Source organism: Cricetulus griseus, chromosome 4 (assembly GCF_003668045.3).
Source record: "Cricetulus griseus strain 17A/GY chromosome 4, alternate assembly CriGri-PICRH-1.0, whole genome shotgun sequence".
In the NCBI taxonomy this organism is placed as follows: domain Eukaryota; kingdom Metazoa; phylum Chordata; class Mammalia; order Rodentia; family Cricetidae; genus Cricetulus; species Cricetulus griseus.
In genome coordinates, this window is record NC_048597.1 from 45,397,092 (window position 1) to 45,469,180 (window position 72,089).

The window sequence follows — 72,089 nt, forward strand, 5'->3', positions numbered from 1 at the left end:
GTCAGATACCACAAAGGACATCAGGCAATTAAACATATATGCTCCCAGCCTTCTGGGTGGATAACAGGTTATAACAGTGGTTCTCAATCTTCCTAATGCTGTGACCCTTTTATTTAGTTCCTCATGATGTAGTGACTCCCAACCATAAAATTATTTCATTGATACTTCATAATTGTAATTTTCTACTGTTATGAATCTTAATGTAAATATCAAAAGAGTCACAGCCCACAGGTTGGGAACCACTAAATTATACATTCCTTCCTTCAAAGGAATAACCCTGTGTGTTTAGCTTTCCAGGCTCCCCTTGTGCTTTTCTGTGAGTACCAAGGCCTTTGTGCCTCCTACGTAGCCTAATATAACCATATGAAAACAAACACAAAGGCTTTTCAATTTTTTAAAATAAACTACCATAGAATCCATTTGTTTCATACTGAAGGACTCTTACCTGGTTTCAGAGATACCTAAACACCCATGCTTATTGCTGCATTGTTCACAGTGGCAAGGAAATGCCATACAATGGGATTTTATTCAGCTATAATGAAAAATTAAGCGAGATTTGCAGAAGAATGAAGCAAACTAGAAGGTAGATTAAGCTGTGTGTATGAGGGAGTGATTATGATTATCGTATATGAAACTAGAAAGGATGGGGAAATGAGATACGGAGGAAATATGGTAAGGCAATATGGTATATATGAAATAAGAGAGAGGAGAGGAACGAAATGATGGGGTGGGTAGCTGGAAGAGTAAAAAGGGGAGGCCATGGGGGTTGGGAAAGAGTAGGGAGGAAAATTAGCAATTTTCTTTAAAAATACATAATGAAGCCCAATATTGTTTATGATAATTAAAAATGAAAATAAGGAATAAGAAGAAAGGTAAAGTCTTTCTTCTACAATAAAAATATGCAAGCACTTGGGTTTGTGTGTATATAAATAAACCTGCCTTTGCCCTGAATGTAGACTATTTTACCCTGCTGCTTAGATGCCTTTTTTTAAACAGTTACCTTATGTGTTCTGTGTACTCATCTGTATACAGAGTTTCACACTCCAATTGAGCCTGTTATTTGTCATAAAGTCATGCAGGAAGACTATCCTCCTTCACTTTGTCCCTCTTTGCTTAAATATTGTCTGATGATCTTGGAGCTGCCTCAAGGAGAAAGAGAAACTCTCGAGGAAAGTCCTGTAGAGGCTGTAGAACTTTACATTGAAGGGGCAGTGGTTGTGTATTTTTCCTCTGTATTGGCTGAAACTCTGGCTTTAAGGGCCAGTTCCCTAAAGATGGGAGTAATACCATCTACTGTATGAGAGGTGGCAGTTGGGTTTTACTTTGCTCATCTGATTTAGAGTAAGCCCCCTGCTTCAATAAAAAGTCAGGTGAAATGAAATGCCTCTGAACTGCGCATTTCTGTTCACAGCTGTAAAGATGACTACTAGAAGTTTCATTCCTTTTAGACTTATATTTTATAGCTTTTAATAGTTACTATGTGTGAACCTTTAATACCATATACAAAGTATGTTTTATATGTAAAAATATTCTACCCTGCAAAGATTTCCCAATTTACATATTTTTTTGTTCATTTATAGTATTAGTGGTTAAAGAAACCCACAGCCTCAGGCATCCTGGGCAAGTGCATAGCCAATGAGCGAGCGTACTCCAAGTCCTCCAAGTTGATGGATTTGAGAGTGCTCTCCAGACTTCCCAGAACATACTCATATAAGACTTTAATTTAAAGTCAAAGGACAGAGTGCAGCAAGGAAGGAGAATACAGTCATTGAGGACTCAGGACGCATTATGTCTGTAAGCTTTCTAGGGTCCTTAAAGGATGCAGACTACACTCCTTCCACTATTTTCAGTTTGAACCACCAAGATCTGTGTATCTTGACTTTAAAAAAGCTCAAAGCAAAAATTTACAGAGTGGCCGGGTAGATGGTTCAGGAACAACTTGTAGGAGTCAGTTCGCTCCTATAGTGTAGGTTCTGAGAATCAAACTCAGGTCATTGGTCTTGGCAGCAGGCAGCACTCTTATGCCAATTGGAAACCACCTAACCCCAGAAGTTTCAGACTGGAAGCAACACATGTAAATTCTACTGAATTTATCCTGGCCAAGAGTCAAAAAACTAAGTATTCTGGTATTCTCAGAGATACAGGCTTGATTTCTCCAATGATAATACAGGGCTTTGATACTCTAACTTTAAACATAACCTCCATATCTCCCCCCCACCCCCACCCCCCGCCATGTAGCTCTGTCTCTTGTCTTTGGCCTCAGCCACAGAGGCTTTTCATGCCATGGACAATAGACTAGCTGGTTAATTGTTGGGAATATTATTTTCAGATGTGTGATTTTTGTTTATGCTGCATTTGTTTAAATCTGTGAAGCTGTGTTACTGTGCCTGTCTAAAATACCTGATGGTCTCATAAAGAGCTGAACAGCCAATAGCAAGGCAGGAGCAAGGATAGGAGGGGCTGGCAGGCAGAGAGTATAAACTGAAGGAGACATGAAGAAGGAGGAACCACCAGAGAACAAGGAGAGGAGGATGTCAGGAGCTAGCCACCTAGCCAGCCACGGAGAAAGAAGCAAAGTAAGTTATACAGAAGTAAGATAGATGAAAGCCCAGAGGAGAAAGGTACGTGGGTTAATTTAAGAAAAGCTGACTAGAAACAAACCAAGCTAAGGCTGGACATTCATAACTAAGCTTAAGCCTCTGTGTGTGATTCATTTGGGAGCTGGGTGGTGGGCCCCTCAAAAAGCCTAAAGAGCCAAAAAGTAAAGAAATCATTTCGAACAATAGTTAATAGTTCCCAGCTGCTTGACTTCCCCGAGTTGTTGATGGCGAACAGGCACATATTTCTCAAAAAGAAAGATTAAGACTGTTCCCTAGATTCAACCTTGATGAAATGCTCTTCAATGAACTCACTATTCTTTTGTGTTTAGTTTAATAGGAAAGAAGGAGTGTTTATAAATGAACTCGTGCTAATGCTAACATCTTTCATGAATACCCATAAATTTCTTAAAGCTGAGCAAGATATGACATCCCCAGGGAAGCTGTGCCCACACTGTGAAGATCCAAAATCCATTGTCCATGGTGATGATGGAGCCAGTGGAAGACCCCTACTAAGATCACAAGGAACTTGAAGGGAAAACAGTGTGATCATCCAGATGGCCACCGAACACAGTTCCTCCTCGTTTCTCACTTGCTGCTTCTTCCTCTCCTTTCTTTCCATTGCTGTACCTTCTGCTACAATTAGAGATCTTGATAACTGTTCTCTGCTTATCTGAATTTATGTTTAAAGAGAAAAGTCTTCCAGTATTTTGTTCTGGACTCCAGCAGAGTGTACGAAAAATAGCACAAATTCTTTGAATCGTTTATACTAAGTAGAGTCTAACCTTCAAGGTACTATGATTAAGAATGGCAATGTCAAATCATTACTTGGATAGGTCAAGTCTTCCAGTCACTCCTGACTTGGTCTTCTGAAATTTAGGCATATTTCTTGAACTGAGCCCACCCTTGTCCTCTTTTGTCTTTCTGAAGGCAGTTCATGGGAAAAGCAAGTCAAAAGAGCTATGTATGAAGCACCAAGAAAAACTACAGCTCATTTTGTACCTGTGGTAGGAGTTAGCTCCCATAGGCAGTAAAAGGGCTCATGGTAAACTACAATTTGGTCACAAAACCTGAGAACACAATGAGAATGGTTTGATTAGGAGCTGGTAGACCCAACCAAGGCAGATAACTGGCAAACCAAGCAAAGGTTAAAATAGAGTGAATAGAGGTGGCTGAAGTTCATGACGCTCCCTTGATTGAGCAAATAGTATACCATCATGTCTCAGGTCAACAGAGCATGTGAGCTCCCAGTGGCTCAGCCACAGCACGCTCAGGTTGTGTCTAGTTTCTGCCCCAAGACCTTTAAAAAGCCCCTACACACAGCTCAACCTTTTTTTAATAACAAAATTTATTTCTCAAAGTACATTTTCAGAGTTGCCATTAACATTATTCCATAAAGCCACAGCAGTTTTCTCTCTCTAGGGACCCCTCCCACTCTGGGTACTCTTTCTCACTTTTCCTTAATAAGCCTACCTTCATTTTACTCCTTTCAGCAAATTTGAGCGGTGACTCTGATAGCCATCTGGCACCCTTGTCCCCTAGGTAAAGGCCAGCAGAGCCAAGAAAAGCTTCAGTCACGCTCAGAAAAAAATCAGTCAATACAGAACCTTTGCATTTAGTATTTTACTCCCAAACCTGAAAAGATAAAAAATGTCACTGAGTTAAACGGGAATTTAGAACAAATTTTATAAAAAATATTGGTTCAGAATTGATGGCCAGTATCACTACTCTGATGATAACAGGTTTTATAAAAAAAAAAATTCATATGGCAAAGAACTATTGTATATTTTGTTTAGGCTGACATTTCAACTGTTAAGAAGCTAGACATGGTGAGTCACGACTTTAACACCACCATTTGGGCAGAGGCGAGTGGACCTTGTGAGTTTGAGGCCAGCCTGATCTACATGTGAGTTCTAGATCAGTCAGAGCTACACAGAGAGACCCTGTTTCAAAAGAAAAAAAGGCCATCTGTTCTGTTTCTATCTAGATATTTTCTGAAAACATATGTACTGTGATATTTATTTTCTTCAACATAGTTTTCACTTGCAAATTGATATAAAAATGATGAAAAGATATATAAACACTTTATAGAAATTTGCATATAAAATGTAGCTATTATAAGAAAAGAGAGATGACTACCTATTTTTTTCAGTACAATTATTTAGCACCAGATTTCCCTCTCTCAAGTTAGAGAATTATTTTAAATGTCTCAGTAACAACTCATGAGTAGGGGAAGTTGACTATTTCTTTAATCTTGGAAGAACACTGAAAGAAAAGGGCAGGGAATGTAGAGTATGGAGGACTTCCCTTGTAGCCTGCCACACACAGCTTTAGCAGATAAAGAGGAAACTGGATGGGAATAGGGTACATATTTCTGTTCAGTAAGGGTATCCATGGTGGTAACTTTCATGATGACGGTAGTCATCCTGGTAGCCATCCTGGTAGCCTTGGTGGTAACTGTGGTAACCATATCCTGCATACTCATCTTCTGGGCAGCGCATCCCCAGTGACTGCTGAATGGCCATTTCCTGTCTCCGAAGTTGCATGGAATCAATTAAGTCATACACGATGACCATCGACCACATAGGAGAAGGATACCAAGATTTAACATTCCCATCTTTTCCAACTAGAAGCATGGAGAAGTACTCTGGGCTCACTTGGAAATAGTTGCGAATGTCTTTCACCAAGTGGGTTGGTACATCTTCCCGCTCAACAGTGGAACTACCTGGAATAGTATTGCAATGGTTGTTAGTGGATTAAAGAGTCAAGAGTTCATAGACATAACAAAGCAAGAGACCAGGGTGAGAACAGAAGACCCATGAACCTGTTTTCTTTAGCTCAAGTACAGTTGTCTGCTGGGAACATCCATCTAGAAGTTCTACACCATGTTGTGCAAGGGTGTTAGTGTGAAACTATGATACACGTGGCATCTATTTCGAGAATATTGCAAAATACAGAACCCATGCCTTAATTTACTTCTGCAACATCAGTGTCTTCACAACCTGTTACTGACAATGATGTTTTTATTTCTAGATGTGTTTCCAATTAGCTTACTTCTTCCATTCCAGTTTTCTTTTCAAGGGACAATGGAAAGCTTGTTTTGTTGTCTACGGTGAAAAATACCAGTTATATTGAGAACAAATGACTGGATCTAAACGTAGGATGTGTGTAAAGAAAAAAGAGGAGAGAGGAACAGAGTCTGGAAGGGGCGGAGGGGGGTCTCTCTGGTGCTCTGCCTATTACTTCACACGGTAGTACAAGAGGAAGAAGCAGATATGCCTTTTGCAACCTTCAGTCTGTAGTCAGTTTCTTTAGCTTCTTTGAACCCTTTACTGCATTTTGTAGTCTCTTGAAAGAAAATAAAGTTGATACAACCTCATAAAACAATCCTGAGATTAAATGATAGAACATGAAATACTGTGAAAACTGTAAAGCTTCTTATAGACAAAAAGCATGATTTTGATTTTGAAAATAGATACTTTTTACTGTTAGTTTGAATAAATTTTGTATTAAAACCAAGATGAATCCTTAGTCCAGCCCCTGCCCCATGTACATCATGGACACACAAACATGTCCATGCACCACACTGTTCTTTAAGGGATACCTACTGCTTGCATTATAGCTTAACACAATTTAATTAGACCTAATACTAATTCATAATGTTTTAAAATAGTAAAACATTACCATTAATTGGGAACAGTTCAAGGACGCCTCCAACTTCCTCTCCAACGCCCAAAAGCTTCAGAAGAGTTATGTGCCGCAGACCTGACACATGACAAGACAGCATTAAAATTAGAGACCATCAGAAAACATCTTTCACTTCCCCAAACTGGACAACTGGTGATTTTTCAAGTCAATTAAAATTTGAAAAGACACAGAACGTAAAAAAGCCAAGTAGAATAATGTTTTCGATGTTTCCAAAAGATAGGAAATGTTTTTAAAACTGAAAAGAATTAGCAAGAATCAGGTGGTTTTGTGTGTGAGGAGGGTGTGAGGACTGAAACAGAAGAATTTGCTCTTAAAATGACTCTCACTATAAAATACCAAAATATGAAACTACTGATAGTAGAATACTAAAATACCTAACATGAGCTTGGCACAATGATTGGTATTTGGGGAAAACAAAAAACTTAAGGCTGAAGTTTTCACACCTGTTATGGATAACCACCTCTCAGAGAGAAAAACCACACAAAGCATGTGAGTGATGTTTAAAGGGTCAGTCACAGGATAGATGCTCCACTTGACTGGCAGGTTCTTACTCATGCAGAGGGTCCCCAGGGGAAGCTCCTGGCAAGCACAGCTTGCCTCCCATCTTCAGCTAAGGTTTCAGCAAGGAGGGAAGGTCATGCCTTGATAGCTTGTTGGAATTCTTTTGAAGATGAAAAGCATGTGAAGGGATTCAGAAAGAAAACATCAGGATGAAGCTTCTAGCAGGGGTAATAGCTTGGAGCTCATGATAAGATCATGGAGTATGTTGTCTGGGGGGGAAAAATTAAATGCTTCGATGTGGGAGGGCTCCTGTGAGGAGGCCACTAAAATCAAGGCAAATTGCTATTTCCCACAGTTTTGTTTTGTTTTCCATCTTTATCTTTTCCCAGAAAGGTGAAGCATTTTATTCCAAACACCAGTGAGTCATATTTTCAGAAGGGAAGATCATGAATTTAATGACTCCTGGAAAGCATGATTTGTTCACATTTCCTGCATGTAACAAAAGGCTTTGCTTACACTCATGTGGCACAGGCTGTCTGTGTCAGAATAAAATAAAATAAAATAAAATAAAATAAAATAAAATAAACACCTCCTAGCTCCTGAAAAGGCATCTGTAAAACAGTAGCAAGCCATGATTTTATTTATCATCATTGTTTTTTGACATGGGTGGCACAATACAGCTCAGGCTGGCCTGGAACTCACAAATCCCTGGGCTGAGTCTCCTTGTGCTGAGATTATAGATACGTGCCACCAAAGCAGGGTAGGTTTTGACTTACATTTGTACTGTGATGAAACCATGGTTTCTCTAAGAATGCCTTTCATAATTAGCACCATTGATGACTCCAAAGAGTTTTAAATACAACTCAAAATATTGACACAGTTATTTTGTGTTGATAGTTGTAAATTTATTAACCTTGATAAATGGAGGATAAGTGAGTTCTTGAATTGTCTTACCAATTTGGAGCTTGCTTTCTGCCTTATTTTTTGAGTTACTTCACATCTTACAATCTTATAATTTAGAGGCACTGGGCCATATCACAGAACCAGGTCCAGATATTGCTTCACAAAATGTATGAAGACCCTTCCTTCAAAAATCAAGTGCAGTTTTATAGCTGCACCATGATTATAGACATCATGATTCTTCCTACTGGGAGAATCAAAATGGTCTTGGTTTATAATGTTGTAATTTGTAAATCAGTGACCAGAAACCAACCCTCCATATCTCTAATGACTCAAGGTGCTCTCTCCACAGCTGCAGAGCTCATGGATGTCAGCTGTGACACTGACACTATTGACTTCACCACCACTCCATTCCACACTGAACCTAGGAATAAGTTCTACGTGCTGTGTATGTTTTGGTGGCCACATTAAAAATGACACTAGTGCTTTCAGTTTCCTAATGTTTAGTAAGTTAGGTGCCATGTTATTTTTGAAACTATTGAGGGGTTTGCAACAAGGAGAGAAGAAACATTTGACTTGACTTAATAAGGTTCAGACCAGGCACAGTGACACACACCTGTAATTCCAGCACACAGAAGGATAAGGCAGGAGGATTTGGAGTTACTTAGTGACATTCTGTCTTTAAAAAAAATGGTTCTGTTTCATTAATTCTCAGAACAAGATCAATTTATGAAGAAGCACCCAATGTTAGTAGCCAGTACCCAGGTATCAGATAAACAATGGTGCCTGCATTTCATTATCTTGAGACATGTTTAAAAAGAAACAAAAATAATTAAAAGTAAAGCAGTAGATAGTTGCAAATGCTTTAGTGTAGAATGTGGAAGGAAGAAGGTGAGGGGACCTATAGTTGACTAAAAGTGCTTTGAAAACAACTTCCCATTCAATAAATAGAATGTGTGTCTGGGACTCTACATCTGGATTGGGGTATATTTGGATGAGCTAAGGTTCTGTTTCATTTTAGAATCATCCAGAAAGTGGTATGGGAAAGCAGAAATGAGGTGCCTCCTACTCACCAAAATTGCATGCTTGACCACTGAGGGCAGAGAGCTGTTGTGAATAGGCCCAGTCTTCATCATTAGGGGCAGAGATCACCAGCAACCGCCTCCTCCATCGGAACCTGGAAAAGATGCTCAAGGCTGTTGTGACTGCTTCAAACAACAGAGGCCAGTGTAAGACAGCAGAGCAGCACTGGCTGGTGGGTTTTTCCATTCCCAGAATAAAAATCCCTGGCCCATAGAGCTCTCCCACAGTTCCTGAGGGCCCATTAGACTGCATTGCCACATACTGATACTTTTTCTGTTGTGACTTCAGTATGCCTGCATGATGTGTTGGGTCATGGCCACCGGCCTGATGAGGTCACTTAGGGTGAAGTGAAGCTCTCAGTTGCAATGATGACTAGTCAAAATTGTAAGGGAGGCAGAAAAACCAAGACTAGGAAGAGTGCTGAAGAGAACTGAAGTCCCAGCAGAGTTCCCCGTGGAGTTCAGTAGGCACAGGGAGATGAGAATACAAACAAGTAAAGGCGAATAAAAGACTGCTAAATTTTAAGCAGATGACTGTGGCAGCAAGAAGGAAAATAGAAAGTCACTAGAAGAGTCAAAGAGGGTTTCAGAAGAATAAAAGCCTGTGTACTTTCCTTAATAGCCAGTTGTTATTCTACAGGCAAATGTGAGTTCTGATCCTTATGTTATTATTCATAAGTCAATGCAACTGCACCTATGAAGTGCAAAGTCATAGGATTTTGGTAAACCCGGCTTCTACTATTAGGGTAGCTTTCTACTATTAGATTCCTTTATCTTATATATGTGGAAACTTGAATTCAAGTTTGTCATCACTGCTTTTTGGATGTCTTCAAGCCTGTCACTCAGTTGAATTAAGTCTCACTTCTCCCATATTCCAGGAATTGAAAATATCATTGTCTATTTCAAAATTTTGTCTACTACAAAATTAAATTCCAAAACCCATCATTATGTTAGCCATATGATGGCATCGATCTAGGAAATCGTGTCTTCATTTGCAGTTCCCAGTTTAAAATCCTGTCATTAGCACACATTGGACATCATCCATCACCCTGCCACATGACAACCTATTGGCTTCCTGTGTCAGTGTGTCGTCACTTTAAAGCTTATCTTCACTACATAGTCTGTGTTCCTCACTAAGGCTCAAGAAAACAAGCTTTATTTTCCCCATTTGATGCATGATGAGGCATAAAGAAGTGAGCAGTTTGCACAGCTAGTAAATCTAAGGTGGTACCAAAATATAGGCTTAAGGATGCTGACGCTTTAGCCATGCTCTCCAAGTCCTCAGTGTGGTGTGAAATACACACAGTATGCTTCCAAGGCAAAGCCGAATAGTGTTGTCTCTACCTGGAAAGGGAGCGTTGCATTCTGCCTCAGGTGCAGACAGACAGCAGGTATTAACAATCCCTGAGCTCATGGTTTCTCTCCTTATGCCCTGTCTAGCTTCAGACTGAACATGAGAGTTTTCGGCCCCAGAGAAAATGGCCTCTTGGAGGGAACAGTGGTTTTGGTGAATGAAGGAAAATAATAGTCTAATGAAATACAAGCTCTGAATGGATGCCTGTCTCCTAAGACTTGCCAAGAATTGCTTGCTGTGACATTACATTCGCTTCCTCTGCTTGTTTTTCTTCAAAGGGAAAGAAAAACAAGTCTCCACTGAAGATAAGGGGATGAGTGTTTTGGCAAAGATCGAGGGAAAGGAGCATACGAGACAGTCCAGAGGTCCCTGGGAAAGGGAATGGTGGCGGCTGCACTGGTCTCTGATCTCCCTGCTTCCTTAGGAGGAGTGCCAGGCCTGAGCTGGCCCCCAGCCAGGATCTAACCAGGCCAGCCTCTCTGGCCTACATGGAGCCATTGAGTTATTTTAGTGAGGCCTGTTTCGACTTATTTACCTGTATGTACCACTGAATGAGGCTTTGATGGTAGAGGGATGAGATGCCCCACCTCAGACACAACCCAGAACACAGTGTTTCCCATATGGAACAACTGGATGTTCCACACAGAGGTCCAGGGCCCCAGCTCAAGGAACTAAAGGAAATAATGTCCAAGGTCTGTCTGTGACAAGATGGGAAACTGTTTAAGAGGGGAACATTTCAGCCCTCCCAGAGAGGCTGTGCTGAAGGCCAAGAGCATTCGAGTGGCCATTGGTGGCTACTGGCTCGAGTCTGTTTCCACAGTCACCCCTGCCCCGGAGTTTGTCAGATCTTACTTAGATCCCCATTTGGGGCAAATTGTTCTTCTGTCACTTCAGCTTCTCAGTCAATGAAACCCTACAAGGTCTGCATGTGTTTGCTTCTTTTTAACTGACATACCAAATTAGTGTGCATTTGCCCACTCTTTGGGGCTTCTGTCTCAGGGACAGGTAATTATAGCATAAAATACAGTGCTAAAGACCAGACTGGCTTCAGGGTCTGGTCAGTTGAAACCAGACTATGCCGTCTCATCAACAAGTCAGCAAATTTAAGGAAAATTCCCATTTAGGGACTGGCTTAGTCATAGAACTTTTCTTTCTTTCTTTCTCTCTCTTTTTCAGTTTCAAGGGTTTTTCTTTCGCCTTTTTCTCTTTGCCTGAGATTCAATTCTGAACTGTCTGCTGCATTTCTTTTGCTGACCAAGTGTGGTATAGGGCCTGACCAACATGCTGGAAATGCTGTAAAAGCTAGCATTTATTGCTCACTTGCTTTGTGCTAGTTACATCTAGTATTCAGTTGCCCTTTCACAGCAATTTTAAAAACAAGAAGACTTATTATTATCATTTTGTAAATTAGAAAACTGAAGCCTGAGGAAATTAAAAATATCAGCCCAATATCTCATGATCAATGAGTGAGAAAAAAAAAGACAGAATTCCAACACAAAGCCATCTTATTCCTGCCTTTGAGTAATACATTATTCTGTTTAAAATTTTAAGATTTTGGTGCCAACATGGGTGAGTACACAGCAACTCCGGATGGAGGAAGGGCCCCTGCTGCCATTATTTTCATTTTATATTGGGAAGATTTTTAAGGCAGTTTATCTGGACGCACAGGATAAACACAGTGGATGTGTTGTAGACTGAACCCTCATATGAATCATGAATCAGACCTTTATAGATGAAATCTAGGCCCTAAGAGTCCCAAGTCTCTGGAGTCTGCAGGAATTCAAGCTATTCACTTATTAATCATTGAATTCTTGAGACCCTGACTAACCTGAGGCAGGGTGTAAAGATTCAGCCCATGTGACACACATTTAACACTGAGCCTCCAGCAAACGTTTGCTTCATTTCTGGAGACCCTCAGTCATGAAGTACAGTTGGGGTGTCGTTTATATTGAGATTTCCATGATTTTCATTGTTGTGAGTGTATTTTTCAATTTATCCCACTTAGGGCCTCAAAGTCCTAGTGAAATTTTCACCCAACATTGGGAAAGGCATGAAGCAAAGAAGAAACTGCCATTTTGTTTTCCTTACTCTCTTCTCTGGGAGATGCCCCGCTCCCTTGTGTCAAAGGCCTTAAATACATAATTTTCCCTGGAGAATGCTGGAGCTAGGTCAAGAGGATTCCTACTTCTAGGGTCTTAGTGAGGATTTATTGTTTTGTTGTAAGGAAGTGGAAAATCAAACAGTGTATCAAATCCCATTTGGAAATGGAAGTAGACTCATGTAAAACACAATGTCACAGCTTCTCAGATTCACTGCATGAAGGAATCCTTGGGGCAGTTCTGAATTCTATGCTCGGTACCAAAAAGGGAATGGAAAAGACCCACCCAATATCACCCAATCAACCTTCACAGTTGGAAACGTGCAACCACAGACGTTTTCAGACATACACATAAGCCCAGCAGACAGGGTGCCCAGAAACAGATGAGCACCCCTCCCATAAGCACATTCAAAATGCTGTGTTTCTTTGTTTCTGGGCCCATTCCAGGCAAAATTGCACTAGCCGTCTCCTGGGAACGGAAAGATCATGTACCTGGATAGGAAATTCTCCAGGGACTGTTTCTTGTCCTCCTTGCAAGTAATGCCCCCCTTCTTCTGCTTCTCCATGTCTTTGATTCGGGATTGGAATGTATCGATCAGATCGAACACAGACTTCATTGCTATTGGCACTTCATAGTATTGCTGTTAAAGAAAGCATAGGCTATGTATAACTTATACCTTGCAATGAGGTCTTGGGAAATATTTTGATTTGGAGCCTAGAGGGCTTGACAGTTTCTAAATGCTCTTTTCCAACTGCTTGGAATTAGGACTCCGGGAAGCAATTGATATGTTTATAAAGAGTTGTTCTTGCCTTCTTTTACTAAAATCAATTCATATCTTCCTTACCGTACAAACTCTACATTCACTCCCATATGCCCATCACTAATCTGGTTCTTATTTATGACACAACCAGAGAAGTGAGGAGAAGTATACTAACATAGAGAAGCAAATGACATAGCATGCTAGAGTTTTTTTTTAACTTGACTTTCCCATTCAATCCTATTTTATTGAGTCATTTAACATTAGGTCATATTTGCTCACATGTTCTCAGAAACAGGTTGGGATGCAATTTAAAGACAATGAAATCCATTGCCTTGGACCCCAGCTACCCACACTTTAAAAGAAACCTGGTGTAGATATGGGCCCTGCCAAGCAGAACCAATATGAGGGACTAACTGAGTGTAGCTTGCAACTTTGCCCCAATGGGGTTTCATTTTAGAGATCATCTAGTCCAACTTCTCCTGTGGGAGATGAGGCAACACTTGTGCAGAACACATTAATGGAGTGATTTCTCACCAAACCACAAAAACACTGCAGGTCAGCTCATCTGTTCTGATGGTGCAGACAGCACCCCTTCCCTCAAAGAACTTATTATAATGTCAGCATCCAAGAATGATGAAGACAATGAGATCTGTAGCTAGCCTCTGTGGGGATGAAATCTAATTCTAGCTGGATCAACTTGGGCAAGCCACTTACCCATTCTGGGACTATATTTTTCCCTCTGTGAAATGAGGAAGATACTGGTATTTATTTTATATCTTTAAGACAATGATTGCTTCAATTTGAGCATGGTGCTTGGAGCAGGAAAGTGCCAATAAAAGATAGATATTTTGTTATTATTATGACTTCGTAACTCAGCTTTTGATGGGTTGGAAACTTTGTCCCTACAGAAAGAAAGTAGATGGAAAATCCTTGCAATCTTTTTTTTTTAAAAAAAAATCATAAATCAGGGCTTTCCATAATGGTACCTATGGTAAGTGCAGGTTTCTTGAAGCAAGGAATTCCTCCTTCTCTTTTATTCCCAGGCCTTGGATCACCACAGTCATTTAACTAGTGTCTGATAAAATTCACAGCATTGGTGTGATGCAAGGATTCAGTCTGAGTCATGTAGCTGGGCTGTCTAAGTCCAGATCAACCCTGTCTTTTCCTGAAGACATAATTTATGAATGCAAATTCCTAAGACAACTGAAATACTAGGGCCGTTTCAAAACCTTACCATGATGGCATAGTGTGTGCTGAGTTATATATCTAGTCAACTCATTAACCATAGGCAACCATAGTTTCTGTTCCAAGCAATTGCACCACATCACACACAACAAGAGCCTGTACCTTGACTCTCAGATCCACATCCGTCAGCACCATGAAGAAGTCATTGTAGGTCATTCCATACTGTTTTCTCAGCTCACCGATGAGATGTTGGTCTACCAGGTCCTCATCATCCACCACATGCATAGGTTTCTCATTATCTTAAGGTAAACAAAATGTGAATAAAGTTGAGTACGGCAAGACAGAAAACATTGAGAGGACACTGGGTAGAGACACTGAACTTTCATCCAGCTCAAGCCAGATAATACTTCCTAGTTACATATACTTAACCCTCAATGTGTGTGAAAATACTATAGTAAATTAAATCAAACTAAAACAGATCTATAGTGAATTGATAGACATAAAGCAACCAAAGGAATACACAAAATAGTATTGAAACCTACTTCTCTAAACATGGCAAACTTGTCTTGGCCCACCCTGTTCATGTGAATCGGAAGTGTTAGCTTTAAGGCTGCCTGGCATTCCTAGAAAACTGACCATCCTGCCAGAGTATGAGTCTCTACCCAAATTGCCAGGAAACTAGACCAGACATGTTTGTTAAGGTTCATTTCCACTATAGATAATTCCGAGTCTGAAGCCTGTGTCTGTTCCTCTTTTAGCATATAATTAACTCTGGAGTTCAGTAAACAGGCACCATAGAGAAAAATAGTTTATGCCTAAAACTATCCTTAGATTCCTTTTGACTCCAGAAAAAGTTAAACTCTCCACTATACAAATTTCGCAAATGAACACAATCTCAAGCAAAATTTAAGAGTATTTGGAAGGCTAAGCATTATGCAAGTTTTCAGTCAAAGAAACCATTATAATTGAGAATAGTTCCTGAGTATATAGGAAACACGAAAATCAGTGTCTTACTTAGTTTGGGTTTCTATTGCTGTGATAAAATGCTGTCGCCAAAAGCATCTTGGGGAGGAAAGGGTCAATTTCAGCTTACAGTTCCACAGCACAGCCCATCACTGAGAGAAGTCAGCCAGGAACTTGAACAGGGCAGGAATCTGGAGACAGGAACTGATGCAGAAGCCATGGAAGAATGCTGCTTTCTGACCTGCTCTGCCTGCTTTCTTATAGTACCCAGGACCACTAGCCCTGGCACTACAAGGACCACTGTAGTGCCACACACATCAATCATCAATCAAGAAACTGTATCACAGGGTTGCTCACAAGCAATCTGGTCGGGGCATTTTCTCAATTGAGGTTCACTCTTCCAAAATGACTCTAGCTATATCAAGATGACATAAAACCAGTCAGAATACAAGACCCAGGGTATCTGTAGCTTAACATGAAAGTTATATATCTAGAAAGTACTTGAACATTATTACTAAGGACAGGACAGCTTTACAGACTGTCACAAACTTGTGGTTTAACTTAAAGTTTTCTTTTCTATGATAGAGTGAAAGTGATACCCATCAAGAAACAGTGCTTTGAATTTTGGTCTTTTCCTAATATTCTTTCATGATGTCAAGGTTCCAGAATCCATTTGATCATGGATACCAGCTGTATCTGTAGCATAATGTATTACTCTACTGTGCATCACAGTTTAGAAAATCACTAGGCTAAATGCATTTCTTATTTTTAATTTGTGTGTGTGTGTGTGTGTGTGTGTGTGTGTGTGTGTGTGTGTGTGTGTGTGTGTGTGTACAGGCATCCTGTGTGCATGACACAGCCTGGGTATGAAGGGCAGCTCTCAAGAGTTGGTTCTCACAAGAGCCAGTTCTCTCCTGCCACCTGTTAAGTCAAAGAATTGAATTCAGGTCTTCATACAACAGTCTCAATCTGCTGTGACATGTTGCAGGCCCTACCTAGATGTGTGTGTGTGTGTGTGTGTGTGTGTGTGTGTGTGTGTGTGTGTGTGTGTGTGTGTGTGTGTATTATAATATTCCAGGTCACCGTGGGTTTATCAGTATTCAACCCCATGGTAAATTAAAAGGTTTGTACATTTACTCTTCAAAACAGACTAGTGTTTCCCTCAACTCTGCCTGAATTGTGTCTTCAAAATAACTCCCCCATATTAAGGATAAATCAGAAACAAATATAATTAGTGAGCATGGGACAACATAAATATTAGCACAAAGTCTCAGATATCAACCTGTTTACACAAGAAATAGTACCAAAGCGCTATGCTGCAATAGAGACTATTTTGCAAATATGAGATTAAAGCTGAACATAATATCCATTACCTTCCCAGTAAGAGGACAATTATAGTTAAACTGTTAACTTTGATTTATTTTACTAAGCTACTTGAAAAAAATATAAAGGAGTAGCTTGGTCTCTCCAAAACAATGTGCAGGTAGAAAGGAATCTATTTTCTTTTCCAAAGTGATAACAGTGCTTCGTGGAGGTGGTCCATAGACCCAGGGCCTAAGGAGCTATGTGAGGGCCAAGCACTGTCTGAAAAAGTGAAAAAGGGTGTGATAGGACATATTGTATAGACCACATATCTACTTTTTTCAGTTATACAATTTGTTGTTGTTAACAAAATATATACTAATTAAAATGTGTTATGTTGATATATTAGTTTTGTTTGTTTTGAGTATATTTTTCTCAGCATAGAAAGTAAGTTACAGAATTAAATGTGCAGTATGATACTCTTCTTGGTTAAGAACAATTAAGACAACAGAAAATGCTGGCATGATTGCCTATCCAAGATGGTGCCCATGAACACCTAGTCACTGAATGGGGAGAGGATTATGGACTCTGCTGCTCTATGGAGATTTATTGTGGTTAAGGGTGAGGGTCAAGGGAAAGACCATTTTCTTCAATGTAGACATTAATAAGGTCCCCACATTTCTACAAACAAACTCTCACCCATTTAACTGTAAAGCGCACCAATGAAACTAATTGGAACACACATTATTATGCATAATTAATATGTTAGTAAAACTATGAAAAATAAAAATTCTTCTGCAGTTAATATTCTAAATCTTTACAAACAGGTTTTACACTTAACCTAGAAATTATAATTTTGAGGGATTTTGTTGTTATCTTGTCTTATTTATTTTTATAAATAAAACTGTCTCAAGTAGCCTAGGTTTGTTTTGAATACATTTGATAGCTGAAGATGGCCTTGAACCCTTTAAAAGCTTATCATTATCATCATCATCATCAGTAGTAGTAGCAGTAGTAGTAGTATTGTGTGTGTTCCATGATGTATATAAGTGGGTATTTACACCATGGTGCATATTTGGATGTCAGAGGAAAAGTTTGTGCAATCTGTTCTCTATTTCCACCTTTCCATGGGCTGTGGGGATTGAACTCAGGTCACCAGGCTTTGAGTGGCAAGTGTCTTTGCATGCTGAGCCATCCGACTGGCTTGACTCTGGACATATGTTCATTTTTGGTTTTATTTATCCAATAAAATATTTACCACTAGTTCTGAGTTGTTTCTGTGCTCATGCTAGGTCCAGAGATCAGTAGCTTAGATAGCGTTTGAGAGTCTAAGTTCTAAGAAGAACCAAAATCAAATTATTAATATCTAATAGGTAAAGTTGAAAAACAAGTCACTGGCTACAAGGAAAGAAAGGTGGAGAATGTAACAGATGTTTTTCAATGATCCCAGTTTTTTACTCTCTCTATATTGTCTGTATCCTTGCCCAAACTACAACCCCTCCATCTCTATGGTGAATGGCTTGAACTATCCTTGTCTTGTGATTCTGAGCTCATATGTACCAGTAGATTGTTAATACAGCTGATGTGAAGGAAGCTATGTATTTGATGGTTCTTGCCTCTACCATGGACATGAGGACATGTTCACACTAGCCTGCTGAGTGTAAATCAAGCAACGCAGCCTGGTACCATTTCAGCCAAGGCCATCCCAGCTCATCCTACAGTCATTTCCTTCACTTTGAGGATAAAAGCATCCCAGATGAGGTCAGTAGACTCACCCAGCTGCTATATGACTGAGGACAGGTATATACAGAAACCTAGCCAACCCAGACCAGCTGAACACTATAGCTGAACATTTGCCACCAAGTGGATTTTTTTATATAATATGCTGTTGAGGTTTGTGCATCTTGGCTCCTTTATATCACTGAAAATGAATCTAAGGAACAGTATTGGATGCTGTTTAGTTTTACCTACTTTCAGAACTGAGTTTTCTGTATTTGTAACTGGTTGCTCTTCTTAATGAAGAGCTACCTTTCCCCCAGTCACACCCCTGCCAAAGCATGACTCAAGTCCAATGGTAGGTGTGAGGTTGGGTGGGAATAACAGATATAAAAGGCATTCCCCTCACCTCAAAATGGACAGCCCTGAGTGTCAAACACTTTAGACCTCAAAATTCACCCTTTGAGCCAGGCAGTGGTGACACATGCCTTTAATCCCAGCACTGGAGAGTCAGAGGCAGGCAGATCCCTGTGAGTTTGAGGCTAGCCTGATCTACAGAGTGAGTTCCAGGACAGCCAGGGCCAATCTACACAGAGAAACCCTGTCTCAAAAAACAAACAAAAGTTCGTCCTTTGTCCATTCTTGTGTTCCTTCCCCTCAAAGGAGTGGAGTAATGGAATTAACTCTGTTCACCTTCTTACATTCAAAACTCAGAAAGTCAGGGTCTCTTTCTCAGGGACCACAATCTGTAACTGGCCATGAGAAAGAAAAGAGGACTGACTTACTCAAGTTCACACTGCTAACTAGAAGCAAAATGAGGGTAGGACTCAGACAATACAACCTTTTCGAGAACAGCCCACTCTGCTACACAAACACCTCACAATCGTCAGCAAAGAGGGCACTGATTCAAGATTTTAGACAAACTTGGTTCTAACTGGCAAGAAGCCGAGTTCACAATCTGGTTTCTTCTCTCCAGCAAAATGTTTTCAGAAATAATCCAGCCAAACATTGGAACTAAAACATTTTTGCACTCTCAGGCTACTGAAATGTCTACATGTTTGGCTTGAGGGGAAAAATCTGCCCAAGGAAAACAACGAAGGCTCTGATCCATGCTGGGTCGAAGGAGGATGGAGGCAAGTGTACAGCAGGGCAGAGACCACTCCAGGCCAAATTCTGAGGAAGGTGCATATGAGGCCACCTCCTGTCTTCGTCTGCCTGCTCTATCCACGGGTCTTTGCTATCCCTGCATTCTGTGCAAATCAGAGCTGGCCTGATAATGCTCTTCAGTCAGGGAAGCAACACAGAAAGTATAGATTCTTAAGCTTATCCACTTCTATCTAAGCTCTCTAGTCCTTATGAAGTTCCACGAGACCCACAAGTAGACACTCTTTAAGGAAGTCCCGTAAACCATTCACATTCTCCTAGTCCAGCTAAAATGACTCACAGATCCATGTCTGCTTCATGATATTTGGACTAGGATTGTCAAGGGAAGGGCCAGCCGGAGGAGGTGAACTCTGTCTCACTCTGTTACCATTAGTCTAGAAATGGTTTGCTTGCCTGGTTCCTCGTCCTTTAAGAATCCCCACCCCAAAAGCCAGTGGCCCAATTCAGGTTGTGTTACAGTCAGTTTCTTCATGTATTTGATTGACTGTAGACAGCACAACCAGAACTAAAAAAAAAAAAAAGCTTCAAATGTAAGCTATTAAGCGATTGTAAGCTTGGCATTACGGTCATACCTCCTACCTGTGACTCCTTCCTCCCTGGCATCTACGATTATTTTTTTCCTCTCACCTTTCCCTAAGTTCAAGCTGTGAACTGAAATTTTCTAAGGAAGCCATATCTGTGCAGGAGAGTGTGCAGACTATGACTGATGGCTGCTGAGTGACTAGAATGTTGTAGTTGTGGAGAGATGGAATGCTGCAGTTTAAGAGACCAAATTATCTCAAGCTATCTTTAGTTTCCTTCATATCCACTTACTGGCAAATGTACTTGACCTAACATCTTTCTGACTATTAGTAAAGCTTTTGGAATGTGTTACTCAGCAGATCTGGAGCTTGCACCAGCCCTAAAACTAAGAATGTTAAAAGATAACATCTGGTGCTGAGGCGATGACTCATTTGGTACAGCACTTGCCACGCAGGCACAAGGACTTGGATCTCTAGTCCTCACATAAAGAGCTGAGCATGAGGGTGTCTGTCCTAGCTCACCAATCTAGCCAATCAGCAAGCAAGGTTCCATGAGAGACTCTGTCTCAAAAATGAGGTGTGGAGGCCAAGCACTCTGAAGGCAAAGGCAGGCAGATTTATGTGAGTTTGAGTCCAGCATGGTCTATGAAGTAAGATCCTGTCTTAGAAAGAAAAAAGAAAGGGGATGAAGAGTAAAGAGGAAAACTGACATCACCCTCTGATTGCTATACATATTTGTATACATTAGAACATACATGCAGGCATACACACACACACACACACACACACACACACACACACACACACACACACACATTTGAAACCTGTAGAAGAGATTTCTCTGATCTACTGTAACTACTAACAAGATCTCATTACTAATGGATTTAGTAAACATATTGATTTATGAGTTTTCTTTTGTTCTATCACTAAGAAAGTTCACATAACCTCTTTCACATTAGAGCATATCATTCGAGGTGACGGGAAGCAATTTCACAGGCCATGATCTCTCATGTTTTTACCATCATGGACTTCATTGTTTCCTTGGAGGCATTTCTAAAGCAATCAATTCCAGGACCATTTTACCACCTACTATGGCTGCAATACTCCCCTCTCTACGTTAGCTGTTTCTTGATATGTGGAATGCATTGCCTACTGTCATCATAGTTCCTGGAAGCTTACCATTACAGTCTTTGGATCCAGATCAATCAAAATTAGAATCCCTTATAGGAAGGCCAAGTGGGCTGCATTTAGTGGGTTTCCTACCTAACTGTAATGCACTCTAAGGACAGAGAGCTATCTCCCAGAGGAGAACTTGGATTCTTATCATAGCGTGTAAGGCCATTAGTGTGATGGACCCAGTGTATCTTACCTAATAAATCAATTAAGAATTTCTCCATGCACTATGCTCCAGCTCTCTATTTCAAATATCAGAACTATAGCCTCTCTCAACACATTGATCATGCACATCTGATATCCCAGGAGGCTGAAGCAACAGGATGGTAAATTCAAGGCCAATCTGGATTAGAGAGTGAGTTCCAGGATACTCTCTGTCTCTGTCTCTGTCTCTGTCTCTGTCTCTCTCTCTCTCTCTCTCTCTCTCTCTCTCTCTCTCTCTGTGTGTGTGTGTGTGTGTCTATATGCGTGTGTTATATATCCAATACATATTTATATATAACAAATAGAAAATAGACATTTATACTAATTTGTAATTTCAGAAAGAAGCACAAATGAGTAAAGAAGGAATTGTACACACAGTTGCCTACAGAAGGCAGGGGGTAAAAGGGTGAAAGAATCGTGCATAGATTCAAGAACCGTCTATGTATAATTTCTTATATAAATGATATAAAATATATCAACTCCTCCAAAAGTTAGATGCAGATAAAATACTTCAGTTTCCAAAATTAGTGTGATATAAATTTGATTTCCCAAGGTTTCCCCATTAATAAACTCACTATTAAAATTTTTTCTGTTATCTTTGTTTTGAGAGGTTGTAAGAGTCTATCTTTTTATGTATATACACATACATATACACAGAAAAGTTTAAATTTAGCTTCTGCATATGAGAGAAAATGTTTAGTTGTCTTTCTGATTCTGGTTTATTTTGCTTAACATAATTTCTAGTTGCATTTCTGAAAGTTTTATTACTCTTAATGCTTACTAAAATTCCTTCAGGTTTTTTATGCCATGTTTTCTTTATCAGCTCATCTTTTGACTGAGAATCACTTACCTTTCCAGCACATTCTCCAATGACTTGCTTTACACATTTGACTTATGTACTTTTATCCCCTTTGATTATCAGGGGTTGTTCTTAACACTGGTACATTTGACCTTAAAGGCAGAGAGTGGTGGAATAAGACGAATGAATGGGTTCTAGGCTTTGTAGCTCGTAGCCTGTATAGATATTATTGATAATCAAGGACTTCACAAACACGAGGGAAACACCTAGACACTGGAAATCCACTCACCCAGATCCTTTGCCTTATTAAGGGTGGTGAGGTATAGAAAAGGCAGTTGCCAAATGCTGTCACCATGGATAAAAAATGACAGTTGGAATCAGAGGATCAATTTTTCTGGACTGCCCCAAAAGGAAAGCAAGTTGGGGATCATTATGGATACTGATGATTATACGATTCACTGTATAACATAATTCTCTTCAATAAAATTGAAGACAAAAATATTTTAGGCTAGAGTGTATTCTGTTTCTCTTATTTGTAAAAGTTAGTTTAAAATTCATCTGTGTGTATTCTTTAATTGTATAAATAATTCCACACTCACCCATTTTCCTACCTCCTTTTTATTAATTATCCTTAAACACTCATTACTTCAGAAGAAGCTATCAGGGCTTGGAGGTAGACCAGTAGGCAAAAGCACTTGCTGTGCAAGCCTGAAGACCTAAATTCAAATTCATACAATTCATGTAAAAACATGTCACTCAAGTGTTAGTGGGTGGAATGGACAGATACTGGGATCTTTGGTGGAAACAACATGCTCACATTCCTTCAGAGACCCTGTCTCAAAAGAATAAGGTAGAGAGTGGTAAGAGAAGACATCAGATGTATTCTAATGGTCTCTGAATGTAGTCACACTCGGGGAAGATGGGTGTGCACATAACACACACACACACACACACACACACACACACACACACACACACACACGGGTGGGGGAGGGAGATGGAAGGAGGGAGGGAAGGAGAGAGGGAAGGAGAGAAGGAGGGAGATAGTTTAAAGTATTCCTTGTGTTTTAGCCCTTAATTATTTGGGGATCCCATACCCATGTCAAAATATTTTTCAAGTTTATGTTTTTCTGGAAGTAAAAAATTCCTATCTGCTATATTCTATCTCATTTCATCCTTTAATAAAGAACTGTTACCCAGCAACTTCATCCTATCTGACCGATCTATGTTCTTTCCACTCAACATACACAACAATATTCTTATGCTATAGTGACATTTACATAATAACAATAAAGAATGCCTTTATATGTGAATGCATTTTAGCATCTCATACATCTGTGTTGGCAAACTCATAAGGGCATTGGAATTTGACCTAGTCTCATAACTTTCTTTTTGTTTTCCTTTTATTTATTTTTAAAATTTAAACTGGAAACAAGCTTCTTTTACATGTCAATCTCAGTTCCTTCTCCCACCCCCCATCCACACCGATCCCCTGTCCCAACCCTTTCTGCTCCCCAGGGAGAATGAGGCCTTCCACAGGGGATCTTCAAAGTCTGTCATATCATTTGGAGCAGGGCCTAGACCCTCTCCTGTGTGTCTAGGCTGAGAGAGCATCCCTCTATGTGGAATGGGCTCCCGAAGTCCATTTGTGTACTAGGGATAAATACTGATCCACTACCAGTGGCCCCATAGATTGTTCAGACATCCACCTGACCTTAGGACTGTTCCAGACCCCCTGAACGAGGAGGTCATAACTTTCTTTAGACTAATGTTTGAAACATTAAGTTTCTTAGAGTTTGCAGACTAATGTCTGAAACTTTAGTTACATTTCTTAGTGTTTGTAGGCCTACACAGATGTTACAACTACCTTTAGCAAGATGGACCAGCTGGTGAGGACAGCCTACACTGTGTCTGGTTGTCAGTGTCTGCTTTCAGACCCTAGCAAAACTGTGGAGAAACACACAGTACTAGCTTCATAGTTAAGGAGAAGCAAAGCCACTGGACAGTCTTCCAGCTGAAAATCAGACAAAGCTGGGATTTGGTTCACTGAGACCATGGTGTACGCCAAGTTTTCTTTTCCCATGACTGACTCCCAGCCTTGGCTGAAAGAGCTACAATCCTTTCTCATGAGGGTAACCTGGGTCACAACACAGGGAGGGGAGGGCCTTCCAGGAATTAGGTGAGAGAGCCTCCCCTACCTCCAAATCAGGCCAGTGCTGTCACTCTTTCAGACAGAGATGCAAACGACAATATCTGACTTGTAATAACTCAGAAAAACAAAGCAACTACAACAAAAATCTCAGCCCCCTACAGCTCACATTCAATCCAGATTTCTAGAAAACACCAGAATCGTGCTAAAATTTTTCCAAGGGGGTACCAGATGCTAACAACATGTCTATGCCAAGACTGAAGTAGAAGATGTAATGACTTTTCCAAACTCCTCCGAACTAAGGAATGGGAACACTGGGTAGAAGAGTTGGTAGGTAGTACATTTGACACTGAGAACACCTGGCTGAGGAGGACTTTTATCACCTGCCAGCACCAGTCTGTGCTGGATTGAATGCCTATTTCCTCTCCAGACATCTGGAGTATCACGAAGCCTGCTGGCTCAAGTGACTATGTGAAACTCCAGGAAACAAATAGTTTGAATCCCTGTTAACCACTAAATATGCCTTTCTATTATTATTCTCCTGGGCTGCTCATTTATCATCAAGAGGACTAACGTAATCTGACCTGAAAAGAGCAGTTGCAAGTCAGAAATCTATAATTAGCAGAAAGCAATGGCAATTGTTTTCCTGGTGACAAGTGTGACAGCTCATTTGATCTCAACACTACTACCTGATAAGGGTGGCCACAAGAATAGTGCCTATTATCAGCAGGTGTGTGTGTGTGTGTGTGTGTGTGTGTGTGTGTGTGTGTGTGTGTGTGTGTGTGTGTGTGTGTGCACAATCTTATTTCATCACCACCACAGCCTGCAAAGTAGGTTTGATTTCTTTAAAGACTTAAGAGCGAACCTGCCCAAGATCTCACAACAAATAAATTGTAACTCTGGCTGTGGATTTACTGGCCTCCAGAGCTACTTCTTTTGTTTCTTGGATTTATTGCATTGTTATTATTTTTAGTATTTTGAGGCAGAGTCTCACCATGTAGACCAGGCTGCCCTCAGGCTCACAAAGATACATCTGCTGTTGCCTCCCAAGTGCTGGGACTAAAGGTGTGTGTCACTACATCCGTCCCCCAAATATATACATAGCAGAGGGAAAGAGTTCACAAATCAGTTACTGATCCATGGGAGTTATGATGGGGGATAGCATCTTTTTCTTCTGTAGCCACCTCAGAGGATAGAAAGCTAATGAAAGGGAATGCATAGCTGAGAATGTACAGCTATAGTCTAGACAACTATTGGGTAGCACTGTGCCTGTACTTAGACTACTGGATTTTACTTCAAAACGCTTGCCAGAACCTAGATCTATTCAGATCTTATGTGAATGCTGTTGTCACAATTAAAAGTGCATAGTTTAGAAAACTAATCCATGTGCAAATCAAGCTGGCACCGAGAGTGTGATAGATGTGTCATTTCTATCAAGAGCTTGCATCAGAAAAGTCTGATTATTATTTTGTGTAAATGTTAACATTTTCTTATACTTTCAGAAGAAATAAATTCTGTGACAAAATATAGAGGATAATGAAATATAAAGAATGAACCCAAAGAACTTCAATTACAGCTAAACAGCAAAAGCAGTGAACGAATGTTTAAGAAAAAAAAAATTTCCGGCCTCCTTGTGCTTACCACAGGCTGTGTTCTTACACGGACTGTATAGAAAAAGGAGGCAGAATAAACCTACTGCATGAACAACTCAGCCTAGGCCATTGTGCCTGATCTGTATTGTGACTGGCAAGACACGGATTTGAGGGGGAAAATGAAGAAGTAAAAAAAAGAAAAGGTTTTTCAAAAATTTTATCGGGAAGAAGGGTTTCAGTGGGAGAGGGAGGTGTATGAGAGAGGGTGATTGGGAGTAAAAATGACCAAAATCACCACACACACACACACACACACACACACACACACACACACACACACACACACACAGTTATATAAAATGTTTTATGCATAGAGACTTATAAAAGGAGTCATTGCCTCTGGTTCCAGCCTTCTGCGTGTGAGGCTTAACCGATCAGTGACTCTCGCAGCATGGGAACTGCTGTGAATTGCAACTCAGATGCCTGAGGCAAGCTGTGTCCCATGAACCTCATACCCATCATCAATATGACAAATTGTGAAAACCCTTAAGTTCAGCCTAATTCTTCTTCTTTCCAAAAGGATCTCGGTGAAGTTCAATCTGTATTTTCAGTGACTTTTCATTTAGCCTAAGAGTTTCTAACTCTAGCTAATTCCCTCTCCATGCTTGCCAGCATCATCTAGGGGCCTGGCAGTTCCCCATATGTGATGAATCACTTGGAGCATAAAGCATGTAGGCATATTGACTGGTGCTGCTCACAGGCAAGAGGACCCAGGACCCAAGAGAAAGAGGCTGCATACTCTCTCATTCCCACCACCCTTCTGACTTAAAAAAAGTACTACCTATATTTGTTTTAAAATGCTAACAGCTTAAGCCAGAGTGTTCCTGACTGCATGGATGGATGGATGGATGGATGGATGGATGGATGGATGGATGGATGGATGGATATGTAGATAGATAGACAGACAGACAGACAGACAGACAGACAGATAATCATCTCTGTTGTCACAACCAGAGGACCTCCAGACATCCTAATGTTTCTTTTGATCTCTTCCAACCCCGACCCAAGACCTCTCCCATAGCAACTGGCCCACCACAGATAAGAGACAAAAACAAACACAAAACAAAACTATAAAATAATTTGGAGCACCTAGCTGGAAGTGGTCAATTTTCAAGGTGCTGTTGTTGACAGGTCCGAAGATGGTGACCACAGAGATCCTCCTGGTGGCCATCTTGCAGAAGCTCTCCAGATACTCATCCCGCTGCTGCACATACATGTTGTTCTCAGCCTTGGGAGTGGTGATCAGCTAGAAGCATGGGAGAACAAGCAAGTAAGTATCAGTTCACAGTGCTCAAGTCACTCTGAGGTCAAATCCAGAGACATCTAAGAGCAGAGGGCACCAAAACTGTAAATTGCTTTCAATACCCAAAATGCCAATTAAACAGACTTCTTCCTTCCTTCCTTCCTTCCTTCCTTTCTCTCTTTCTTCCTCTCTTTCTTTTGCTTGTTCCTTCTTCCTTCCTTTCTTTTCTCTTTCTTTCTTTCCTTATCTTCCTTTTTTCTTTTCTTTTAAAGTAAAATAAAAACTAGTCCAGATAGTTTAGATGCCTCTACTCAGTTCTCTAATTTGCCTTCATTTTATCTGTGCTTTCTATGATTTTCCTATTTGTGGGCACACAGAAATATTTATTCTTCAAGTCTGTCATATTCCATGAATACCTGACATATAATAATTATTTGCCTTCCTTCATTTTGATCTTCATTATCCTAACTAACTAATCAGGACAATTCAATAATTTTTTTCACTTCCACAATGTTGGAAGAGTTTCATTGCACATTGTGAATTGCAATTTTTATTAGGCAGCCTTGCAAACAGTTTTACGATGGCTTTGGGGGATATATTTTGCTGCACAGATGACATTCATTGTCACACTGGGCCCAACGAGGGGGATTCTGATACTAGAGCCCAGCCCTACCCCATCAGGATGGACTTAACCTTTCACTTTGGCCTTTTCTCTAAACCAGATCTGGGATTTTCATTCATGTTTTATGACTCTTGACTTGTGAAGAAAAGTTACAGCAGAGGTATTTTGATCTCTAGCCATCTGGGGAGCTGTATTACATTTTGTTTTGGTTAAAATGAGTGTGCTTTGGTTATATTATGAATATATGTGTGTTTCTTTGTATGAGTATGCATGTATGGCTGTGTGTATGCCTGTGTATGTGTTTAGTTGATTATCTAGGTTCTCTTGTATCCTCTAAGGATGTCTCAGTGCTTTGAATCTATCCTAACAAAAAAGTTTCTCTGATCCCTGGATCATTTTAGTTGCCTTTTTTGGAACCTTCTCCAATGTCATAGATTTTCCAAGCTGAAACCAAAACTATTTCCCACGTGCCAAGAATGGGCAGCAATACTTTGCTTGTCCTGGAAGTAGGAGGACATGAAGATGTATTCCAATGGTGACAAGCTCCTTGTTGATCTCCTGGAAGCAGGAGATCACATAGCAGGTATCACCAGTGAGCCCTGTGCAGGCAACCTTCATTGGCTCACCATGGGGCTTGGGAGCAAGCCCCTATTTGTATTAATTATTTTCTGTAAACATTTTCTTGCATTTTTCCATATTCAAATTTAACAGCCACTTTTCTATCTACCCACCCCAAAAATTTTAACTCTTTCTAAAGTCTGTGTCTACCAGGTTAGTATTTTTGGTGGGAAAACTTACTATGTTGTTAACCTCTGTCAAATATTTTTTTATCAAAAATGCCTAGTAAATCTGACTCCAAATTAATCTTGCTGTTTATATTTTTATCCACCAGAGTTGCTGATTGATGCCTACAAATTTTCCTTGCTGAAATCTCTGTGCTTGACAAAATTCTCCCTCCAGGAAATTACAATGCTTCTGGAAACCTGTGAGTGAAACATTAGCAAAGGTTTTTGGTTTTGCTTTTTAAGAAATGTTTCTTAGTTCATTATTTTAGGTAGACATGTTTCAATTCATTTTTGATTTTGTGTTTCATGCCTATTAATGTGGACACAGTGGCTAGGAAATATATTTGAGAAGATGTAATCTCCATGAGGAAAAGTATCAAAATTCCACATACTATCTAAAATTTATTCTTTGATTCAGACTTAGCCTTAAGGGAAAAAAAAAACTAGGGTGGTTCTAAAATGATACAGTGATCATATTTTCTGTTGTTTGTTTTTATTTAGCTGTATGTGTTTTGGTAGGGAAGGAAAAAATTTTGAAATTTTATTTTAACTTGACATATTCTAGATTCTTCTTTTTTCTTTTTTTGGCATGTCTTTGCTCAGAAACAGACCATTTTGGAATGAACAAAATGTTGTTTAAGTGAGAACATAAAATAATGAAAACAGAGATAAAATGATCAGCTGTTCATGATTTTGAACTCCTAGCCCATATTTAGAATATTTTCTAAGGCGTTCCAAGGCACAGCTTCCAGACGCTAGACAAATGATAATTACTGTCCTCTCATTCCATATCCATACCCAGGCTTCATTTCACTGCCTCATTCTCGGTCATGGAGCCCTGCGGTCCATGGCCATATTTTAAGAATTCTCAAAGCTTCCTCCAGTCTTCTCCTTTGAGGCATGTATAATTAAGAATTTCAGACAATATGTAATCTCAGAGATGCCCTTCCTCCCTTGAATGCCAGCTTCTCCCACAAGTATACACAGCAACATCAGGCCGTGGAAGCCCAGTGTGAATCCCAGACAAAGGGAATCCTCCCAGGCTTATTTTCACCTGGAGCTTTTTGCCCAGGGATACTTGAACTCGACAGGGAGGGGATGTTCGTGTTGCATGATTCACTTCCTGGCTTCTGGCCTTGCAGGCTTTCTCTCCAGGCTTAGATGCCCTCTCTACTTAGCATTGTTATCAGACCACTCTCAGCTTTGAGGCAGAGTGCCAGAGAGGAAAGGGTGATGCCCACCATCAAAGTGGGAGACCTGGCATTTTCATCTGACTTCAACCCCTGTATAGCCTGTGGCCTCTCACCTTTGTCATTTTTACCTGGGACAACTTCTATGCAAACCTCATAAAGTCTCAGGAATTGAACAGTATACATAGATACTTGTGCATGGCCCTGCACCCAAACATACACATGTGTGTTGCCTCTGACTAGTTTGACTACTCTCCTACCATCTATGTTTATCCATGTCCTCCAGTCCCTCCCCTACTTCCATATCTCATACATCCACTCCCTTTAATTACAGTTCTGCTTGTCTGTACAGCTTGAATGGAAATTTTGTATCTCCTTTATATATATTTTATGTTGTCATCACGTTCCTTAAGGCACTGAGATCTCAGACCCTGAAGCTATCCTGTGATCCGTGCTGGCTGCTCCACATTCCACAAGCGAGGGATCAGTCTATCCATACCAGAGGCAGGGGAAACTCAGAAACATGAGGATCCCGGACTATGAATATATCTAGGCAGAGCCCATAAGCTAGATGGAAAACCTTCTCCGTACACTTAATCTGCTGATGGAGTTTGCATGAGGAAATGGGAGTGTGTGTGTGGGGGGGGGAGGTGGTCAACTGACATGTCAGAGCCTTTCCCTATTTGCTGATATTGCTGTCACATCTGTATTGTAGCTTGGCAGCATTTCTAACAGTGCTTAAAATGGAAATTGTTTCCACTTTTCTCTTCCTAGAAGGAACACCACAGTGCCCTTCAGTGAAGGGTCCCGTTGTTTGGCCTCTTGCCAGCTTGATGGCGGTAACTGGGAGCATGTGTCCTGAATTTACAGTTGTGTTGTGATCTTATTTGTGTTTCTGTTCCAATGGTGTTTGGGGTCAATGAGTCCCAGAGGAGAATGAAACTGGTTGTATAAGCAAAGGGAGTAAAACAGAGATCACAAGATGCTGGGGAAGTTTTGAAATGTTTTCAGTCTTCACTTGGTCTAAGTACTGTGTGAAGCTCTAAACACTAGATTTTTAAAGGATTCCATAAACTAGCTTTTAGCCTTGGAGTCTGCCTTGTAAAACAGAACTTGAAATCCTTTTCTGAAAGTAAACCAAGTAAGTAGATTGCCATCTCTGTTCCCAAGCCTCTGTGGCAGAGCTGAAAATATTAACCCACTTGCAGTGTAGTAGACTCCATTGCCAAAGAAAGCGGAAGCTTGAGCTGGAATTCCTGTAGTTCAACATATCAAAGCTCCCGTGAGCTGACATCAGGCGGATCTCAGAGCCACCAAATGTCTGTTTGTTAGCTATCCTCTACAAGGACCGATGGTTTAGTCCAATGCCAAGCCCAAATGGGCATCCAGCAGACAGAAGGAAGAAAAAGAGGATTCAATCCACTGTTCTCCACCAACTGCCTGGAAGTCAGAGTTGAGCTGTGTAGGAAATAATTACTGTCCTCTCATTCCATATCCATACCCAGGCTTCATTTCACTGCCTCATTCTCAGTCATGGAGCCCTCCACCAGTACTCCACTTCCTATAAAATGGGACTATTTCTTCACTTGTCTTTGAAACTCAAAGTTCAAAATGAAGTTTTAGGAAATATATTGTTTATTTATTGTATGTGGGGCATGTGGGTGTGTGATGCACGGGGAGGTCAGAGGGCAACATTTGGGGGATAGATGTTTCTCTCCACCATGTGGGTTGCAGGGATTGAACTCAGGTTGTAAAGCCTGGCAGCAGACACTTTTACTTGCTCACCCAGCTTACTAACCCCAAAATGAAGTGTTAAATGTTCATACTTATGAAGGGATAGCTTTCTTCTCCAGTTTCTCAGTTACTTTGTGGCAGATACCTCCCAAGGCTCACAAGCAATGGAAGGGAGGTTGGCATGTGGATTGACTTTGAAGTCGAACAGATTCAAGGTCTTTGTTACATAATAGCAGCATGCCTTGGGCGAACATCCCAAGGAATCTAAACTTGTGTTGTCCGGTCTGGGAAAGAGGGTTAATAAGTCATTCCTTGTAGGAATCGCGAGAACAAAACCATGGAGTTTCAACAAGGAGTCTTACAGTTAGAATTTGCTCTTTTTAACAATCTGAGAAGCAGAGGGCTTTTGAAGGATTGTTCTCAGGCTTGAAAGCACAGCACCTGGATCTATCTGCAATGTGCTTGAAGGCCTTGAGGAAGCCATTTGCTCAACCACAACTTACATGGTTGCTGCTAGGGTTTCCCTGAGTAATCGGTTAAGGAGCAGTTATGGGATGTTTTCCCACCTAAAGAGTGGTATGAATGAATACAAAGCACTGTGGGTTTTACAATAAATTAGTCAGGGATCCAGTTACTGAAAAGCTGGAGAAATGAGCCAGAAAGTCCACACCATTTCTTGGAATGCAAACCCACCCATAGGTTGGGCATTCCAGGTTAAGTAGAGGCTAGAAGTAAATGTTCTCCGCCATACTTTAACAGCTCAAAACTAACTGCTCAGCCTTAATGAGTGTTAATTGCATCACCACACTTCCTGAGTAACATGGAAAAAGTGAGTGAGGAGGGATTCATGCATGAGTAATGCCTTTCACCCAGGAGCATTGTTTTGATATCATGGTAGCTCCATCTCGTCTTCCCTACTCCATTCTCTCTTCATACATCATTAGCACTTCAGAAAACACATCCGTGATATGATCGGCTGGTCACACACGGGACTGACAGACTGAGCTGTGTCCGGTTGGGATTTTCTTTCTAATAACAAACCTGATTCTCTGGCTAGCTGCAAAGAGCCAACATAGGCAGACACGATTCCAGTGGGTTTCTGCTTTGCCTTGTACGACATAAGCAGAAGCCTTCCTTTGAGTTTCATTTGATAACAGTTTATGAGCACGGATACTGTTAAAAGCTGAGAAGTCCCAGCTGGGCATTCTGATCCCTAACACACAGAGCAGGGAGCAGGCAAGGGAAGTCGAAGGCACAGCTAACACCAGGATCGAGTTTGAAAACCCCTTTCTCATTGCCCGCTTGGGGCAATGAGAGTATTTGTCAGGCGGGTGCACAATTACAATCCTGACATTTTACCCTTGATTACTTCTTTCTGTGTTTAAAATCTAGCCATGAGGCTCACTCTGCCTGCCTTGTTGTCTAAATGGACAGAACTGGGTGACAGGATGCTTTAGTGGGCTGGGCAAAGTCCCAGGTACTCAGCTAGCTAAGCAGCCCAAGTGGAAATGTTTTCCCACGCCCCAAGAGAGCAGCTTGGCTCCATGGATCCTGGACAAACATCCAGGTACCGGCTAGAGTTCTACTTTGAATCAGTGATTCTTATGACTCTAATTGGAACAGTTTATGGATTCTGGGAATATACAAGCAGCTGTTAAACTACTTTAACAAATAGCCTATCATCTGATTGCCTAAATGTGTACAGTCACTTGAAAAATCTGGTTTAATGCCTTCAACTTACAGGAAGTACCAAAGGGAGCTCTCTCCTCTCTCTCTCTCTCTCTCTCTCTCTCTCTCTCTCTCTCTCCTAAAATCAGCAAGACCTTAGGTTTTTTTCTAATCCCTAACACCACTATTAATGGAAATGAAAAAAAAAATTCAGGACATACTCCACCCAGAGTAAATACCACAAGGGCATCTGCTCTGGTTAACACTTCAAATGTGCATTTAAAAAGTTTGAAACCACTAAAGATACATGGTCATCAGAGTCTCTTTGCTCAGATCATTAATCCAAATTTAGGCTGCTTTGGACAAACTGAAAGACTCTTGAGAAATGCCTTAGAGAAGGCTGCCTGTCTATCATGCAAGATGAAGGCAGGCAAGGAGTCAGGTCTTGAGTCAGGAGGATGGGTGTGGTCACAATTCTCTGACATGGCTCCCTCAATGGATAGCTAAGAAAAGCATTCATGACTTGACTCACCCAATATGAACTTGTTGGTCTTTTACTATGTATCATGTATAACATATTAAACTCCTCCTTGGCAGCCTGGGCTAAAAATCATGGTGTTAAAAAGTTCTGAAAAAACTCGTGAACACAGAAGGAGTCATAAGCAAGAGGAATCATGTCCTATTCCTGATGAGAAAAGACTTTCCATTTAGCATTGGCTTGTTCCTGCCCAAAGCCTTCTTTCAATTGATCTAAATCCTTTTACCATTTTACAGACAGTGGCAAGTACTGCTCAAAGGGAAGGTTCCTGAGATGGATGTGCCAGACTCAGTACTAGACAAAACAGAAGCGGGATTGCTATCTCCTTTCCCCAACATGGGTACACATACCTATGTCCAATAAGGCCTTGAGAGATTGACAGCTGATTCCAAATTCATACACACCTCTGAGGCTCTAGAAACCAGAGTAAGAACTCAGCCATGTGCCATCCTGGAATTCTTTCTGCTCTTTTTAGTATTTGGGACAGTGATGGAGGAGGCAGCCTTCTTGGAGACAGGATATCTGCCCACCATTTTAAACAGTTTTGTGAGAATCACAACAGCCAACTCACTACGTAGGTAGATCAGACTGACCTAGAACTCACAGAAATCCTCCCAAGCTAGTATCAAAAGCATGTGCCACCATACCCTGTCCCCAACATTCCTGAACATGAGTCAGGCTCAGCCCCACTCTGTCATCCAAGATGTGACTTTATAAAATGCACACAACAAACACATGAATACCCCACCTCAGCACATAAGGGAAAAGTGCCAAAGACATTACTTACCAGAAGTCGTCGTTTGCCTTCGAAAGATCCCAGCAGGTCACTCACTGACTTCTTGGGACTTGGAGTGATCTGCTTTGGTGTGGGCTTCTGATAGCCATCCTGCTCTGTCTTACCCGCCTTTTTCTTCTTATTCTTTTCTTTCTCCTGCTTGCTCTTTTTCTCGGCTTTCTTCGTTTGCTTGTCACTCTTGAGTAACTTGTCTGGTTTCACACCCTTCCCTTTTTTTTTCTTCTCCTTCTCAGGTTTCCCGAGTTTTTCGTGCTTCTTTGACTCCTTTGCATTCTGGGAGGGAACATTGTCCACCTGCAACTCCTCCTCCCCTTGAGAGGCAGTGGGTCGGCTGGGGTCGTACTTGGCTTCATACTCATTGCTAAGAATTTTGTCCTTCTTTTTGGGCAGCTTCCCCTTTGCTGGCTTATGAAGACCCGGCACCACATTCGGGTTCTGATGGCCATGTTCTCGTCTGTCTGTCCGGTTGTCACGGAAACGACTTGTGCCCACAGCTCTTGTGCTGCCCTCCCAGAGGGTAGTGGGTGGGGCTGCTGTGAAACTCCCATAGTTGGCTTTACTGGGCCTTCTGGTAGCCTGTGGCTTCTCTCTCTGTTGCTCCTTCCGAGGTAGAGGGTAGAGTTGCTCTGAAACGGAAGTGCCCCTGACAGTGGTCACCTCAGCTGTTGCAGGGGGCCTGTTGGCGACTGAGAATGGCTGCAGCCGGGATGTCCAGGGCCTCTGGGTGGTTGGAAAGGCAGTCGTAGTTGTAGGTCTTGCAGCTACTGTCACCATCCGGGACGTGGCCGGAGTAGCTGTTGTGACTGGAGCAGGAGGAAGGGTGGTGGCCCTTGGGGTTGGGGGAGGTTGGATAATGGCTGCCTTGGTGGTGGCCAGCTTTCTCTGAGGCTCTCTGGTGGGGTGGACTTGTGCTCTCCTTGGCTCCTCTTTCTTCTTCTCACTGCCCAGGCCTGTGCTTCCTGCTCCCCCGCCGCCATTGTTCCCTTCCTGGAGCACATGGCCCTCTAAGCCTGAGGCCTTACACTTTTGGACAAAACCCTTCTGTCTGATCTTTTCGATCCTGCGGATGGGGCCTTGGTCAATGACCTCATACATGGCCTCCAACCTGACCGGATATGGGTAACGCTCCTCCACCTGCAGAGTCTTCTTTAGTAGCACCATGCTAAACTTGCCCTTCTCCAGTTTTAGGAAGCTCATCAGCTTTGGGATGAGACTGGGGTCCAGCGGCTGCTCCAGGATCTGTCCTTCACTGGTGATCCTCCGTACCTTGCCCCCTTCCTCACCGGCCTGGTGGAACAGCACGATCTGATGGATGTGCCTCTCTGCCAGCTCGCAATACACATCGTCCTTCAGGAGGCTCATCATTAGGCGGTAGTAGCCCTCTGAGGCATGCGGGGCTGAGATGACCCACACCCTGTTCTTTCCTGCAAAGCTGGCCAGGATATTGGGAGAGCTGGACCCAGAAGGGAACCGCAACATTCTCGGCCGTGCAGAGGACCCCTCATCTCGGACCATCTCATGCGGAGAGCTCCTAGCTATTGGTCTTAACTCAGGTCTAACTGGGACTCCATTGATACCTAAGGGGGCGGGCCTCACTGTCGGGTGAGCTAATCTCAACACTGGTACACTCTTCCTCCTTTGGGGAGGCTGAAGATTTGATTCTTCCTGAGTGGATTTCTCAGTTCCACCAGACCTCCCGGTGTGCCTCAGATAGCGAGCTGACCTAGCGCTGATTGGAGAGGCCAAAGGTACTTTCCGCCCTGTGTGGCTGTCTCTGTCCAAGACAGTGGAATGAGATTCGGATCCACACACTAGCCACATGGCCAGCAGCATGGTGAAATGGGGTCCCATTTTCCACGTCATTGTGTTATCCACTTGGGAATGCAGAGGGGTCATAATATGAGAGAGAGAGAAAAAAATCATTAATTACAAACAAAGGTGGGCATTATCTCTTTCTCTGTCTTGGCCAAGGGGAAGGGGTAGCTAGAGAAGAAAAAGGAGGGAGGGTAGAGAAGACTAAACAGGATGAGACCCCGTGCTTTCAAGCTGCTGTGATTGTCAGTGCTTAGCAGGGTCAGTCGTTAAGCAGGAAATCCAACCTTGCTTCACGGGTGGCAGGCATGCTTGCACTGACTCAGCTGTGCTCTGGATGCACCAGAGACCACGTAAACCAGGCATTGGAATTATGACAACATTCACACTTCATTTCTTCAAGCAAGCAACAGTGAAGCAAACAGCAAAAAGCAAAGACTGCACACTTACATCGTTGCTCATGGAGATGGGATTCAGAGGCTTTCAAAAGAAATGGAAAGGCTTGGTCCCTAGGACGTTTTCCTAGATGAAATCCTTTCCTTCCAGCTCTCTGTCTGCTTTTGGAGACTGAGCAATACCAACGGGTGTGCTGCAGCTCCTGTTTGAAAAAGCAGCCCCAGGAAGCTCAGCCTGTCCAGCCGGGCTGATTTCCTTTTCTTTCGGACTGTGTCTTTTTTACCTTCTGGTCCAGTGAGATGAGGTGGAAGTTGCTGTCCTTCGGACTGGCCGTATCTCCATTTGTCTGCAGTTTCTTCTGGGTCTGTGTGAGCTGGTCCTTTGCTGCCAGAAGGATTTTCCTTAAAGTGGATGAAGTCCTAGTGATTTCTAAATCTCACTCTTGCCTTCTGTGGAGTTCCAAGATCGTTCTTATCACCCTTTCCGCACACAGTCTGGCTGAGTCCCTTTGTTTCCGAGCGTAAAAGCACTGGCATTAATATGTTTTCCAGGCTGAGGGAAAACAGAGGAATGTGAATGTGAAAAGGGGGACAGTTCCCCCCTTTCCTTCCGTCTCTCCTCCCTTTATTTCCCCCCACCTTTTTCTCCTCTCTTTTGCCTTCTCCTTTTATTTCTTCTTCCTCATCTGGATTCCATTCCAGAAATGTCAGGACTACCTCAGGTTTGCTCCAAACCAAACTCAAAACAACAGCAGCCACTGGAAATCAAGAAAACTTCACTAAGAATTTAACAGATCAGCAAAACACGCCTCCTTCTCATTTGGGTACTTGGAGAGTCAGTGAACCTGGTGAGAAGGGAGAGGGCTGTGCCTGGGCTGGGAAAAGTTTTGAAACTCTACACATCATCGTAAATCGCTCCAGAATAGGATGACTGAGGACTTAACCCCTTCCATACCAAACCATCAGGGCAGTTTCCCTTCCTGTGGATTCTCATTCTGTGCTTTGAAAGGGGGAAATCCTCAGGTTTCTCCACCTGGCTGGTTTTCCTGGAGACAGCTGCTCCTTTGGGCCACAGAACTTGGCCATGCATATCCAGACGGCATGCATCTATTTATAATTCCACGAGTGTATTTTTATCTCTTTCTGCCTGCTGTATGCTTTGAGTTTGGGGTTGGAAAAGCCCGTGGAAAACATGACTAAGTTGTTTTTATGTTATGCTAATTGGGGCTCATGTTACTGTGTTCTTGGTCCTTATTTCTCCTTGGGATGGGTGGAAGCCGGTAAAAGGTTAGCAATGCAGGCAAAAGCTGTTGTCTCCTGGGACTGCAGTTGGACATTACATCAGGGAATGGGCATTCTGGCTCCCAGCTTCTGTCGCAATGGTGAACAGTGTGTGTGTGTGTGTGTGTGTGTGTGTGTGTGTGTGTGTGTGTGTTACAATATTCAGCTCTCCAGATGCTCTAGGAATCTAAAATCTTTTACAGTCCCAAGAAGTAGTTATGTGAGGGACTGGGAAGTTGGCTCAGTTAGTAAAGTCTTTGCTGCTTAAGCATGAGGGCCTGAATCCAAATTCCTGGCACCGACATAAAAACCGAGCACCAAGGCTGTAACCCCACCACTGGGGAGAAGGAGCAGGGACACTTGGATCCCTGAAGCTCACTGGCTAGCCAGTCTAGCTGAATCAACAAGGTCCAGGTTCAGTGAGAGACCATGTACAAAAAAGTAAGGTGAAGGGGCTGGACAGACTCACTGGTTATCAGCATTAGTTGCTGTTGCAACTGCCACCAACAGTGGCATCCCAGCATCCACCAAAGCTTCTCTCAATGGGTAAAATCCTCATCCCTAGTTGCATCCTTCAGTCAGCTCCATCTGTCCCAGTTACATGTGCTTTCCCTGCATACGAAGCTCTTAGCAGAGAGTTGAGGAAATTCCTGTAGAGGGGTCTTTGGATGTAGCAACTCTTACCTCATTGTCAGAGTGCATAGGGTACCAAGCAGGAAGGGGTCCTGTCCTATGGGTACCACTGTGAGTACATAAAAGTCAGATCTGATTTCAGTTCAAACTGTAAAGTGGATCAATGCTTCGTGCCCTGTAATAGTCTAGGTGTTGTTTTCATTATTTTCTTATGTGTTCCACACTACCCTCCTCGAGTCTTTGCACTTCTCTTATTTGTTATTGCTGTTTTCTTCTCTTTTCCCCTACAGACAACAGCTACTGGTTTACTGGGCATTTTCACGATTTTTGGTGCTTTCATATATTCTGTTGGTTAACATACCTGGGAGGTAATAGGATGAACCCCCACTTTATAGCTGGACAGAGGCATGTTTCAATAAATCTCTTGAAGTTTAGACCTGGTGTTATGGCGGGTGGTGTCCTGCCTTCATCTTTTATTTTCTGCCCACATTTTTCCTTTTTAACATATACTCTCAATTCTTGCTTCCCATTTTCATAAAAGAGTCTCCTTCATTTATTCAACTGGAACACTTATCCTTTTAGAGTTCTGCTTTGTGAAGTAAGTGTGCAGCTTACCTGTTGCCTTTCTCAGTAGGTTCTTTAAAATCTCATTCTTTCCCCTGAATTCGAATCTATTCCTCTAACTCCCCAACCATGTGACCAACATTGGAAACCAGTGCCCACCCTGTGAGGGAGAGAAACTGAGATATAATTACATCATCGAGCTGGTGGTGCCCAGAGAGGAAGCCACCTCAGCCTGAGCCACCTTTTCTCTTCCTAGAATCTCGGGCTCTCAGTCTTCTGTAACAGTGGTCCAGCAGATGGCGCACTAAACACATGAGCAGGAGCAATTTAAGGAATAAGTTCACATCCACCCTTTATAGACTTACAATGATTTGTGGCTTGCAAGAATCTGAATTTCTATGTTTTAAAGAGTTCCTCATTTAGACCAGTCCATTTTTCAGCAACCTAAGCAAGAAATTATTTAGTATGGGGATGAGGCAGATCTAGAGGAAAGACTGGAGCCAAGTTGACGTGTACTCAGCCCAAGGTAAAAGAATATATGAATTAATTTGGGGGATTGTTTTGTTTTGTTTCAGACAGGGCCTCTTCACATAGACCTAGGTGTCCTGGAACTCACTACTCATAAAGATATGTCTGCCTCTGACTCCTGAGTGCAGGGATCAAAGGTGTGCACCACCACATCCCAACCAAGAGTAAATGTTATAAATGCTAACTTGGGGATTATGTGACAGGAAACTACCTGGTGTTGATTACATAGTAATTGAGCGTGGGGTGTGTGTGTGTGTGGTGATTTTCAGGGTTGCTTTAGAGAAATGAAGGTGGGAGGTAGCTATCTGATGAAAGTCAAAGTAGATATAAAGAGATAGACATCCAGAAAGGTGACGACTACCTGGCTAGACCCACATTCATAGAAATGTGCTGTCCTGGGCACACCAAGAACCCAGGCAGCCCATCACCTGTAGATAGCTCTCTTGCACAAAGTAACATTCCATAGATGCCAGTGGGCTGAATTCAAAATACTCTTCTATTGCCTAGAAGATCACCTGCTTAGAAGGAAACAGAAAACAAGTGGGGGGACATCTCAACATTTCAGTGTCATGGGACTGGGAGCAAAGGGGAGAAAACAAGTTGGCATTTCAATGTCACAGGACAGGGGAGCCACCCCCCTCCCCACAGCCTCCAGGATTACATTCTATCTAGCAGAAAGGCTAGCCGAGCCATTTGATCGCATACTGAGGTAGACACAGAGTACTCATACAGTAGATGTTGCTGTGGTTTTTCTTTCCACCCTCAGACCTTAATCAAATGTTCTTCTTTGACCACATTCATGTTCTTCAGCATGCAAATGAACTCTCCTTTCTTGTTATTCACAGTATGGAAGGAACTAAAGTGGAAATTAAAAAAAATAGATAAAAGGTCAAGGGGAAACCCCACCATGACATTAACTCAGGATGCAGAGGAAACCCAGAAAGATTCTGAGAAAAGATAACCCCAAAGCAAATAAATACTTGAAACTGGTCTCAAACTACCAACCAAATTCCACATACCTAATTGTCATTTGAAAAACACCTTTTAAAATAAATAAATAAATAAATAGCTACATAAAGAAGACCCGAAGTCCAGACCAGGCTGGTGAAACCCACAGAAACAGCTGATCTGAACAATGGGGAGCTCTTAGTCCCCAGACTGATAGCTAGAATACCAGCATGGGATTGATCCAGACCCCAAGAACATGCATTTTAGTGAGGAGACCTCGAAAATCTATGGGACCTGCTTTGGTTGTTCAGTACTTATCCCTAGTATAGGTGTGGACTTTGGGAGCCCATTCCACATAGAGGAATACTCCCTGAGCCAAGACACACAGGGGTGGGGGGTGGGCCTAGGCCCTATACCAAAGGATAGGATAGACTCTGATGACACCCTATGGAAGGCCTCACCATCCAGGGGGAGCAGAAAGGATATGTGATAGGTAGGGTGTCAGTGGGGTGGGGGCAGGGGAGGAGGGGAGGGAATGGGAACTAGGATTGACATGTAAAACAATCTTGTTTCTAATTCAAACAAAAAAATCTGCAAAAAAAATGAACTAGAAAAAAAAAGACATGAAGAAGTGCACCACCAATGGACATGCTGATATGAAAGGGGAATCGCACAGTGCCCTATCACTAGGCAAAGAACTATAGGCAACCAAAAGATGCTGAGAGCAGTAGAACTGGCTTTCCCTGGGGATGAAACCCCTAAATGGTTGTCCAGTAGCAGTGGTCAGCCCTGACCTCATGTACATACAATTTACAATTAACACCACAGCGATTGAGAAGGTGGTATTTATATGGTTAGGTGTGTGTGTGTGTGTGTGTGTGTGTGTGTGTGTGTGTGTGTGTAATATATACTTATGTATGTAATAACAATTAAATAAAAACAGGCCATGATTTTAAGACAAATCAAGGCAGGTACCTAGGAGAGGTTGGAGGGGGGAAAACAATGTAAATATATTTTAATTAAAAATTTAAAAATAAAATATACAGGAATATATGTATAAAGCTGCCTGATGAGCTAATGGCCAAAACTCTCAAGAACTGTTACTCGTTTTCTTTTTTTTCTTTTAAGTTGACATAAGCACTTAAGAGTTTGTTAAGGGATGTTTAAAGTTACTTTAGAAAGTTGTTTAATTAGGAATATGTTGATCTTACAATTAGAGAACATTGAAGGATCTTACTCTAGCAGAAATTGAAGCCATTGGCTCCTTATATCTATTTATTTGGGTTTACTTTTGTTTGATGTATATGAGTGTTTTTCTGCATGTATGCATACACACCATATGCATGCCAAGTGACTTCAGAGGTCAGAAGTGGGAGTTGGATCTCCTGGAATTAGAGTTACAGATAGTTGTGAGCTGCTGTGTCAATCTTGGGAACTAAAAAATGGATCTTCTACAAGAATAGTAAATGTTCTTAAACACTGAGTCATCTCTCCAGCCCCTAATGACTCTTTTTAAATCCTCACAGCCTCTGATTTAAAGTACAAATCTTTACTGTTCTGAGTGAGAGGAATGATCCTATCTGAGTATGAGTTTTCTGCTTGGAGGATCCATCCAGCATCAGGAAGATGTGGTTTCAAAGCCTGTACCACTAGCCATTCAGTGCATACAAAAGATTTCTATCCATCACTTTTTTGCTTATTTGGTTTGATATTTAGTTTTGATTTTGGTGTGTGTGTGTGTGTGCTGGTATTTTTTTTAACTTCCTTCCTCCCCCAAAGAGCAGATTTTGCACCAGGATTAACAACCAACCAGACACCATCTTTTCCTAGCAGCTTACAGCTTGTCAGAGAAGACAGGCAAACACTACAGTCACCACAGCACCACTGCCAACTTTCTCTTCATCTAAATCCCAGTGCCAATGAGGGATGCAGGCAACTGCAGTGTCCACTTCCATGGCAGGCACTGCTTCTTTGTTTCCTGGAACAGGCTTTGCATAGAGAATGCAGGGAACATCCACATAGCATTTGATCCATCTTGCTTGACCTTAGCATGCATGAGCTCTAGATATTCTGGCAGGCTGTGTTGGACTGCCCGCTTGTCCTTGTGTCACCATTCTCCCAGTCTCCAACTTGGCTCTGCCTCCTGCTTTTTTAGGCAGGATTGACCCCATCTTTCTTTGGTTACTTCACTATACTGAGCACATCATGGAAATTTTGTTCAAAGACCTCAGATTATTGTCTCATTAGAAAGTGGGAACCAGGAAAGTAAGAGTTCATTTCTTCTACAGGTATTTTCGAAGTGCCAGGCACTGTTATCATTACTGGGAGTATGGACATGAGCATACATGTTAGTGGAGACAAATGGCTCATAAGGATGAGAGTAAGTGTAGTAGCCCTCTCTTACATGAGCTTTTGTTCTTCCATGTCTCAGTTACCTGTGGGCCAGCAAAATCTGAAAACAAAGCTAAGGACAATATTTAGTCCCATGTAATTCTGAGGAACAGGATTAAGCCTTACACTCTCCTGTTCTTTCCTCCCTAAGAATGAATCATCTCTTTATCCAGTTATCCCCCATGCTAAACACTAGCCTCCTTGGAGCCATGGTGGTGATCAGTTTGATGTTCTGGAGCTGGCGGTACTTAGATTCAAGTAATTCACATTTTACTTAATGTACTCAGAGTGCATGGGTGGTGGGTGATACCAGCTATTGAGACACAGCCAAGAGCTGTCACAAAACTCCTCCTTTAATATAAAGATGAATATTTTTGACTTGATAAACATTTTGATTAGTTTTGTCAATTTGACAAAATGTAAAGTCATCAGGGAATAGGGAACCTCAATTGAGAAAATGCTTACCTCTATGGTTTGTAGGTAAATCTATTAATCAGGATATTTGCTTGATCGATGCTTGATGCTAGAAGGGCCCATCCCACTATGGGCAATGCCACCCCTAGTTGGGTGGTTTTGGGTTGTATAAAGAGAAAGCTGAGTAACCCAGGAGTAGCAAGCCAGTAAGTGGTGTTACTCCACAACCTCTGCTTCAGGTCTTGCCTTTAGGTTCCTGTCACAGCTTCCCTCAGTAATAGACTTTTAAACTAAATAAACCCTTTATTCTTCATGTTGCTTTTGGGTAATGTTTTATCACAGCAAAAGAGAAGCAAACTAGGACAATAAAGACCAAAAATCATGTATGTAGAGACGGACAAGACTACAGTACGAATGATTCCTCTAGAAATCATAAGGAAAAATGTTGTGGCCTGGCATGTCTCAGTCCTAAACCACAGAAGCAACGAGGTCCAGCCTGAGTGGGGGAGCATGGACTTGCAAATTCCTAGCAACCCAAGGGTGATAAAGACCAGACATCTTTAGAGAGCTCTCAGTCCCCTGCTGCAGATTGGAGTCTCCCCTTTATTCCAGCATTTTCCTCAACTCCTTTCTAACTGTTCTCCCTGACCCTGAGACCATTTCTCTTCAACCTCTCTCTAGATCTTATCAGCAGATACCTCAAAACAGTCTCTACTCCTGTAGACCTAGCCCTCTACCTTGTGCAGACCTATTCAAATGCTTAGTTCTGTAGAGGTGTAAAACTAGGGGATATTCTCCACGGAGGCTGTGTCATTCAACAGCAAATCAGCTAGCATCTGCAATACAATGCAGACCCATACTGGAGCTCCCCAATACTGGAACCAGAGGTTTGGACCCTGAGAAATTCTCTAATGGAATTCTCTAATGGACAGAAAAAATTCCTGCTAGTCTTGTCCCATGCCAAACTATGAAAGGTCTGGGCATTATGCACAAATGCTCAGTTGGTGTGGAAAAGGCATTTAGTCTGAGTATGTATATGAAAAAAGGAATATTCAGTGTCCAATATTATCTTTGACTAAAGGAATACACTGAGGGTCTCAAAAATATTCCCCAAGGATGAGAGGTGGCTACTGTATACCAATAGAAGATGTGCTTGAAATGGAGACTTGAAGAGACAAAGGAGTAAAGGTGGTGAAGGGAAGGAGGCCGTTTTAGATGAGGACAAGGATAATGCACTTAGAGACAGTAGGAACTGTTATTGTTTTGTGGGAAGGAAAAGAACATTCTAGGTGGAGAAACAGAATTTCACAGACACTAAGATAGCAGGTATTTCACAAGTGTGTCCTAGAAGAATGACAGCAAAGGTTTTTCAGCTAAGACATGACAACCTGCTATGCGATTTATAGGAATGTGCACGGATGCTTCCTAGTGATGAGTATGGAGGTCAAAATGGCATCTGGGAGATCATTAGGAGGGTGCTGTACTGGCACAAGAGAAAGACATGGGTGCTCACAGCTGGTATTATCAGAAAATCATCCGGCTGTCCCATATAGTTTGAATACAGGGCTGACAAGAGCGTTTGAGTCCACAGAGAAAAGCAAATGTTGTATTTGAATTTCCATTCAGAACTTTGGTACAGATGTTAAGCAAACAGCTGGATGCAGGAGTCTGTACTTCAAGGAGGACTGGGGCTGGTCTTACAAATCTAGGAGGACATTTCAATCACAAAGCTAGAAAACTATCACTTGAGGCATGAGTACAGGTGGACATGAAGACAGGCTTCCACCATGCACAATTTACATGATGAGGAGAAGCACAGAGTGTCGAATGTGGTGGTGGTGGTGGTGAGGCAGGAGCATGTCATGCTCTCTGAGGCCCACAGTTTAGACACACCACCTCTTGGGCTCCTTCTCTCCAATTTTTATTCCGCATGTCCACCTTCAGCTGAGCATCCGTGTCTAGGCTGGATCAGCTTTCCTCAGGATTTCCCAGAAGCTTCTCTCTGGGCTCTTTCTTCTTTGACTGTGCTTCTAAGGGGTCCTCACCCACCTAGCTCTCTCTCTCTCTCTCTCTCTCTCTCTCTCTCTCTCTCTCTGTGTGTGTGTGTGTGTGTGGTGTGTGTGTGTGTGTGTGTGTCCCTCCCCCTCTCTTCCCCTCTGTCTCTCTCTCTCCCCCTCTTTTTCTCTATCCTCCTCTCTGTCTCTGTGTGTGTCTCCCTCCCTCTCTCTCCCCCTGTCTCTCTGTCTTTCTCCCTCCCTCCCTCCCTCCCTCCCGCTCGCTCTCCCTCTATCCCTCTCTCTCTCTGTCTCTGTCTCTGTCTCTCTCCTCTCTCTCTCTCTCTCTCTCTCTCTCTCTCCCTCTCTTTTGGCCACTCTCCTTCCCCTCCCCTCTCCCTCCCTCTCTCTTGCCCCCTCCCCCTTCCTCTCTCTGCTGGAGATGGAACAGAGATTGGGTTGCAGCTACTGCATTCCCTTGTCCTTCTGAAGCAGACATTTAGCTTCTGAGGACATGATGTACCCTTGCCTTTGATGTGCATTGTTCTTATCACTCTGACATAGAGCTCTGGTACTAACATTGTAAGTCTCTGTCAATCAAATACACTTGGAGGAAGATGGCAACCCCCACAAAATAAACTATGAATGGTCAGTTTAAAGAAAAACCAAAAAGAAGAAAGACATCTTTATTACTGTTGCAACAAAGGGTCTCTTTATCTCCATATATATTAAATAACAGTTACAAAAACAGAAGATGCAGCACTGCCAATTATCAAAATTCAAGTGAATATTTTCTTTTAAAAAAAGTTTTATTTATTTATTTTTGTGTAATTAATTTCTGTTTGTATTACATTTATTCATTTGTTTTACATCCTAACCACAGTTTCCCCTCCTTCCTCTCCTCCCATTACCTCCCCCCACCTCCCCTCTGCCCTCCCCCTCATCAAGTCCTTCTCTGTTTCTGTTCAGAAAGGGGCAGGCCTCCCATGGGTGTCAACAAAGCATGGTATATCAAGTTGAGGTAGGACTAAGCTCCTCCCCTCGTATTAAGGTTTAGAGAGGCAATCCAGTATGAGAAATAGGTTCCCAAAAGCCTGCCCAGCTTCAGGGACAGGCCCTGCTCCTACTGTTAGGAGTCTCACAAGTAGACTAAGCTATACAACTGTCACACATATGTAGAGGGCTTTATCTGTTGCATGCAGACTCTTTGGTTGTGGGTCCTGAGTCTGTGAGCTTCTATGAGCCCAGGTTAGTTGTCTCTGTGGGTTCCCTTGTGATGACACTGACAATTCGTGTGGCTCATATAATCCCTCCTCACTCTCTCTTCAACAGGATTAGTAGAGCTCAGCCCAGTGCTTGGCTGTGGATCTCTGCAATGCTTCCATCAGTTACTGGATGAAGGCTCTCTGCTGACAATTAGGGTAGTCACCAATCTTATTACAGAAGATGGCCAGTTCAGGCACCCTATCCACTATTTCTAGGCATTTGATCTGGATTCATCTTTGTAGATTTGTGGGAGTTTCCCTTGCTCCAGGTCTCCACCTGACCCCGAAATGGCATCTCTTTCATTACTCTCCCCCTCTGTCTCACTCCCAACCTTATCCCTCAAGTTCCCTTTCCCACTCACCCCCATTTTACTCCAGAGATCTCATCTATTTCCCCTTCCCAGGGAAATTCAGGTGTCCCTCTTTGGGCCTTCCTTGTTATCTAGCCGCTAAAGAAAGTTTCTATTTATTTCTATTGTATGTGTATTTGTGTGTGTGTGTGTGTGTGTGTGTGTGTGTGTGTGTGTGTGTGTGTGTGTGTATATCATGCTCATGCCTATTGTCCACAGAGGACAGGAAAGGGTGTTCAATTCTCAAACTGGAGTCACATACAGTTTTAAGCAACCATGTTGGGTGCTAGTAATGGAAGCCTGGTCCTCTGAATGACCAGACAGTAATCTACAACTGTAAGATTTGATTTTACCCCATGTATTATGCATTCACAGACTAGGTATGCATTGGAATTTGTTCTAGTGTTGTGAATATAGACACAAACCAGTAGATGCAGGCTATGTTCTGGTATAAGTACATTCCTTACTGATCAGCACTCTGAAGCAAAGCAAGTACAACTCAGGGAAATATAAACAGCAGAGGGGCCAGGATTAGATAGTATTGAGGGCTAGCCCTGTCAGTGCACATACACCTCGTTACGCTCAGATCTCTAATATTTTCCCCAAACTCCTGGGTTGAAGGCCCAATCCCCAGCTGACATTACTACTGGGAATGGTAGAGACTTTAGGTTGTGGGGTCTAGTTTGAGGTCAATAGAGGTTTGCCTTGAAGAAGTGTATCGGGACCTCAGACCTCTGTTCTGTTTCTTTGTTTGCTGGCTATGATGAGAAGAGCAGCTTTGCTCTGCCATGTTCCCAGCCATGATGTTCTGCAGGCCACAGGCTGGAAGCAGTGGGGCCAGGTGACCACAGGCTGAAACATTTAAGACTGTCAACTGAACTATGTCTTTCGTTTTTTATAGGTTAAATCATCTTGGGTAGTTCACCCAATGATGGGAAGCCAACTGGCATCTAGCTTGCAAGAAGGTCTTTGGAGCAGCTTCCATTAGGTTACTTGTCAGTCTTTAAAGTTTGTTTCACTTCAGTCATTGTCTGAAACCTCTGGAAGGCAGATCTTACAAATGAGGTCAATGATCAAATTGTTTAGTTCTGTTTGGGGTCCATATATGCTTATACAATAAGTTTCCTACATAGCTCATTAACTAGCGTTGGAGAAAATTCTCGGAAGGAATCTCAAGTATGCTTTGAGTTTCTGCCACAGGATAAGTGTCCCAGTAAATGAATACTTTGAACATCACTATCTCTATCCAGTCTCTTGAAATGGCTACTTTAAAGTCAGGCTCTGCTATTTTCTTAAGGTCACACTGGCTAATACACTAATAGAGTTTTACTGGAAAAACCACATTACATTCTAACTTAAAATGCTTTTGGCAAAAAGTCTACTACAAAAATTTCAGAATAAAGATCAAATATAACATGATCATCAGAATGCATAAACTATTGGAAAAAATCAGAGTTAGTGCCAATAAACATAAGTAACCTCACCAAAGATAAGAGAAACAAATTATATTGAAAAACACATCCTAACTAGATAGCCCCTACCACCATATTTGAATATCCCTTTCCTATTAGAGAATCCATTCATTTACTGGCTGGGAACTGTGTTGTCTATGAGAAAGCAATATATGGTTTGTTAACATCCCCGACTCCCAGTTTATTCATCTCTAAAAATAAGATGTTTTCACCAGATGTGGCAGTACATATTTCTAATCCCAGAACTTGGGAAGCCCAGGAAATAAGATCATCACAGCTTTGAGGCCAGCCAGGACTACATAGTGAGCCTCTGTCTCAAAGAAAGGAAAAGGAAAAAGAAAGTTTTACATAAACAGTAGAGCTATTTTTTCCCACTAAAGTTGTTTTGTTAGAGTGCCACATGGTTTGAAAAAGAAGAAGAAGAAAAAAAAAAACACATCTAACTGGAGTAAGCAATTGGGAATTTGTCAGTCCCCCAGACTCAAATGTTTCGCTATTGGGTAGGATTCTTTATAGATTTGTCCTAGAAGCTCCGTTATGTTTTTGTTCTTAATGTAGTAACATATATACGTTGTAAAATCTATCATTTAAACTTTTACACATACGGTTCATTGTCGTGTTGTACACTGGCCTTTCGATGCAGCCATTGTGTGCTTATCTCCACAGTTCCCATTATCACAAACTGAAAATCTGTATCCATTAAACACTAACCCTGGCGTCTACTCCTCCTTGATGTGTTTGCTTCTTTTTGCTCTAAGGCTTTCAGTTGTTCTGTCAATTCTCTAATGTGACTTTCCTCCAGTTTCTTCATGTGAGCACTTAGTGCTATGAACTTCCCTCTTAGCACTGCTTTCAGGGTGTCCCATAAGTTCGGGTATGTTGTGTCTACATTCTCATTAAATTCTAGGAAGTCTTTAGTTTCTTTTTTTATTTCTTCCTCAACCCAGGAATGGTGCAATTGGGAGTTATTCATTTTCCACGTAAATGTAGGTTTTCTGCAATTCGTATTGTTGTTGACTTCTAGCTTTAATGCATGGTGGTCTGATAAGATACAGGGGGTTATTTTAATACTTTTGTAACTGTGGAGGTTTGCTTTGCTGCCAACTATGTGGTCAATTTTTGAGAAGGTTCCATGTGGCGCTGAGAAGAAGGTATATTCTTTATGTTTGGATGGAATGTTCTATAGATATCTTTTAAACCCAGTTGTGTCATAACTTCTTTCAGATCCTTTGTTTCTTTGTTAAGTTTCTGTCTAGTGGTTCTGTCCAATGGTGTAAGAGGGGTGTTGAAGTCTCCTACTAAAAGTGTGTGTGGTTTTATGTGTGGTTTGAGCTTTAGTAATGTTTCTTTTACAAATGTGGGTGCTTTCGTATTAGGGGCATAGATGTTCAGGATTGAGACTTCATCTTGATGGATTTTTCCTGTGATGAGTATGAAATGCCCTTCTTCATCTCTTTTGATTGCTTTCAGTTTAAAGTCTAATTTGTTAGATATTAGGATTGCTACCCCAGCTTGTTTCTTGAGCCCATTTGATTGGAAAATTTTTTCCCATCCTTTTACTCTGAGGTATTGCCTGTCTTTGAAGTTGAGGTATGTTTCTTGTAAATAGCAGAAGGATGGATTCTGTCTTCGTATCCATTCTGTTAGCCTATATCTTTTTATGGGTAAGTTAAGACCATTGACATTTAGGGATATTAATGTTCATTGTTCGTTGGTTCTTCTTTGTTTTGGATTTATTGTTGGTGGTATCATTGCATGTGGATTTTGCCCTCCTGTTTCTTTTTGTGTTTGGTAAAATTAGATTAACTATTGCCAGTGTTTTTGTGAGTGTAGTTATGTTCATTGGGTTGGAGTTTTCCTTCCAGAGCCTTCTGTAGTGCTGGATTTGTGGATATGTATTGTTTAAATCTGTTTTTGTCGTGGAATATCTTGTTTTCTCCACCTATAGTGATTGAAAGTTTTGCTGGGTACTGTAGTCTGGGTTATATCCATGCTCTCTTTGTGCTTGTATGGTATCTATCCAAGACCTTCTGGCTTTCAGAGTTTCCATTGAGAAGTTGGGTGTGATTCTGATTGGTTTGCCTTTATATGTTACTTGGCCTTTTTCCTTTGCTGCTCTTAATATTTTCTCTTTATTCTGTAGATTTGGTGTTTTGATTATTATGTGTCGGGGGGACTTCTTTTTGTGGTCCAGTCTGTTTGGTGTCCTGTAAGCTTCTTGTACTTTCATAGGCATATCTTTCTGTAGGTTGGGGAAGTTTTCTTCTATGATTTTGTTGAATATGTTTTCTGTACCTTTGAGCTGTATTTCTTCACCTTCTGAGAGCCGAAATCAACAAAGTAGAAACTAGGAAAACAGTACAAAGAATCAATGAAACAAAGAGTTGGTTCTTTGAGAAGATCAATAAGATAGACAAACCTCTAGCCAAACTAACCAAAAGGCAGAGAGAGAGCATGCTAATTAACAAAATCAGAAATGAAAAGGGGGATATAACAATGGACACTGAGGAAATCCAGAGAATCTTTAGGTCATACTTTGAAAACCTGTATTCCACAAAATTGGAAAATCTAAAGGAAATGGACAGCTTTCTGGATAAATATCACTTACCAAAATTAAATCAAGATCAGATAAACAGTTTAAATCGACCTATAACCCCTAATGAGATAGAAGCAGTCATCAAAAGCCTCCCAACCAAAAAAAGCCCAGGGCCAGATGGCTTCACTGCAGAATTCTACCAGAAATTCAAACAAGAGCTAATTCCAGTACTCCTCAAACTGTTCCGCACAATAGAAGCAGATGGGATATTGCCAAACTCTTTCTATGAGGCTACAATCACTTTGATACCCAAGCCACACAAAGATATGACTAAGAAAGAGAACTACAGACCGATATCCCTCATGAACATCGATGCTAAAATACTCAATAAAATATTGGCCAACCGAATCCAAGAACATATCAGAAAAATCATCCACCATGATCAAGTAGGCTTCATCCCAGGGATGCAAGGATGGTTCAACATACGAAAATCCATCAATGTAATCCACTATATAAACAAACTGAAAAAGAAAACCCATATGATTATCTCACTAGATGCTGAAAAAGCCTTTGACAAAATCCAACATCCCTTCATGATAAAGATCTTGGAGAGAACAGGAATAACAGGAACATATCTAAACATGATCAACGCAGTATACACCAAACCAATAGCCAACATCAAAGTAAATGGAGAGAAACTCAAAGCGTTTCCTCTAAAATCAGGAACAAGACAAGGCTCTCTCCATATCTCTTCAATATTGTACTTGAAGTTCTGGCTATAGCAATAAGACAAGAAAAGGGGGTCAAAGGGATACAAATTGGAAAGGATGAAGTAAAACTTTCACTATTTGCAGATGACATGATAGTCTACATTAGTGACCCAAAAAACTCTACCAGGGAACTCCTACGGCTGACAAACACCTTCAGCAAGGTAGCAGGATACAAAATTAACTCAAAAAATTCAGTAGCCCTACTATATACAGATGATAAATCCAATGAGAAAGAAATCAGGGAAACATCACCTTTCACAATATCCACAAGCAACATAAAATATCTTGGGGTAACACTAACCAAAAAAGTGAAAGACCTGTACAATAAGAACTTTGAGACTTTAAAGAAAGAAATTAAAGAAGATACCAGAAAATGGAAAGATCTCCCATGCTCTTGGATAGGTAGAATTAACATAGTAAAAATGGCAATCCTGCCAAAAGCAATCTACAGATTCAATGCAATCCCCATCAAAATCCCAACACAGTTTTTCACAGACATTGAAAGAACAATACTCAACTTTATATGGAAAAATAAAAAGCCCAGGATAGCCAAAACAACTCTTTACAATAAAGGATCTTCTGGAGGCATCACCATCCCCGACTTCAAGCTCTACTATAGAGCCATAGTTCTGAAAACAGCTTGGTACTGGCACAAAAATAGACTGATAGACCAATGGAATCGAATTGAAAACCCTGATATTGACCCATGCACCTATGAATACCTTATTTTTGACAAAGGTGCTAAATCTATACAATGGAAAAAAGATAGCATCTTCAACAAATGGTGCTGGTACAATTGGATTCGGACATGCAGAAAATTGCAGATAGATCCATACCTGTCACCATGCACAAAACTTAAGTGCAAATGGATCAAAGATCTCAGCATAAATCCAGCCACACTGAATCTTCTAGAAGAGAAAGTGGGAACTACCCTTGAACAAATTGGCACAGGAGACCACTTCCTGAACATTACGCCAGTAGCACAGACACTGAGGTCTGCAATTAATAAATGGGACCTCCTGAAACTGAGAAGCTTCTGCAAGGCAAAGGAAACAGTCAGTAGGATAAAACGACCACCCACAGAATGGGAAAAGATCTTCACCGATCCCACATCTGACAGAGGACTGATTTCCAAAATATATAAGGAGCTCAAGAAGCTAGCCACCAAAACACCAAACAATGAAATTAAAAAGTGGGTGCAGAACTAAATAGGGAATTCTCAACAGAGGAATCTGAAATGGCTGAAAGACACTTAAAAAAGTGCTCAAAATCATTGGCCATCAGAGAAATGCAACTCAAAACAACTCTGAGATACCATCTCATGCCTGTCAGAATGGCTAAAATAAAAAATACCAATGACAATCTATGCTGGAGAGGATGTGGAGAAAAAGGAACACTCCTCCATTGCTGGTGGGAGTGCGAACTTGTAAGACCACTCTGGAAATCAGTATGGCGGTTGCTCAGAAAAATGGGAATCAGTCTGCCTCAAGACCCAGCCATTCCTCTCTTGGGTATATACCCAAATAGGACATGTACATACAACAAGGACACATGTTCAACCATGTTCATAGCAGCATTGTTTGCAATAGCCAGAACCTGGAAGCAACCTAGATGCCCCTCTACTGAAGAATGGATTGAGAAAATGTGGCACATCTATACAATGGAGTACTACTCAGCAGAAAAAAGCAATGGAATCTTGAAATTCGCAGGCAAATGGATGGAACTAGAGGAAACCATCCTGAGTGAGGTAACCCAGTCACAAAAAGACAAACATGGTATGTACTCACTGATATATGAATTTTAGACATAGAGCAAAGGATTACCAGTCTATAATGCTCTTCACCAAAGAAACTAGGAAACATGAAGGACTCTAAGGGATAAATGGTCCCCAGGAATGGAAGTGGCATGAACTCCCGAACTAATTGGGGGCATGAGGGTGGGGGGGAAGGAGCTGCTACAATAAGAGCAAGAGAAGAGGAGAAGAGGAGAGGAAATGGAGGGGCAGAAACATTGAGTTGGGGGAAGAATAGAGGAAAGAGAGCATGATGAGAGATACCATATCAGAGGGAGCCACTATAGGCCCGAGAAGAGATCTGGAACCAGGGAGATCTCCAGAGACCTACAAGGATGACACGATCTGACAATCCAGGCAATGGTGGAGAGGATAACCTAAAAGCCCTTCCCCTAAAATGAGATTGATGACTTCTCTTTATGCCATCCTAGAGCCCTCATCCAGTGGCTGATGGAAGCAGAGACAGACATCCACAGATATACAATGAGCCGAAATCGGAATTTAGTTGAAGAGAGGGAGGAATGAAGAATGGTGGAGTCTGTACCAGTTTGGAGAAACCCACAGGAACAGTTGACCTGAACAAGGGAGAGCACATCGACCCCAAATGCTGTCCGGGAGGCCAGTACAAGACTTATCCAGACCCCTGAACATGGATGTCAATAAGGAGGCCTCTGCACTCCAGGGAGCCTCTGGTGGTGGATTAGTATTTTTCCCTGGTGCAAGAAGGGACTTTGAGAGCCCATCCCATGTGAAGGGTTACACTCTGGCCCTGGACACATGGGGAAGGGCCCAGGACCAGCATAGGAAGACTTGGTGGACTTTGCAGAGCCCCCTTTGAGGGCCCTACCCTGCCTGGGGAGTGGTGGGTGGATGGGGTGGGGGGTAGACTGGGGGTGGGGGAGGAGGGGTAGGGATGAGGGGAAGGAGAGGGAGAAGGGACTTGAAATAAGCTTGTTCCCTAACTAGAACTAATAAAATAATAATAAAAAAACATTAACCCTCTGCTTTTTCTCTTCCCTTAGTATTCATAAGTACCACACTGCTTTATGTATCTTTGAATTTGACTGGGAATGATTATATTTACTCTTTGAGAAATAGGCCCACAACCACACTAAAAACTCAGCCACTTGGAAAATAGCCACACAAGACTTCAGTCACCAGCAGCCTAAAGCAAAAGACAGTACAGGAAGGAGACGGGCAGGGGGACTAAGTACCAAACACAATGATAAATATTAGAAAAAAGAAATTCTCCTGAAGCACTGCGATGCCTATTTGCCATGTAAGTCAGAAGCAGAGCAGATCACACACATTGCCTTGTGTTAGCTCTCAGCTTCATGGCTTTAGCTGTCTTGAAGATGCTCTCTGAGTTGCCAGTCCTTTCTCCAAATGGCCATTCTATACCTTCCCTGAAATGTCAGAATTGTATCCTTGCCATAAATTCCTTAGCAGTTTCCTCACTCCCCACAAGTTAGAATTCAGCCTGTGAATGAGGCTCACCTTCCGTAGTAGTCTGTTCTATATACATGCCATTGGCTTCCTCAGGCTTTGCGTGCCAACTCTGCTGACGAGAGCTCCGACCATCGTACCACATAGCATCATCCTCGTGCATGTCTTGGAATTGAAGTTTGCTGAATTCTTTCCTCTGGAAAGGTCCCCTCCCTTCTCTCTGCACCTGCATGTGTAATTATACCACACTCCAGACTCTGCTCAAATGTAGTGTCATAATGTTGGGAAGAATTGTCCAATTGATGAATTGTCCAAATAGACTGAATTTGGAACCTTTCTCTGCACCTATCTGAAAACCCAAAGGGTCTGTGCCCTTACCATGAACACTAAACAATTACACAAAGCAAAGACTTTGTCCTCAGGATTTAGGTCAGTAAAGTGTCAGTCAAAACCCACTGAATGAATGAGCAATGTAAGAAAAACATAAAAATCAATAAGCTTCTCATTCAAAACAATATTTCAGAATGAACCAAGATTTGTTTTCTACTTTAATCAGGAAATGAAAATCAGTGGTTAAACAGTAATTGACAATCACCCAATATCTGTGTAAGAATATCTGATTGTGTCTAAGTATTTAAAATGGGTAACTTCTTCCAAAGTTAGTCTCATTTAAATATATTTTATGTCTACGTAAGTCATGGAACTATGGATAGAGTAGTGCCCATCATCAGATAATATGGCAAAAAGTAGAATATATGCACATTTAAAAGAAAATGGATGAGACTGGAAATAATCATAATTAAATTAATTTACACCTATAGAAAAAGTATCACTTGTTTTCTCTAATATGTGAAAATTAAAAGGAAAAAGATGAGGAAAGAGGACTATTAGTAAAGAGAAGGAGATAAAGGGAAAAGAAGGGAAGATATGAGTGGGTAAATATGGTCCAAGTTTATGTATCTAAAAACAACTTTTATTAGCATATATTTATCATACAGTATAACAGGTTTTATAAAAGTCTATGTCCTAAGCAACTGGACTAAGTATTTTGCATAAATTACTTATTTTGTTACAGGTAGATTTTATTTTGTAAGCTTCACATATTATGTAAAGGGTTTAGATAACTAAAATAGCCAAGTTCTTGTCCAAAAAATTGTGCAAGTGAGATTCAAAAGTTGAATCCAATTATGTGTATTCTTATGCTTTCCATTGTTTCTTCCTGGGACTTGAATACCTTCTGTTTATAGATATGGGTACCATGTGTATGCTTGGTGCCCTCCAAGGCCAGAGAAAAGTGCAGATCCTCTGGAAATGGAGTTACAGAAGCTGTGACTTAATAGGTGCTGAGAATCAGACCCATGTACCCATGTTCTTAACCTCTCACTCATCTCTCCAGCCCCCTTGCAGATTGCCTACAGTGAATAATTACATAAAATATTAAAAACTATAAAGTATAATTATGAACTGTACTAAAATATAAATGTATACTGCATATATAAAATTATATAATATATTTATATATTATAACAAGTCTTTCTCTGTATTGCCAGCTCCCAAATAATAACACAGAGATTTATTACTAATTATAAAAGCTTGGCCTTAGCTTAGTATTGTCCCAATAGCCCAATAGCTTTTTTTTTTTTTTTTTTTTTTTGAGAAAAGGTTTCTCTGTGTAGCCCTGGCTGTCCTGGAACTCACTCTGTAAACTAGGCTGGCTTCAAACTCAGAGATCTACCTGCTTCTGCCTCCTGAGTGCTGGGATTAAAGGTGTGCACCACCACTGCCTGGCCCCACTAGCCCTTACAACTTAAATTAATACATTTATTTTAACCCATGTTCTGTCATGTGACTCATTACCTCATCTCTCCCTACTGCTCACACTACTTTCTCTGTGTCTGGATAGTAGCCAGCCTTTCTTCCCTGAGTCCTCTCTGACCCTGGAAGTCCTACCTAATCTCTTCCTGTCTAGCTATTGGCCATATTTCTCTTTATTAAACCAATCACAGTGACACATCTTCTCACAGCATAAAAGGATATTCCACAACAAAATATAGAATATATAAAATATAGAATAGTGACTATCCCCACATATGTAGGGACAGCATATACCACAGAGCTGGTATGGAAACTGAGTAGCAGGGACTCCATTGATAAAGGATTTTTAATGTGATTGTGAAACACTTTGCATGAATCTAAACTTACAATAAGGTGGAAAGATTTTTGTTATTGCCATGGTGGTCTAAGTTAAACATAAAACTTGTTTTCTTGTTGCTTTATTTGTTTGGGGCAGGAAGAAGATTCTGGTTCAAATTTTTATTTTTAAGAATGAATAACTTATTTTTCAATCAGGAAGAAGATTGTGGTTTGAATTTCTATTTTTAAAAACAAAATAACTTATTTAGAAAAGATGGCAGCTTCAATTTTATTTTTAACTTGATGGTTTCTCAAAATGGATGACTAATCACACATAGTTCATGGGCATCTATTCAGGGTGGTACTGTGTAGTGATGCTATTTTTGTGGAAATAACCTTTTACATTCTAAGAGACTGGAACTTTTAAAATTTAAATTAAAAACAATCCTATTATCTATACCAATCCCAGTTCCCTCTCCCTTCTGTCCTCCCATGCCCCCCACTGATCCCCACCCACCTCCACTCCCCAGGGAGGGTGGGCCTCCCATGGGGGCTCATCAAGAGACTGAAACTTTTGCTGCACCTCACAGTTAAGTTAATAATACATCGAGAGGTCACTAAAGAGTGTAGTTAACCATATATCCTGATGTATACTCAGACTATTTGTTTAAACTTCCTTTAGGACAGTGGTTCTCAACCTCCCCAATGCTGTGACCCTTTTAGTACAGTTCCTCATGTTGTGGTGATTCCAACCATAAAATTATTTTCATTGCTACTTTATAACTATAATTTTGCAACTGTTACAAATCATAGTGCAAGTACTATGTTTTTTAATGGTCTTAGGCGACCCTGTGAAAGGGTCATTTGGTCCACAAAGGGTTCATGATCTACAAGTTGAGAACCATTGCTTTAAGAGAACAATGAAACTACCACCCTTACTTGCCTTAGATTTCCATGTAATCAGCTTTTACATCCCAATTAATGCATCGATTTAATTTTAAATTATGTGCTCTTCTAGGGAGCAATGCAAGTGTGTCTGTATGTGTGCTATAGTCATCATTTCTTGAAAAGAGCAAATAGGTCAAAAATCAACCTTATGCAACAGATACATCACTATAAAGGTTGAAAACAGAATATGAATATTGCTCAATAAAGGTAAGCTTGCAGTAATGAATGCACTGGGGTCCATTGGAGTAAATAACTCAATTCCTGTGAAGCTCTGTTAATGATTCCTGTAAGAAATCCCTCCTTTCTTCCCCATGTGATGCTTTCTTTACTGTTCAATAAATACAGACCAAAGCCTTTTGTGAGGGACAGTCTGTCAGATTCACAGTCACAACATCAGGCAGGCATAAACAGATATATGCTACAAGACTATAGACAAGCCAGAAACCATAAGCTCCAGACAGAAGGAAGACACAGGGTGTGGTGATTTGAATAAGAATGGCCCCCATAGGCTCATATGTTTGAATGTTCAGTCATTGGGGAGTGGCACTATTTAAAATGATTCGAAGGTATGGTCTTGTTGGAGGAAGTGTGTCACTGGTGTTGGCTTTGAAGGTTTGGAAGCCCAAGGCAGTCCCGATATCTCTCTCTTCCTGCTGCCTGCAGATCCAGATAAAGAACTCCCAGTTACTTCTTCAGCACCATGACTGTCTGCGTGGTGCCATGCTCCCCACCATGGTGATAATGGACTAAATCTCTGAAACAGTAAGCAGGGCCCAATTAAATGTTTTCTTTTATAAGTTGCCATGGTCATGGTGTCCCTTCACAGCAATAGAACAGTGACTAACACTCAAGGAAAGGAATGAAGAATTTAAACTTAGGCTCACTCTCAGTCAAATTCCAAAAGTGCTGAGATTTTCTTCCTTACTGTGACACCGATGCATTTTGGTGCCTCTGAGGCTATGTTCATTTAACCAATGCAATCTAAAATATCTGAATTTGCAATATTTACAGGTACCCATAGATAAATACAGCAAAACAATATATTTTTTAATTTTTAAGAGGTTTAAAAAACATTTTATGTGTACATATAAATAATATCCAGCCAGTGTGTTAACACAAAGTAAATACTGCAGAGTGAAGCTTTTGAAGAAAAGCCCTGAGGTACATTCTCCTCACTTGTTCATCAGTGGGAGAAAGGCCTTAACCCCTGGCTGCTTCACTTATTGAATTCATAGCCGAAGGCCCAGCCCCAGGAGCTGGTTGCTTATTTGGATGAAGAAAATTTAAAACCCTGTACTTGGAATATTTCCAAGGCTAATCTGGATGACTTCCTAGCATTTTCCTCTATGTTGGTGTATTTGTGACTGATTGTTTCTTTGCTTGTTTTGTTTGTTTGTTTTGTGTGATGACTCTTCTATGAGGTAATAGGTCACTGTCTTTAGCTACCTCTCTTGCTTTTACTTAATTCATTCTCCTTGCCTTGGGAATAGGTAGCCCATCCTATGTTTGTTCCTGGCTCTAAATAAATGAAGCACAAGGACTAAGTTGTCCAGTGGGACATACCAACACAGTGTCTCAGACTCCCTGGAGTGCAGCATGGAAGTCTGAGGTAGATGAGAAACATGCACTGCTCTTCTCTATATTTGCCATTCAGACACCCTCTGAGAGCTAGCAAAAATCTATTCCGATTCTTCAAGTACTCTCTGGTATGCATTGGTGTAGTAAGATTAGGTTTTGCATTTGTAGTTGGTTTTTCATTTTTTTAAATGAACATCTGTTTTCTTGCTCTTAGTTCTAAAGCTCTAGAACAGATGGGCAGGGCAACTTGGCTTTCTTCAGCATCTCTGTGAGTCATCGATGCAGCCTGCAATCCATCAGCTACTTGTCCATTGGCTTACCAGCTGCCGCTCATCTCCCCCCCACAGCTTTTTTGGTTCTCAGAGCTCCTGGATGGGGAAAGGGTCTGGATCAGCTTGTTCTATCCAGCCCTTGGGAGTTCCAGGAGTGCCAAAGTTACATGAATCTGCTCTAATCATCTGTTACCAAATGCTCAAGGCCCGAGAAGCAGTTAGAGGGTCTGGTTTGCACTTACTGGGCTTTTGAGTCACGGCAGATTAGTGTTTGCAGAAACTGTTTTTCTTTCTTCCCCATTTCTGTGATCTGAAACTACAGATAAACTGGACTGTGCTGCAGCTGTGAAGTGCTTTATTTTCATCAGGGAAAATAAAATGTGAATCCAGTCAAGGAGTCCCATACTATTTGAAAGAGGGAGATTGTCTTCTGCATGTCTCAGTACTCCTGAATTCAAAACTCCTTCAAGTTCCCAAGACCACCACAACCGTAGCAGTTTGTGACCTTGGCTTGCACGGGGGCCAAGGTAGAACACTAAGAGTTCACTGTATGAAAACTATTCATCAGGGTTCTAGTGTGAGTCATGGAAGCCTCTCCAACACCCAGCTGTAGAGTCCTCCTCCTGACCTACAGTTTCAGTTGTGTCATTGTCCTCATCAATCACCACTGAAGCTCACAGCTGTTGAAAAAAAGCTCACTTTCATTAGGCCAGCGTTCAAGGTCCTCTGTAGTTTGTCCTCCAACTTTGACAGCAAAATACGGCTATTAGTGCCTCTTGCCATCCAACTCAAGTGCAACCACTTGTGGATTGCTGTTGCTCTGTGTTCTCTGCCGTGAAGCAAACAGTGGCTCAGTGCACCCTGGTTGTTCAGACCCAGTTCAAAGGTGTCTGCCTCTTAAAAGTCTCCCTGAACACTGCAAACTCTTGGCCTCCTCCAGATTTCCAATTCCTTTCTCTTTGCTCCCTTAAAGCACTCGCTGGTATTTTCACCGGCAAGAACAACTTGCAGGGTCCTCTTTTTCCCATCTTCCCCCATCACTGGCAGTCAGGGCTATCTAGTTCATCTTTCTACTTTCCCTAGACCCATCTGAGTAGCATGCATTTGGTAAGCCACAGTAGAGGGCTGTAGATATACAAAGCGGATCTATATTCTTAAGTCCCATAAAAGGTATTCTTTTTATGACAAGTAAGGTTAAGGAAAGGGAAAATAGCTCCTCTTTGGAATAAATCATTTGCCTCATTATTACTGCATACCTCATCTGCTGTACTGATAATGTACATGGGAGAAGGAGCCCTGTTCACTCATTTTTTTTTACTGCTGTACTACCAGTGTTTATGAGTGACTGAGTCAGTGCTATGAAGCAGGCAGTGGCTCACTAGCTGAATTTCACCACAGGTAGCAGTAGCATCTTTATTTCACAACTAAAGAAATGTTTCCAAGGCACATGGTCCACCCATCTCTTTCTCTCTCCCCCCTCTCTCTCTCTCTCTCCCTCTCTCCCCCATGGGGGAGAGAGAGAGGGGGGGGAGAGAGTAGTTGGAGTGGAAGCTCAACTCTCAGGATCATGGATACCACACATTTTCCCATCACACCATCGTATTCCCATGAATTGCATTTAAATAATCTTTTGTTTTTGTTGTGTATAACTCTGATTGCTACAATTCTATAAAAAGTAAAAAAAAAAAAAAAAAACACCCAAGAGCTTTCTTAACTCAACCTACATCTTTCTCCCTGTTCATTTCAGACACCTGAAGCAACTGAAAAGCAGTAGTTTTTAGTCACCAAAACCATGTTCAAGAATATCACTGTGCAGTGGGGAAAAGGATGTACTCTTAGAAAGCAGAGGATCATTTTCTACTAATGTTCATTGTTTTTCTTTATAAGAAACAGTTTTCTTCTAAGAGTTAACAACAGTTGTTTCCATTTCAATTTATTGTGTGTTCCATCACCTGTAACACCCATCAATACAATTTTTCCTGTTCCTTCATTTTAAAGGAAGAAACAAAAATATGAAGCAATTTCATCAAACAAAGACTTTATTTAAGGGAAGTAACATGAAGGGTAGATAGCATAACCCACCTCGGTTGAGTAAAAGTGTGATGGGGGATGTCCTTTTGAATATGTTTCTCTTATTGGTTGATGAATAAATGACCAATGAGGCAGGAAGATAGACATGACTAGGAGAGAAGGAGAAGTCTGGGAAAGGTAGGCAGGAGAGCCCTCCAGAACAGGTGAGATGTAGCAAGCAAAGGAGTTGCAGGCCCAGTATTCTCCAGAAATCCAAGGCCACATGGAAATACATAGATTAGTAGTTATGGGTTAATAATTAAGACAGAGCTAGCCAATAAGAAGCCCAAGCCATTGGCCAACAAAATTATAATTAATATAGCATCTGTGTGTTCATTTGGGGCTCAAGACTGTGGGACCTGCCGAGCCAGAAAACTCAAGTTTACAAAATGGTGCAAGAAATGTGGGTTTAAGAACTTCCACATAGAACCCTAAAGAAACTTTAAAAGGGGTTCTAAAAACAAAAGAACAAAGTCAAGCATGGCTTCTTCGTAACAGCATTTTCTCAGGTGGATTCAGTTTTGCTAGAAACAAGCAGAGACTCATGTGGCTCCTTTAAGGGAGAATTCCTGACTCAGTATAGGTAGCAAAAAACCACAGGGCTCTTTTAAGAGGCCCCATTACCAAACAAAAATGGTGTGTACAAGAAGCTGGTGGCAGCAATGACCAGCATGATGCATGGCAGATTTAGCTTTTACTCATAAAGGTTTAAGAGTCGAGGAGGAGCACAGCTCCCAGTGCTGGGGGTAAACTTATGCCTGCCATGTTGGAAAGACAGCAGCTAAAACAGCCACTGCTTTAATTTTTAGCATTGCTGTTTAGCAGATAAAAGATTTGGCTAGAAAAAAAGGTAGATATATACAGTAAAGACAGATACAGATGAAGTAAAATCTCTAAAGGGTTTACATTGTGTTTACAGTATTTTTAAAAATATATGTAGGCTTGGGAGAGAAAAGAAAAAAGAATAATGTAGTTAAAAAAGAAAGAGAGTAAAAAAAAAAAAAGCCATGTAAAGATGGAAAATACACAGAGTCTGGATACTGTAGGCTATTGTCTTGTCTTTGAATTGTTTAATTGCTGGGGAAGGAATACAATTGCTAAAAGACATTTGATTATCAATACTGCTGAATTAATCCAACTTATATATTTTAAAAATGCTTGGACTTCAAAATTTAAGTCTAGGTGCATGTTACTTTGAAAAAAGAGATTCTATTTTTGTTTCCACGGAAGATGAAAAGCTGTGGATTCCTTCCAGACTAATATGCTTTGATGAAGTAAGACCCCCTGAAGCAGTGGCCCAGGTGACCAAACTTCCAAGACAGCTGAGATGATGTAGCCATGCAGACTACTACAGCTAGGACTTGGACAGGTTTCTGTATTTTCTCCCCATTGTTTTAACAGTGCCCTCATATAGCAGGAAGCAATTTGGAGAGAACAACGCCCAAATTCCCAAATATTGTTAATAAATGTTTGTCTTCATTTAAATGGGGTTGGCTACAAATGGTTAATGATCACAGCCAATCTCTTTCTAAAGAAAAAAAGGAGAATATGACATAGAAATAAATACTTTGTATTGGTATGGACTTTGATTTATTTATACAAATTTAAGTTTGATTTGTTATATGCATATTTCTTCTCTTATTTAGGTATTGTGTTTATATAGCTCATTTTAAAAATGTAATATATATTAAATACAGATTATATATAGTCACCTATAATAGTCAAAACTTATAGTTAGGTTAGTTAGGTATTCTAGATATACAGAGATATTTTTGAGATGGATAGTCTTCAAACCTTTCAAAGACCTACAGAATATGGCATTTACAATGGTTTAGCTTTTTTCATGACAGTGAGACATAACTGATCATGGAAACACAAAATACTTCAAAGAGGAAGATGGTCATTGAATAAACTCATTATGGAATTTGCCTTCGACATGGCAAGACTAGCCATTTGAGCAAAAAACTGTTCTTGCCTGGACTGTTTGATTGTATGCTGCGAAAAGTGGACATGCAGGAGCCACAGGAAAGTGACTGCTCCAAAACAAGATGGGACATTCCTGAATGGTTCCTGGTTCATGGAAGAGTTTGCCAGACATTCTGCAGGACACAGAAAAATGACTGACAAGCTGCCAATACAGGTGGAAAGTTTAAAATTTCCTGCTTCATTGAGAAGTCTGTCAGACACACTGTTACCTTTGGCTGAAGATAGATGCTCCAACATTACAGAGGGAATTTGGATGACTGTCCAGGCAGTGAGATGTCTCTGTCAATGCTAGAGTTTACATATTAGTTATGGGTATGGTTTCCTTAGTTATGACAACAAATTACATATAAGACTTTAGACTCACAAAGATAGGATAGATGATAGAATATTTTCCTTAAATTTTGCTAAATGTTAATGGGCTAAATATTGTAACTATAGTTCTTACTTGGTAACTGTTTTGTTATATACAACTTTACTATGTTAAAGTTAAAACCTTTCTTTTTATTTAGACAGAAAAGAGGAGATGATAGGGGATGTCCTTTTGTATATGTTTCTCTTATTGGTTGATGAGTAAAACACTGTTGGGCCAATGGCCAATGAGGCAGGAAGACAGGCAGGAGTAGGAGAGAAGAAGTCTGGAAAGGTAGACAGGAGAGCCCTCCAGAACAGTTGTAATGTAGAGGCAAAGGAGTTGCAGGTCCGGCATTCTCCAGTAAGCCACGACCATTCGGAAATACATAGATTAGTAGTTATGGGTTAATAATTAAGACAGAGCTAGCCAATAAGAAGCCCAAGCCATTGGCCAACAGAATTATAATTAATGTAAGTCTCCGAGTGCTCATTTGGGGCTGACATGGCAGTGGGACTAGGCTGGCAGGAAAAAATGCTAGTAACAAAAGTGAACTAGGCAGGAGCTGAAGAGATGGTCTAGAGGTTAAGAGGACCCAGGTTTTATTCTCAGCACCCACATGGCAGTTCACAACCATCAACAACACCAGTTCCATGGCTTCTGGAAAATAACAGTACTTAGCTGTAATCAGCACAGACAGGCAAGTTGTACACCTTAATTATTTCATTTCTTGCATTATTCTTTTGAGTATTAATTATCCCTTATGTTAGAGAATAGAAACTTAATCAGAGCCATACAGCTAACAAGTACCCATGACAGTCTGCAGAAGTCTGCCACCATTTTATGGTGTTAACTCTTCAAATCCTACATATCTTAGAACTTGTAATCAGCAGCCAGGCCTTCTGCAGGGGCAGCAGCAGAGTCAGGCAAGAGTGGACACAGGCAAAAGATGAAATCTGAAGGGAAGGAACATACACAGAAATGTCCCCAAGTTCTGGTGTTCTCAATGCAGGCGTTAACTTGAAGAGCATTCACCTCTGAGTTTTAAGACAATTTCTTTTCCTTTTCTTTTAAAAAAACACAATATTTTTATTAAGTCTTTGAGAATTTCGTACATGGATATGATGTATTTTGATCATATTCACTCTCCACTCTTCCCCTAACTTCTCCTAGATCCAATCTGTATCCTCTACCCCTCCCAATTTTGTGTAAAAGACAAGTTTCTACTCACAGACATACATACATTTGTAAACATCAAAAATTCAAACAATGCAGACTGGCTGTTACAGTTTGCAGCCTGTGGTGGTATGAAAGAAAATGGCCCCCAAACAAGTGGCACTATTAAGAGGAGTGGCCTTGCTGGAGGAAGCGTGTCACTGTGGAAGAGGGCTTTGAGGCCTCATAAATGCTCAAGCCACTCCCAGTATCTCCATTCACTTCTGTTGCCTTTGGATTAAGATATAGAATCCTCAGCTCCTTCTCCAGCACCACCTCTGCCTACACACTGCCATGTTCCTACCAGGTAAGCCGCCACCTCAATCATATGTTTTTCCTTATAAGAGTTGCTGTTTCTAATTTAAATTTAAAAAGGGGGGAGAAGAGTTGCTGTGGTCATGGTGTCTCTTCATAGCAATAGAAACCCTAACTGAGACACAGCTGAACTGGATGGAGTTAACGGGAAACAAGAAAGTGGTGCAAAGGTGACCATCCAATTTAATTATAATATGATTTTTTCAATTGTGAAAATATACAAATTAGGTGTTATTTTTCTTTTGGAAGCAGTGGTTCAAGACAGGATTTCTCTCTGTAGACCTGACTGTCCTGGAACTCAGTTTGTAGACCAAGCTCACCTCGAACTCACAGAAATCTGCCTGCGTCTGCCTCCCTATTGTTAGGATTAAAGACGTGTGCCACCACCGCCCGGCTTTAGATGTTATCGAAATTTGTGGCTGTAGGTTTGAAATTTGTTTGTGAACATGCATTTTAATTTCAGAATTCATGAATGTGATATTTGGTCTCCAAACTGCCCCTTCTCCTCGGTGCTGTTTCTGGGTCCTTCCTCCTTCTGCCAGTCAGAGGATGCCAGAGGAAGTGGTCAAGCTGCATAAGCTCCCCTCAGTGCTCTCTGAGCTCCCAAGTGGGTGGAGATGGGGAGCCAGTTCAACTGCTCCCCTTGCTCGTCACAGAGCATTCCTGTCAGCCCAAAGGGACAGAGGGAAAAGATGTAGGATGTAGCCGAATAGGGGAGGAAAACTGGAGTGAGAGGGAGCCTCCATCAAACTGACACTATCTATCCTGGAGCAAACTCATGGAACTCTTTCCCATGCCAAGACATGTTAGATAAACAATGATCTCATCTGCAGGAGCCGACCGGACTTGGGCGAGGACTGCACCAGGCAAGCTTCCTGAAAAGAGAGAAGAATCAACATCTGAGTTCCATAAATCCCTTTTAAAAAGTTTCCAAGAAAAAAGCCAATAACTCTGTCTTCTTCACTCTTCCTCTGGCTCTAGTCCAAACAACATCAAACAGAATCCATGCATCTAGTTAGAGATTGGGGATGGGGGTGCTTTGTATTTTTTGTTGTTTTTGTTCCTGTACCCACACTAAGTTTATGTTTTTAAATCTTTCAATCGTTTGACATTCATTTTCATTCCTTTGGAAACTTATGTCTTTCTGATTCCAATTTGGTGAGGTCGACTCTACCTTTATCATTTTAGCTTCACACAGGGAAGCAGAATTTTGCCAGGAGTGAGGCATGGTATCTCCTGCCACACACTTACTCTTTGGATAAGGTCTCCCTATACAGCTCTCCAGTATCAGGATCCCCAAATGCCCAAGGCTAAGGGTAGAGTGGACCAAGAGTTTTGAATAATTTCCAGGCTACCTACCCCCCTTCCTTGAAACAAGAGGAGAATGTGGATGGTGTCCCTCCTGCATCTTTTCCTTGTCTCCTAGTATGTGTTATTTATTTATTCATATTGAAGTTTCAGTTGACAACTGTTTAGAATGTTCTAGAAAATAAGAAAAGTTAAAACTGTTTGGGGTTCTCTGGGTAAAAATAGATACTTAATTGCCTCAAATAATTCTTTACTGATGAATGGAAACAATAACTACTGGCAACTCAAGTAAAAATAGATGCAGTGTGATCCTTCTCAGAAGGAAAGGGACCAAAAGGGCCCAGAGATGCTCTGGGAAGGATGGAAATGGAGAGGGAGCAGGGTTTTCCATGAGCTAGGTGTGCGCCATGATTGGCTGCTGAAGCGGGAGAGACTTGGTGATGGGAGTGTATCAGCCTGACATAGAAACAGGTAAGGGAGTCAGATGGTCACACGACCAGGTGACAAGACCTTGCCAAGTCTAAAAAAAAGACGCAGGTTTCGGCAAAGGGTAGGAAGACTTTCTGATCATGGATGATGACAAATTTGTTTGGGTTGTTCAGTCAGAAATTCAGTACCAAGAGCTGGTCTTGTGGGCTGATTGATGTCTTTTATATGATCTAGGTACGATCCTGATTTCCAAAGGCGGGGAGATGACAACACCCAACCACACATCTTAGTTTTCTTGGGTATTTCCTAAGTTTTCCCCCAATACTCTATGGTCTCTTTTCCATAAACTGTATTTTAACTGAATGTTGAGACAAATTCACCTTTTCCACCTATTTTCTTTAGGCATTCAATCGATAGTCTTTCTTTCCAGCTGACTTTTTTGTTTGGTTTGAATTGATTTGGTTGGGATCATTTCTCATTTGTTTTTCTGGAATTTTTAATTAATTTGGCAATACTGGTAAGCTTAATGAGATGAGAGAACAAACCTTGTGAGTGGCTGTCTTAGCCTGGTATAGACACAAAGTGAATTTTCAAGGGCAGTGAGGCCATGTGTCATGTGTGAGGAGAGTTGAAGAAGCCAAGGTAGCAGCTAGATAGGGGAGCAACAGCATTGCACTTACCTGTGTGGGCTCTGTCTGAAGGGGTTCTAGAAAATCAACTCATTTTGTTTTCATAATAATCCCAGGAGTCAGCTTCTATGGTGGTAGGATACATAAAGGATGGAAAGAGAAGAGGGTTAGAGAAGAGAGAAACAGGAGCCTTCTCATTTCTTGTAGGGGCCTAAAAAAGGAGGAGGAGCAAATGAGCCTCTCACTTTTCTATTGAAATACTTTATTAGCATATATTAATTATTCATAATGGGTTTCTTTATGGTATCTTTATACATGTACAAATGCATTTTGATCCTATCTACCCCCGCACTAGCTCTTAACCCCTCTTACAGTGCTAGCCTTCCTCTCAATGAGGTCCCTTCTACTTCTCTCTGTGTGTTTGTGTGTGTGTGTGTGTGTGTGTGTGTGTGTGTGTGTGTGTGTGAGAGAGAGAGAGAGAGAGAGAGAGAGAGAGAGAGAGAGAGAGAGAGAGAGATGTGTATGTTGTGGTATGTGTCCAATAAGTTTCATTAGGTTGTTTAGAGGATCACATAAAGGTGAACACAATGTGGAGTCAGAACTAGATTGCTCACAGATAGTTTATTAAGAAAGCACTCACAAAGTGGAGCCTGTGGCCAGGTTTATACCAGGTGTCTGCTTGTTCGTCCAGCCAGGTGGGAGAGGGAAATTGAGGGCCGTGTGCATGTGTCTGTCTGATAATTAAACCCTTGCTATGTCACTCTGACCACGGCCAAGAGGGCATGGTCAACATTTCCGTCTACAATCACAGGTGAGGGTTCTTTTAAAAAATATTTACTTTTTAATTTATGCATATGTATGTGAGCCCATGTGAGATTATGTGTGCCATATATGTGCATATGCCTACAGAAGCCACAGGGCATTGGATTTCCTGGAAGTGGAGGTACAGGCAGTTGTGAGCAGCCCAGTATGATTGCTGGTAACCAAACCTGGGTCTTATGCAAGAACAGTAAGTGCTCTGACTGCTGAGCCTTTTCTCGAACCCCTTACTGGGGACTTTTTGTTGGGAGCCAAATCCCAGGGCTTGGCATGAGATCCTAGGCCATGCTTGGCAGGCCACATAGTTAACCTTTACATAGCAGCTCCTTAGAACCGAGCTCAAGAAAAGAAACAACTTGACCCAGTCTTCCAACCACAGGCTCAGTCACCTAGGCAACCCTTCCTGGATCTCTTACTCATGAACTCTTTACCCTGCCAAACATCCCCTTTGTGGCTTCCTAATTAATCCTGTCTACACTACCACTTGGCTCACAAACAACCCATTCTACCCCTCCCCATATCCTGCTCTGCCGACTATATAAGTTAGCCTGAGAAAAAAGTAAAGCTTGCCACTTGATCAGAGTCCTGTCTTGTGGTCATTCCTTCTGCATCTCTTGTCCCCATTCCCTATCCCTGACTCTCTTTCCCCAGGTTGATGTCCTTGAGGTCGGGACAACTTTTAAAGGAGCATGAGCACCTTACTGGCAGCTACAATACTGAAGAAAATGCCCCCCATCAACTGTTAACTGCACATAAATCTACAGAGAGGAGACGACCCATGATTCCCTCCCTTTTCCACAACAGGTTATTGATGCCCAATCTTGCCTCCAACCTGCCTTTAGAACATTAATCCCATTCATAAGGACAGAGCCCTCATAAGCTAATTGACTTCCCATTTTATTCCACTATATTAGGAAATGCATTTCATTTTATATACAACATTTGCTGTTTATTGATCTTGACAAATGAGCACACCAGGCCTAGGTGCAAGTTGTCTCTGGCTTCTGTCAAGTTTCCATCCAGGTAGGATGGGAATTCTTTTGAAGATAAGTGGACTTGTGTATCAAGAGAGGATGTCTTGGTTCTCCTATGAGCTTCCTGCCCAAGACCATAAAGAGTTTTACTGATAATTTGGAGACTGCCTTCACTTCTCTGTTGGAGTGGAACGAACCCCTGTCCCAGGCATGTGAACTCCACAGCTTGATGGGACTGCTATGTCTATGCTTACACTACTTTGTAGAAGCTGCTTTATGAAATTCAAATCAGCTAGGAAGAGGTGCTTGCATTTCTTATGGTAGAGGGGCTTTTGACCTTTATAATTTTAATCTCTATATGGCATCCAGTCAATACCCATTTCACTAGCTGTGGTAAAATTTGAACAATAAAGCATCCTTTTCACTCTGAAGTCTCAATTCCATCCTATAGTAAGATCATGTTTCCTGACCTCTGTAAATGCCTCGACATGTTTTTACAGTGGTTTTCCTTTACTTCAGACACAGGGGTTCATAAAGTGGCACAACCAATTATCATCAGGTGCATCTGACTCAAAGGTTGATCTAGAGCTACCTGAGGAAACGTGTAAGCCAAGCCGTTGAAGGTGAAAGCTGGGTTTGGAGTCTGCAGAGAGAGGGGAAATTGAAAACATAGATAGATTGTGTGCATAGACCAATCTATAAGTTCCTCCTTTAGAAGCTGTGTGATCATGATCAGGCCAAAGAAGTTACAGAGATTATGTTTTCACCACATGGAAACAAGAAAATTAAACCAGATTCTGAGTTTCCCAGGGTGTTTACCACACATCAGCAGATTCCATTTTCCTTTCATGGCTTCTCTTTCCCAGCAACCTGCAGGTGAGGTTGCCAGAGTGGTCATTGTGTTTGGCTCATGATATTTCCCTGGCTCAACTTTTCCTTTGAGAAGTTTAACTTTAAGTTAAAAATCAATTTAAGGGATTTAGCATTTAATTATAATATGTATACAAGGAAAATCATAAAAATAATCAGGATTCTAAACTTGTGTGTCTTTAAAGTTGTCTAAACTACTAGTTACCACTAAATGCAATGGTTTCAGTCACCACTTGATGCTCTCTAGGTCTGGTCAAAGTCTAAGACATCAAGATGAACCCCACCACCTTCCTAGATTCAGAAATTTCTTTTTCTATCTTGTTAGGAAGCAGGGGCACCTTGATTCCTTAATAACTGTAATTAACTTTAGAAATAATTTCTGATAGGAGTTCCCACACACACATACATCATTGGCCCCATGGACCAATGTTATACTATGACAGTGGAAAAACCTTTCAACTTCTTTCTGTTGATGATATAACATTTAGGCCAGCTACATTTATCCAAAACCACTTAAAACTTGGCTTCTGTCATCTCTGGGCCTTCTTTTCAGATTCTTTTGAAGCACATTTGAAGGGCTGGGAAGATCCAAGTGATCATTGCACAAGCATGGGGACCTGAGTATGGATCCCAAGCATTCATGTACAAAGCTGCCCTGGTGGCATGCCCCAGTAATTCCAGCTTTGGTAGGCAGAGACTGGAGAATTCTGGAGCCTCTCTGGCCTGCTAGTCTAGCAAAGCTTCGATAGCTTGCCTCAAAAGTTAGATGGAGAACAGACAGAAGATACTGGATGCCAATATCTGTCTTCTGTATGTATGCAGCACACGACAGACAGACAGACAGACAGACAGACAGACAGACAGACAGACACACACACACACACACACACACACACACACACACACACACGCACACACCTCCACAAATGAATTTAATAGAAGAACATTAAGCAAAATTGCACAGTAGCTTCTTATATACATATCTGTGTATTGAGTACTTTGTATGCTACTTTACTGTTTAATACCAGATTAGATACCCTTTTACTTTTTTCTCCATTTTTTATTTGAATTAGAAACAAAATTGTTTTACATGTCAACCCCAGTTCCCTCTCCGTCCCCTCCTCCCAACTAACACCCTACCTATTCCATACCCTTTCTGCTCTCCAGGGAGGGTGAGGCCTCCCATAGGGGGTCTTCA

General features: G+C 41.3%; 1 protein-coding gene and 1 non-coding gene across 3 annotated transcripts; one reads left to right on the forward strand and one right to left on the reverse strand.

Annotated features, from left to right (window-relative positions):
• Window positions 1–3,915: 3,915 nt before the first annotated feature.
• On the reverse strand, window positions 3,916–37,706 carry Ccdc80 (coiled-coil domain containing 80). Of its 2 annotated transcripts, XM_035444532.1 has the most exons (10): window positions 37,568–37,706; window positions 37,252–37,370; window positions 36,668–37,165; window positions 34,397–36,279; window positions 26,919–27,075; window positions 14,349–14,485; window positions 12,733–12,881; window positions 8,780–8,883; window positions 6,282–6,362; window positions 3,916–5,322 (listed from the first exon to the last, which is right to left on the reverse strand). In XM_035444532.1, the coding sequence occupies exons 4-10, from the start codon at window positions 36,266–36,268 to the stop codon at window positions 4,976–4,978; spliced, it is 2,847 nt and encodes a 948-aa protein (XP_035300423.1). In that variant the 5' UTR covers window positions 36,269–36,279; window positions 36,668–37,165; window positions 37,252–37,370; window positions 37,568–37,706; the 3' UTR covers window positions 3,916–4,975. The 2 variants fall into 2 exon arrangements, with proteins under 2 accessions (XP_035300423.1, XP_027268408.1); XM_027412607.2 differs by lacking the exon at window positions 37,568–37,706 and having other exon boundaries at window positions 36,897–37,504.
• On the forward strand, window positions 25,802–25,934 carry LOC113834268. Its single transcript, XR_003484997.1, has one exon. It is a non-coding gene; the product is annotated as a small nucleolar RNA SNORA51 (small nucleolar RNA).
• Window positions 37,707–72,089: the final 34,383 nt, after the last annotated feature.

Bases quoted from the DNA above. Each gene is read 5' to 3' on its own strand.
- Ccdc80 (XM_035444532.1), bottom strand. From the start codon at position 36,268: ATGACGTGGAAAATGGGACCCCATTTCACCATGCTGCTGGCCATGTGG. The intron at 6,363-8,779 runs GTGAGTAGGAGG...GTCATGTGTCAG, and splicing joins TGGTCAAGCATGCAATTTTG to GTCTGCGGCACATAACTCTT. The intron at 5,323-6,281 runs GTAATGTTTTAC...ATACTATTCCAG, and splicing joins TGAACTGTTCCCAATTAATG to GTAGTTCCACTGTTGAGCGG.